The sequence below is a fragment of the Marmota flaviventris genome, chromosome 12, assembly GCF_047511675.1.
Source record: "Marmota flaviventris isolate mMarFla1 chromosome 12, mMarFla1.hap1, whole genome shotgun sequence".
Classification (NCBI taxonomy): Eukaryota; Metazoa; Chordata; class Mammalia; order Rodentia; family Sciuridae; genus Marmota; species Marmota flaviventris.
The window spans coordinates 13,958,732-14,030,820 of record NC_092509.1 but is presented as its reverse complement, the minus strand read 5'-3'; the positions used below and the strand labels follow the sequence as shown (position 1 = coordinate 14,030,820).

At 39.5% G+C, this 72,089-nt stretch overlaps 2 protein-coding genes across 9 annotated transcripts in view; one reads left to right on the top strand and one right to left on the bottom strand.

Annotated features, from left to right (window-relative positions):
- Positions 1-22,070: 22,070 nt before the first annotated feature.
- Heatr1 (HEAT repeat containing 1) lies at positions 22,071-67,117 on the top strand. Its single transcript, XM_027948054.3, has 46 exons — positions 22,071-22,416; positions 22,643-22,823; positions 23,085-23,254; positions 23,792-24,008; positions 25,242-25,383; positions 26,982-27,083; positions 27,495-27,635; positions 28,897-29,108; positions 29,247-29,380; positions 31,587-31,689; positions 32,793-32,903; positions 33,576-33,693; positions 34,633-34,740; positions 35,668-35,763; positions 36,143-36,231; positions 37,105-37,316; positions 37,815-37,936; positions 38,521-38,712; positions 40,375-40,558; positions 40,688-40,824; positions 41,526-41,718; positions 42,559-42,728; positions 43,122-43,280; positions 44,960-45,202; positions 46,457-46,588; positions 48,411-48,514; positions 48,674-48,817; positions 49,546-49,664; positions 49,751-49,872; positions 51,827-51,955; positions 53,395-53,625; positions 54,525-54,651; positions 56,321-56,475; positions 57,533-57,579; positions 58,068-58,191; positions 58,766-58,906; positions 59,362-59,651; positions 60,276-60,426; positions 61,461-61,619; positions 61,746-61,880; positions 62,021-62,125; positions 62,214-62,382; positions 63,008-63,162; positions 63,857-64,015; positions 65,609-65,717; positions 66,821-67,117. The coding sequence occupies exons 3-46, from the start codon at positions 23,113-23,115 to the stop codon at positions 66,907-66,909; spliced, it is 6,423 nt and encodes a 2,140-aa protein (XP_027803855.2). The 5' UTR covers positions 22,071-22,416; positions 22,643-22,823; positions 23,085-23,112; the 3' UTR covers positions 66,910-67,117.
- Positions 67,118-68,621: 1,504 nt separating this feature from the next.
- Lgals8 (galectin 8) overlaps positions 68,622-72,089 on the bottom strand; it is a 16,351-nt gene continuing 12,883 nt past the window's right edge. For all 8 annotated transcript variants that reach the window (XM_071619848.1, XM_071619854.1, XM_027948052.2 and 5 more), the window contains one exon: positions 68,622-69,772. In XM_071619848.1, coding sequence (XP_071475949.1) covers positions 69,623-69,772 — 150 coding nt within the window. In that variant the 3' untranslated portion in view covers positions 68,622-69,622. The remainder of the gene's footprint in view (positions 69,773-72,089) is intronic.

The window sequence follows — 72,089 nt, the reverse complement described above, 5'->3', positions numbered from 1 at the left end:
CCGTCAGGCAGGATTGTCTGCTGCTAACCCCAATCTCCACACTGCTCGAGCTGGCCTCTGTAAGCGTGTTACCACATGGCACAACAGCTGCTTGTGTTCCACCCTCTGCCGTGCAAACATACAAACTCAGGGAGTGGGGAAGGTCAAGGGACATGTCCAATCCACCTTTTTTTTAAAAATTTTATTCGTTTGGTTTTTATGTGGACCACACTCAGGATCTAACCCAGTGCCTCACATGAGCTGGGCAAGCGCTCTGTCACTGAGCCACAACACTAGCCCTGTCGGGTCCATCTTTAATTCCCGATGGCAAGGGGTATGTGTGGTCCATCTTTAACTCCTCATGAACCAGCACGTGGTGAAATAAGCACGTGACAGATGGAGTCAAGTATGTGATTAGTTCTAGATAGATGTATTCTAGATTAAATTTAAAAAATGCACACCTATGGCTTGCTGGAACTGTTCCAGGCCCTGGCGATACCTTCATACCAGTGACAGATAAAGCACCTACAGTCATGGACATTACATAGAGGGAGGCCAGGGAGGAGCAGGCAAATAAATGAGTGCCACCTTAGTCTGAAATCCCGTGAGTGAAGTACTACAGCGGATGGGATAGTGTCTAGGTGGCACATGTCACACTGAGTGGCCTTGGAAGACTGTTCTCAGGAAGCCTGGGTGGTGTTCTCTCTGAAACTGAATGGTGAAAAGGAGACTCTGAAGTTTCAGGAGGCACAGCATTCTAACAGGTGGTAGCAGCTACACAGCCCAAGGTGTGAATGAGATTGTCATGCCTGAGAGACACCAGGGTCAGAGTCGGGAGGACAGTGATTGAGAGAAGTCTTGGACTGAACCACGGCACTCAAATTCATATGTTGAAGGGCTAACTGTTGACGGTATTCACAGAGGGTCTTTGGGGGTTTTTAGGCACAGATGAGGTCAGAGAGGTGGCCTCAGAATGAGATTAGTTTCCTTTTAAGACAAGATATGGGGAGCTCCTGTGGGAAGAGAGCCATCACCAGAAACAAGGTGCTACTGGAAATCTTATCTGATCTTGAGCCTCTGGCCTCCAGTATTGTATTAATTCTGTATTAATTACTGTATTAATCATTACACCTCCTGTAGTATGGAGCTGCAAGGTATCAGGAGGGGGAGAGGAGGGACTCAGGTGAGCTGGACCTGGCAGAGTAGTTTGTGACTGCTGATGATTTCTCCTTCAGAACTTTGAACAGTGCTAGCCCAGGATATGGGAATGCATTTGAGTCCTTCCACCATGTGTCCATCTAGACTTTGTCCCTGGACTGCATCAGTGGGTTTCTACATTGCCCCCGAGACCCAGACTTGACCTCTACTGCAGGTGTGGTAGGCAAGTCTTCTTCCTGCCCCTGCAGAGGCAAAGTGACTATTATTAATAGCTCATGCTCATCGAGCTCATGCACTGAGCTCAGGAACCTTGAAAACCTCTACATCACAACTGAGGAAGCCGAGATGCTGAGAGGCCGGTCAGGTAGCCCAAGGCAGGAAATGGGAGAGCAGGAGCCTGGCTCAGGTGTCTGTGTGACTCCTAGCCTCTCCCCAGGTGTGGTCCCTTTCTCCCTGGGCTGTGGAGGCCTGTCATTCCTGACCTTCTGTCTGGCATTTGGATCCTACCACATACCAAGATGCTGCCTAATGCTGGCCCTGTGCTTTCTTTCTCTTTAACAAAAGTTGTTTAAATGTGTATGCTATTGTGTGTAGACAAGTGTACTTGAGGGATCCTTCACAAAATGAATGCACCTGGATCCTTACCACCCAAATCAAGAAACAGAACATCACTAGGACCCCAGACACCCCCACCCCCTTCTGATATCTGCCTACCCTTGCTGCCCAAATTAGTGCCTTTATTGTAGATTAATTTCAATTGTTTTTGAATGTCATATGGATAGACTCCTGTTGGATGTATGCTTTTGTGTCTGGTACCTGCTGCTTACCATTATGCTTATAAGAGCCAGTCTGGTTACTGTGTGTAGCTATTGTGTTCATTCTCTTTGCTGAGTAGCATTCCACGGCATGACACTTCCCAACAAGTGCATCCATTTTTCTGCTATATGAAATGACAATTTTACATAGTCTTCATACCAATCTGCATTTCTACCAGCAGTAAGGAGTGGCTCCGCATTCTTTCCAGCCTTGGTTTTGCCAGTCTTCTTGGTATCAGCCATTCTGGTTGTGTATAGTGAAATTTCACTGTGGTGTTGGTTTGATGGACTACAAATTATGTAGTCATCTGTTTATTATAAATTTGGATATTGCGTTTTTTAAAGTGACTAAGTTTTTTGCCCATTTTTCTAGTGGGTCGTCATCCTTATTTAAAAACTTGAAGCAGTTCCTTAAATATTCTGGATGCAAGTCACTTATCAAATGTATAAACAGCAAATATCTTTTCTATTCTGTGGCTTACCTTATTCTGTTGTTGTTATTAGCAGAGATTGAACCCAGGGGTGCTTAACCACCAAGCCACATTGCCAGCCCCCCCCCCCTTTTTTTAGAGAGAGAGAGAGAGAAAATGTCACTGAGTTGCTTAGGGCCTTGCTAAGTTGCTGAAGCTGGCTTTGAATTTATGTCTTTTTTATTGGTTCTTTTTAGTTACACATGATAGTAGAATCCATTTATATATAGTTATACAAGCATGGAATATATATTATTCTAAGTAACATCCCATTCTTGGGCCAGGTATGGTGGCAGACGCTTGTAATCCCAGCATCTTGGGAGGCTGAGACAGGAGGATCTCTAGTTCAAAGCCCTATCTCTAATAAAATATTTTTAAAAGGGATGGAGATATGGCTCAGTGGTTAAATACCCCTAGGTTTAATCCCTGGTACAAAAAAAAAGACCCTGTTCTTATGGATGTATACGATGGTGGGATTCACTGTGGTGCACTCATACATGCACATAGGAAAATTATCAGACTCATTCTACCGCCTTTCCTTTTCCTATCCTCCCTCCCTTCCCTTCATTCCCCTTTGTCTAGTCTACTGAATTTCTATTCTTCTCCCTTAATGTCTGTGGGTTATTGTCCACATATCAGTGAAAACATTCAAACCCTTGGCTTTGGGGACTGGCTTACTTCACTTAGCACGATAGTCTACAGATCCATCCATTTACTGGCAAATGACCTCTGTGTATCTTCATGGTGTTTTGGTAAGCTTTTCTCTGAAGTATCACTGCTCTGATTGTCAGTTACTAAACTCACTTCCCAATGGGGGGTCACCTTGCTATCTCTGGGCCTTCTCTAATGCCAATCACTGCTGTACCCTGCCTTCAGGATAATGTCCCCAGCCGATTGCATTGGATGCCCTCAGGGTTCAGTGCACCTGTTCCTGTCCTTCACGGGCCAGCCCTTTCCCAAAGGGCAGATCTGATTCCATGTTCTGGCACCTTTGAGTCTTCAAAGACATCCCGATCATTCACTAACTGTGCCTAATCATGGTCTGAAAATAAGTTCAGGATGTTCAAACAATTAACTTATAAGTGAACTTTTGAAATCCATGACTTTGTGCATTGGGGGGAGTCCTAGACGTTCTATTTCTTTCTATTTTAGTCACCTAGGATCAAATATTTCTAGCCATAGAGAACTGAAACATTCAAACCATGATCGTGAGTCACCTAAACACCTCTGCAATTTAGGGACTGCCTGCCAATCCTTGGGAGAAATTATACAATGGAAAAAACACTTTTTTGCCAAATTGAGAAATTCAAGATGTAGTTATTGAGTGCCTAATATATCATCCACTGTCCAAAATACTGTAGAAGTAATAAAAGAAAAAAACCCAACACCATTCTATGCATATATGGCACTTAACCATTTAGATGGAGAGACAGACTGTAAACAAGATAAATAAATAAGACATTTGGTATGTTAGACAATAAGTGCTAAGGAAGGGAGGTGGGAGTGTCTCTAAGTGGTAGTGACTTGTTAGTTTTAGATGGAATTTTTAGATCGGGGCTCACAATAAATTTCACAATAAAGGTGAAATTTGAGTAAATACCTGGAAAAAGGAGATGGTTATAAAGATAACTGGGGAAGAGTATCTAAGGCTGAGGGAAGAGCAAGTACCAAGGACCTGAGGTAGAAGTGTGTCTCATGTGATAGAAAAGCAGTGAGCAGCCAGATGCAAGTATGGTTAGCGCTGAGGGAGAAACAGGAGAAGAGATCAAAGAGACGTAAGGAGGGCAGGACCTTCTAGGTCACTGACCTACAGTGTGATGTAGGACTATGATAATTAGGGATAGTGATGCTCAAAAGCCAAGTTTGCCTTATGTGTATGTAAGAATGATGGTTGTATGGGCTGGGGTTGTGGCTCAGTGGTAGAGAGCTTGCCTTGCACGTGCAAGGCGCTGGGTTCGATTCTCAGCACCAGATTAAAAATAAAGTATCATGTCCAACTACAACTAAAAAATAAATATTAAAAAAAAGAATGATGGCTGTAACTTGAGGATTGTTAACCACATACTGTAGTATTTAAATATCAAGTTCTATACCATAATGTATATGCAATTTATATATGAATGATATCTTAATAAAGCTGCTTAAAAATAACACTACTACCTCCACTGTTATATATAAAAATAAATAAATAAATAAAAATTTAAAAACCACTGTTATATATATAAATAAAAAATAAATAAATTAATTAATTTAAAAAATAACACTACTAGGGGAGATATTGGGGAATGATATTGGCCAAAATAAATTGTCCTATTGTGTGAATATACGAATATGTAATCAAGAATTCCACCATTAGTACAATTATAATGCACCAATACAAAATAGAAAAAAAATAAAATTACTATAAAAAAAATAGCATGTTTCACCCTGAGAAGAAAGAAAATCAGCCATGGGCAGACAGAGCTGGGGAGGGTGGGGCACATCTTAGGGATGTGGCTGGCGGGCAGGTGCACTGAGATCCTGGGTCCACAGCAAGAACATTCTAAGCAAGGCCAGGACACAGGACAGACTAACAAAGCCCAGCCTTGAGGTTCAGTAGAGCCCAGATGGCTTCCTGTAGAGAACTAGTGGATGAGGAAGGGCTAAGGTCACAGGAAGAGCCTCCTGAGCCACAGCTCATCACCAAGGGTCAGCTTCTTCCCTGTGGCTAACCACTCAGGTCATTCCTTCCACCCTTGCTAGAAATGGGTATTCTTTATTTTATTTTTTTTTAATTTAAGATGTCTGTCTTCTTCAGTAACTTTATCTGCTTGCTGTGACGTATATTGCTCTTTTTGGTTAGGAGTTCTTAAATAAGTATATTTTTCTTTGTTGCCTCCTGGGGCTCTGGCCTGACACCGGATTCTCCAAGTTGGGAACCCCCCATCTCTCTGCTCTTCTGAGCTGGTGATGTGGAAGCAGGAAGGCTCCGAGTCCCCTGGGGATTATGGACAAAGTCTTTCTGTCCCAATCCTTCTTACTTACCTTGTCATAGAATCAGCATAATTTTGAGGCCTTGTTAAGCTTTGTATTCCTTTTTTTTTTTTTTAATCTTTGTTTATTTTTATGTGGTGCTAAGGATCGAATCCAGTGCCTCACACATGCTAGGCAAGTGCTATACCACGGAACTACAACCCCAGCCCCTGTATTATCTATCTTTTGCTGAGCAATAATATCATCACAAACTCAGTGGCTTAAACAATACCTTTTATTAACTCACCGTTCCATGAATCAGGAGTGCAGACACAGGTAGGTTGGGTCCCCTGCTTTAGGATCCCACAAAACTTCAGTGGGGGGCCAGCTAGGCTGCAGGCTCATCAGAGGATCCACAGGGCAGGATCTGCTTCCAAGCTCAGGCACATGATGGCAGAATGCAGTTCTTTGTGGACTGCAGAACCCAGGGTCTCAGTTTCTTGTTGGCCGTTGGCTGGAGACTCTCCTTAGTTCCTCGCCCTCTGAATCTTCCCAGCAAAACACATTTCCTCAATGCCAGCATGTTAGAATCTCCTGGCAAGATCCATGTTCTACCTTACATAATGCAATCACGATCACGTGCTCAGACGTACTCTCTCACTGACTGTGTGCCGTGCACTAGAATCAGGTCACAGGTCCCATCTGCACTTAAATAAGGGGGTTACAGAAAGGTACAAATAGCAGAGGCAAGGATTATGGGTCCATCCTTGGGGTCAGTCAGCCACAATCTGCCCTCCAGCTCCCAGGCAGTTGTGTCTCTCCTTCAGGAAAAGACATTTCACCCCTTCTGAGTTCCCAAGAGTGTCTCATCTCATTACAGACTTTGCTCATCGCAGAATCTCATCATCTACATGATGATGAGACCCGGGTGTAGATGAGGCTCATCAGGTGACATTCCTCTCAATCTTTCAATACATAAAACCAAAGGGGGCCAGGGTGGGATTGAGACCCAAAGGAACCTATTGCTTCATAAACATAGAATTCGCTTGATTTATTATCAAGCAAAGGAAAAAGAAAAGACATCAGGATGTACACACGCAAGTAGCCCACAAGTCGGCTATGAAGCCACAGTGAAGGTTCAGCTCTTACAGAATTAAAGCCACAGTAGGCAGAGCTCACTAGCTTTTGTGAACAGAAATCAGGATAACAGGGTTATCCTGGGTACCGAGTGTACTTGACAGTACAAAGGGTTCACCACATTTTTCAATGTCCCTCAAAAGTTGAAATTAAGCTCAGTTTCCCTCAAGAAGCAACTTCTCTGGTCTCCCCTCCCCCTAGCCAATATAAAATGGTGGCACAGGCATATAACAACAGCTACACACATGCCCATTCAAAAGGGGTGAAAACAAGTTATTAAGAAACCCTTTATCTATAGAAATTCTGAAATCCAGCCAGACAAGCGTTCAGAGTTCCTTGATTAGGTTTCAAGGCCTGAGAGCAGTCTTTGCAGCTTTGGGTGCTGCCTTCAAAGTTGCTCTTTTCTTCTCAAGGGTGATGTGTTTGTACTGAATGGTTCCACTAGTCTGCCTCCTACCAGTCGCATCTGAGGGGCTTGACACTCTTGTTCTGAGCCTTGTTTCTTCTGGTGTGTTTGCTGAAATAACATTCTCAAGCACTTTGTGGGTTTTCCTGTGACACTTTCTGGCTTGAGTTCTATCAAAACCCATAACCACAGAACTAGTTGAGATCTCTACCTTAGGCCTTGCTGAGCTGGCCAAGGGAGACTGTGCTCGAGCCTCCGAGAGGCTGTGTTTTGCTCAGGAGGGCCCACAAGGCACACACACCCACACTCTCTGGAAAGTCTCTTGTGTGACAGAAGCTGCTCTGGCCCTCTGATGTGGCTGAGGTCTTAACAGAAGGTTGTCTGTACCACCCTCAGCTTTTCTTTAGACAGCATATCCCCGAGTGTGATCAGAAGCCATTTCTTCATTTTAACATCTTTGCCATCTGGAGTGGCTGAGGATTTTCAAAATCATAAATTCCTACTTCCATTAGGTTTGATCATTTCTCCTCTTGGTCTGTCTCCTCCTCTCATGTTCTGCTACACACAGTCAGAAGAAGCAGGCGGCACCTTCGACACTTTGCTTGGGACTCTCCTCAGCTAAATAACCAAGTTCACCCCTCCTGTTCTGCTTTCCACAACTACTGGCAACCAATTTTTCCTGATAATATACTCCTCACTTCCTTCTGAGCACGCACAGGTAGAATCCTCCAAGTCCAGATTTCTACTTAGAGTCTGGTCAAGATAATGTAGGCTTTCCTTAGCGTCTGCTTGGGAGGATTACCAGCCTCCACCCACCGCCTGTTACAGAGCCGTGCCCTTCCCATTTTCCGTTATGCCACAGAAGCATCCTATTCTGGTACTGAAATCTCTTCTGGTTATTTCTTTCTGTAGAATAGCCCCATAAAGTTGGTGGTCTAAACAACACACATTTTTGTGGATCAGGAGACTAGGTACAGCTTAGGTGGATCCTTTGCTTCTGGGTCACAGTGTCAGCTAGAGCTGAGGCTCATCTGAAGCTCCACGGGGGCAGGATCTACTTGCCCGCTCATGTGGCTGTTGGCAGCATGCTATTCTTTGTGGGCTCTTGGGATAAGGGTCTCAGTATCTTGCTAACTGGAGGCCAGAAGCTGCTGGAGGCTTCCCTTGGTTCCTTGTCATGGGGATATTGCCAACAGTACCTTGTTTTCTTGATGTACTCAAACCTAGCAAGGTAAAGACACTCCTTTCAAGATGAATATTACACGCTTATTATATCCTTATACAACGAAATCATATACACATACTCCTGCCCCTTTGGCCCCACCCCAACCCCTGCACACATTTGGTACTGGGGATTGAACCCAGGGGTGCTCTACCACTGAGCTACATCCTCAGCTCTTTTAACTTTTTATTTTGCGACAGGGTCTTGCTGGGTTGCTGAGGCTGGCCTTGAACTTACCTTCCCTACCTCAGTCTCCCAAGTTTCTGGGATTACAAGTGTGTGCCACTGTGCCCAGCTCCCCTTTGCCATAGTCTGTTGGTTAGGAGCAAGTGACAGGCCTCACACTCAAGAGGAAAGGATCAGACAAAGGCATAAGAACTAGCTGTGGATGGGGACTATCTTAGAGTCCATCTGTCAAGATTTCTTCTTAGGATCTCAGAACCAGGGAGACTGGGCACACTTGTTCATTCAAGTCAGCTTACCATAAGGAGGTAGATGGATTTCAGCAGCGCATGATCTACCCAGGATCCTTAGCCTGATGGTCCTCAAGCAACAGTTCCCTGATGTCTTGGCCTCATGGTTTCCCTTAGCTGCAGCTCTCTGGCTTTGTGAGATGTAAAAAGTGAAGTTAGAAGTGCGCCTCATCTGGATGCCACATTCCCAGAATCCCTGTATACATACATTTACATACAAACATACATCTGTATGTGTATATGAAATGTTGAACATTTCCCACAGCCTAAACGTTTAGAAGGTATTTAAATAAGTTATGATACTCATAAAATAAAGTATCCTCTAATTATGCAAATATTCAAAGATTTTTAGCATAGAAAAACATTCCTGGAGGGGAGGCAGTTTACAAAACAGGCAATTTCAAATGTGATTCCTCCTAAATATACGCATGGGTATGTGTATAAAAAGGTTAAAAGTGGTTATCTGTAGGTGAGTAGCATGAAGAATGGTTTTAGATGCCTTCCTTTAACCAGTATTATAAAAAATATAATAAAACATATCACTTTTATGTTATAGGGTCGAGATTTAAAATGTTTGGTTATTTTAACTTTAGAATGTGAGCTATTTGTGGTTGGACGTCTGTTGTTTATTTCTGTATTTCTAGCCCCTAGCATAATCCCTTGGGCATATTAAACTCTTAATAAATGTATTGAATAAACACATGAATTTCAGAATGTTTAAAATCTAAAATCAAGATATTCTGTGAATATAAAAATAGTAGTTTGCATGCATTTTTGTAAGTAAAACAAAACAAAATACCTGAAACCTGGATTTTATTTCTTCAAAGAAACTAACTCAAATATTATACCTCCAGGGTCCAGGGGGAAAGGTGGTAGATGGCATGGCTGTTAATGAAGGCTGATTTGAACAAGTGAGCTTTGCAGATAATCTAATGTTTCCTGTTTTAGTCTACAATTTTCAACCGTCTTCCCTAAATGACTTTAAAATTTTTTTTTCTAGTTATACATGGACACAATATTTTATTTTGTTTATTGATTTTTATGTGGTACTGAGGATCAAACCCAGTGCCTCACCTGTATGAGGCAAGCACTCTGTCACTGAGCCACAACCCCAGCCCCCACCATATCACTTTTGAAACAGAGACTAATGAAAACTGATGAAGTTATTGTTAACGATTCCTTTTCTGTTCCACCACTATAGAAACTGGTAATAAACTTTTTTTTTTATTTTTAGCTTTAAAACCGATGAGGAAGAAAAATAAGGGGCCAAATAAGAGGTCCTTATAATACTGGGACTTTAAAGTACTTGGTTTTTTTTTTTTTTTTTTGCTTCACTCAAAATAAACTATTACTCACCAAGATGAGTGGGTAAGAGATCAAGAGATCTTTTCCCCAAGAATACTGAACAGTGAGATGGCATAGTATGTTTATAAGTTATAATTTCATCATTGAGCTCTAATGCTCACATGATTTTTAAAGATAATGGGGCAAGAATACTTTAATCCTCTTTTATACACAGAGAGATCGAAGTGCAGAAAGAGTCTAAGGTAGTGTTACAGGTGATTTGGAAAGTCACCAGCCATCAAATAATAGTGATGTTTCTGGCCAATCTTTCTGTGTAAGTTTAGCTGAGACCCTTTTACCTCCTCCTACTCACTAGGTTCTTGATTCTGAAGAAAATAGAAGAGGAAATCCTTTATAAATTACAGAACCTACTGTGACTCTAATGTTTTGTGATGAGTAGCTCAGAGTCCCCTTTTTAGTCTCCTCTTTGCCCAAAAAATGAGCCCTGTGAGGGCTCTTGACTGCAAACCCTCTGGTGACAGCCAAGTAACCAAGCTGTCCACTGCCATCCCAAGGCCAGCAAGATTTTCCTGGTGTGTTTCAGCTGGTTGGGTTTCCTGGGTGTCTGTGGCTTGGGCCTTGGTCTCTTCCAGGTTCAGTCAGCTGTCAATCATCCTACATTTATCCCCCCCCCCCAAAAAAAATGCAGAGGCTGCTGCAAGATGGAAATGAGCCAAGTTCTGGCTGATGGCTAGGGGCACATAGAGATGGCCAGTGTTGCTGCTGTTCTGCCCCACCTGAAAAAGGCACCCACTTTCCTCCCCCCACCCCCTGGCACACATCCCCTGGCCACCTCCTACCAAGTCTCTGTGTGGAAGTTCCCGGCTGTGCACCTTCTAGGTCTCCAATCTGAGCCCCCAGCTCATCTGTCAGCTCCCCCATCCCCTTCCTCACTTTGCTTCTCTTTGGTCTTCTTTTCTCTCTTTATCCTCAAAGTCAAGCTTTGCTTTCAAATCTTCAGCCCTCTTCTCCACCAGCAAGCCTACACACAACTAATGTGCGGTGGCCCTTCTCCTCCAGGAGTACCTAAAAAAGAACTGTTAGTCCCTAAAGAAAACATTCAGAAAGTATTGTTTTAGATTATATTGGCTTCCAGACCGTATCTTTTTTGTTAAATAACTTTTTCCTTATGTTAAAGTAAACAATCTCCTATGAAAATGAGAAAGTATAGGCAGGTAGAAATAAGAAAACAGAAATCAGAGTCTCACCATCCACAGTTCTTGCTTGCTGAGATTCACAAGCATTTCTTTTGAGACCAAATTCTATTCATACAAGGTACATGTGCTTACCCAGGAGAGCTGAGAGACAATTTGCTATCTCCTTTTATCAAGCATGGTGTTGGGTCATTTCCCAACATAATGAAGTATTCATGTAAATACATTACGCTTTAAAGTCAGCCTGTCTAGACATTTCTCCTTGTATGTTAACATTGGGTGGGGGAAATCATCCCCATCTTTGGGGCCATTCCTAAGTTTGAAGATTCTAACTCTGTACTTGGAATTTTTGGATCATTAAAATTAAACATTAAAAAGATATGGAAAAAGCTACTTATTATAGATCTTATAGTGGACCAAAAATCCCTGTATGTAATTATTTAATTTAATGGAGAACAGTGGTGTTATCCATCAGGAATACCAAAAGGAAGCTAAAAATAGTGATTGTTGAGTAAGACTGCAGGAGATATTCTAAGAACAGATGAGGAAACATGATAGCAAATTCCTCTGTGGTTTGTAAATAGACTTGTGCTCTGTTGGAAGAAGCCGAGTCTTCTGTTCGGCTGGGGAATAGGACCCAAGGTCTAACTTCCGTCCTATATTTATGGCGTAGGGGATAGGGAAGTGGCCATCCTTGACCTTATAAGTCTATTAATTATAAAGGCATATTTTTCTGATGCTTACAATAGTACATAGGAGACAGACTTTTGGATGGATACATTGTTGGTCAGGAGGCTCAGAAATTTATTTGTTTCTATAAAAGCAGTGAATCTTCCATTTTATTTGCTTTATGAAGAAATAGGAACTAGAAATCTGATTAAATTCTCAGGAAGCCAGAGGTTTGGGTAAAGGCCTCTCAAGTCCTTGGTTGGGTGGCAAAGGCATCTGGATGCCATAAACTGCATTCTGATCCTGTCTGTTACTAACCACTTGGGGGATTTGATCAAATTACTTTACTTTTCTGAGGTCCCAATTTTTCTTCTGGGGAAAAAATACGCAAAAGAAAATACACACTCATTATAAAGATGTTAAGCAATATTTCAGTACATAAAATAAAAATGTATTTTACGTCACTCTCTGAGTCTAACCCATGATTGTGACCTTTGTTAAAATTTGATATGCATCACTTCATGTATTTCTCTACAAGTATTTAAATATTTCCTTATAAATTGATCAAACTTTATATATTGTTCTATAATTTGCTTTTTGCACTTAACAGTAAGTATAGGCATTAATTATCTCCTATAGTAGACTTCTATTTCATGACACAGAGATACCTTAATTTATTTAACAATTTTCAGGACTGATGGATGTTTGGATTGACCTTGATCTTTTAGCATGTTCACCAAAAATGTGCCACTTGATATTTTCCCAAAAATGCTCCTCTGGCTGGGCACCTGTAATCCTAACTACTTGGGAGGCCCAGGTAGGATTATCACAAGTTTGAATCCAGCCTAGACAACTTAGTAAGGCTGTCTCGAAATAAAATCAGAAAGGACTGGGGGTGTATCTCAGTGGTAGAGCATTTGCCCAGCATGTGCAAGCCCCTGGTTCAACACCCAGCATTGTAAAAAAAAAAAAAAAAAATTCTAAATGCTCCCCTTCTATATCTTCTTTACCATCGAATATTATAAATAATTTTTTATATTTATGCAATTTAGTCAGTGAAAATGAAATTTTTTTAAAAAAAATTTTTAGTTGTAGATGAACACAATATCTTTATTTATTTATTTATATGTGGTGGTGAGGATCAAACCCAGTGCCTCACACATTTGAGGCAGGTACTCTACCACTGAGTTAGAGCCCCAGCCTGAAAATGGAATTACATTGAACATTTCTTAGTGTATAAAATGAAGAGTTGGATTGCATGATCTCCAGGGACTTTTTGGAATCCCTGGAGATCACTACAACTCTGAGGAACTGTGGAAAACAAATTGCTGTACCTAAAGACAGAAATGACTGGTGCCATAGTAGACCTTTCTGGCCACCCCCTGCCTCATCTGCAAACTACAATTCGAAGGTCTAAGAGTTTCCACGGAAAGTTCCAGAGGAGGCGGGACATCCAAGTAGACAATAACTAGACAATGGGACCTAACAATCTCATCCGAAGGGAAGGAAGACTTTGCTATTTTCAGCAATTTTTTTAATGTTTATTTTTTGGTTGTAACTGGACACAATATCTTTATTTATTTATTTTTATGTGGTGCTGAGGATCCATCCCCTGCTGACCTCCATCCCCTGCTCTAGCTGCTTCCCCAGGGCTTCCCACACGTGTCAGGCGAGCACTCTACCACTGAGCCACAATCCCAGCCCCTATTTTCAGCAATTTTAAAGAAATAAAACTTAAGATACACACAAGAACCAAGAGTAAAAATGATAATAATCAACCTTTCAATACTGCATATCATAAAGGAAAGACAAAAGCTCAAGTGTTTTATCCCCAGAGCTCTGGCTTTGCAAAATTAAGCATCTGGCAGGGACTATCACCAATTATAGTAAATGTCTTGGCGAAGCCATCTCAGTTGACATCTTCTTTCCAGCTAGACTGGAGGGTCTGTGGAGTGGGGGTGGGGGGTGTTGCTGTGTCTGATGGGCCTTTCTGGCTTCTGCACTCGTTTTCTCACACAGATGTCCGGTCTGTGTGGCAGTTTGGAAGCTGCCACACAGCTTCCAACACACAGGCGTTGGTGAGCCTCCTCCGAGTCCCATAGAGGGTAACTTCCTAGTTACCATTAGTTTTCCTTTCACACCTTCTTTTCCAGTAACTCTTTTTAGTTCAAAAAATCCTTGCACAATTTTAAAACCTTTAACTTTCAAAAATCTCACTCAAGGGTACTGTAAGAATGCAAGAAACCAGGTCCACATGGCACCAGTGGGGAAATACTGAAATGTTGTCAAAACACCACACTGAGCGCCTACAGTCACCACCTACTGCTTCTCTACCCATGGCCTTTGCCCTCTGCCCTGACTTCTACTCCTGGGCCAGAAGAAAAGCACCCACAACAAGGAATGTCTTCCATATCTGACCTCCATCCCTGCTCTGGATGCTTCCCCAGTGTTTCCTTGGGGTACACCCGTTGTCCAGACTCCGCAAACACTGCTTCCTGTCTCCATGTCTATCTACCTGCTGACCCAGTGGTGGGCTGAATTGTTGCCCAGAACTTCAGCCTTTTGTTTCTAGTTGATATTTGAAGATGCAGTTCAATGTCACATTCTAGGGGAAGGTGAACTGTCTGGGAAGGTTAACCCCATCACAGCCTCAATCTCTGTCTTGGAGATGGTTGAACAGGTCTGCATGGGTTATTTTACACCACCATTTTCTGCACTAGACTCTGCTAAGGCTGATTTCTAGCTAACCACAGGCCGTATGTGTAGGTCATCTTGCTATCACATATCAAAGTTCCAGGCATTTTGGAGAAGCATAGTTACTGTAAATTGAGTTGACTTGAATTCAATTAGCAAAACACAGTGGTGAAGCTGAAGTACTTAAAGACTGATTTGGTTGGTGATGTTGACATAAGTTCCTACAAAGTATTGTTTTGTCAAATCAGCTACACTTCACAAATTATAAAAACTACTAACACATCATGTATCTGGGAGAATGTCAATTGGCAGAATGATCCCAAACTTCATAGTATAGGAAGAATAAAGTATGAGAAATTCCATTGTTATTTTGATGGTTCTCCTTGATAGGATTTTTGTACAGTAGCTACAGTTCTCCAAGGATTCTGACCCTGTTTGCAACATTTGAAAGCACATTTAATGAAAGTACAAAATTAACAATGTATAAAATATAATAGGACACACTTTGCTTGTGCTAGTTCAATTAATTTCTTAAAGGCATAGTATCATCCTTCCAATCTTCAAAATGCTCAAATGATTTGGACCTGTCCCATTTTGATGTATTAAATGGGATAAACCCCCGTCACCACCACCAGCAGCATTCTGACAGTATAAGACAATAATTGCCTTACATCTGAATAAGTTACCCTTTAATCTAAGTTCTCAGATTCTTTAATGTCTGCAATTATACTTGTAGCTTACACATGCAAAGGTCCTCTGAAATACAAAATGAGACATTTCCCAATGTCCTTATATGTTAAAGGAGGAAGTTCATTCTATTTCTCCTTTGTTATGGAAACCTGACTCCCAGGATTAAGTGTCTTCAGAGGATGCTCTCTGACTGAAGAAATGTCTTGAGGATAGCATAACCCAAAATGGCCATTGCTATTTAAATAATTGTTGGTATATTGTCTTTAGAAGTTATTTATGGGAAAAATGTTAACTATGTTTATTAAGTCTGAGAGGTTGATTTAAGATGAAAAATGACATGATAAAATAATTGTTGTATTTACGAACACTACTTAAGGTAACATTATTTATTCCTGGCAGAGACATATTTTAATTCATATTTTCATGTATTACCAGTGATACTATAAAGTGGAAACATCCTTTCAGAAGCTATTTGGAAATATGCATCAGGAACTCAAAATATGCTCATACCCATTAACTTCCTAATCCTACTTCTGGAAGCCTAACCATCCAGCATTCCACAGCCATGAATGGACCATTATCACTTTATTGTGTGGGATGGTGGACTTAAAAATATATAGTTATATAAAGTATAAATACAGTCAATGTAAGTACACATCTCTAAATATAAACTTAAACTATAATTCGATAATTTTAAACAAAAGTAATCAGAGGTCTTTTTCTAATTTATTTGTACATACCAGCAATTTCATTTCTGGTTGCTCCCGTGGAGAGCACAAATTCAGATGCTGTTACTCCATCCTGTTCAAAACCCTCATTTCCTTGGGTTCTCTAGAATTCACTCTTGTGGATGAACAGAAATGAACATCTATTTTTTAATTTCCTTATTCCACCCAAATTATATAACCCAATATTAACTGGTGGATATTTTCTTCCCTGGTTGCATTTGAAACTTTCCTGGTACACTATTAAATGCTAATCCATATTGGAAACTCTCTCTGGATTAGCTGCTTGGTACTGGGGATCTACTTGTCTGGTTTTAGCCCAGAGCTATAAACCCTCTACTTACAACTGCTTTGTCCTATATTCCTAATACCTAATAACAATCTCCTATCATATCATCTTTTTCCATTAAGTGTTCCTTTGAGAATTTTCTTTTGTATGTTCATTCTAGAATATATACTTTGGAATGATTTGGTCAAATTATGAAAATTATTGCATATTTCTCAAGATTGAATTAAATATGTAAAATAACTTGCAATGGCAAACAGATTTTTTACACATTTGCCAATATATCCAGGAGCATAATTTTGCTCTCTATTCATTCAAATCTTTGTTTTAGGGTTGGGGATATGGCTCAATCGTTAAGTGCCCTGGATTCAATACCTTGTACCAAAAAAAAAAAAAGTACTCAAATATTTGTTTTAGTTTTCCATAAAATTTTACAGTTTTATTCACCACTACCTTATCACTAAACAAATCACTATTTCCCCAGTGGCAAATATTCAAAAGAAACTAGCATAGAATGAGCAAGGGATGAGAAAAGAAAGGGATTCGGGCTACCCACATCTATAATTTAGTGTGTATATTAAGCAGATGACTGTGAATAAAGATTGTTGGTATGCATAGATAAATTAGAATAATTTGATTTTGAGTCCTAAATTGATTACTTTTGTTTAAAACTATCAAACTATAGTTTTTTTTTTTAAAAAAAGTTTATATTCAGGGTATATACTTACATTGACTGTATTCATACTTTATATAAAGATATATTTTTAAAAATTCACCATACCACACAATACATTGATAGTAGTCCATTCATGGCTGTGAAATGTTGAATTGTTAAACTTTCAGAAATAGAATTAGAAAGTTAGTGGGTATGAACATATTTTGAGTTCCTGATGCATATTTCCAAATAGCTTCTGAAAGGATGCTACAACTGTAGTATCAATAGTAACACATGAAAATGTCTTCGCCAGGAATAAATAATATTACCTTAAGTAATATTAGTAAATGTTACACTATCGTTACTAAATAAAAATAAATATTATCTTATAAAACTTGGTTCTCATTGGTTAAGTGTCTAAATATTTTTTAAGTAGCTCTCAGTGATATTTGGAAGGATTGTTTTTGTTGCATTTTACAACACATGGAGGGTTAATGAATCACTTTTTAGATAATTGTACATACTTTTCAAATTTAAAAAATTTGATAATTGCTGCTTCCCACAGGCAGCAGGATACCACTTAACAGTCCTTTGGGTTGGGAGACACTTTGGTGCCACCTGCTGCTTGCTAATGATATGCCGGGCACTTGCTCCAAATCATTTCAATTCCTAGCTCCCTACAAGCATATTAAAAATAATAATAATAATAATAATAAAAAAATAAACACTCAGATTCAAATAACTTTGTTTGGGACACAATATGAACAAACAAAGACTTCTCAATCATTTAACTAATCATATAGTTGTTGACTCTTGACCAAATTACAGATTTCACATATTGAGTTTACTTTATTAATGACATGCATCTTATTTCTTTTCTCTTGAACTGACACAAGTTAAAGTTAATTGCATCCTGACAATTGTGATATGTGATGTAAATAATCCAAGGATAAAATTTCTGAATAAATTATTTTTATTAAAATTAGAATAATTCTAACTATGGAGTTACTACTTTAATAATGTTCCTCTCATTCACTTGCATTTTGACACATTTTTCTTCCTTCCTTCCCCCTCTCTATTTCAGTACTGGTTTTTGAAACCAGAGGTGCTTCACCACTGAGCTACCCCCCAACCCTTTTAGTTTTTATTTTGAGATATGGTGTCACTAAATTGCTGAGGCTGGACTTGAACTTGTTGTCTTCCTGCCTCAGCCTCTTGAGTCACTGGGATCACTGCTGTGCACCCCCTTCCTGGACTCTGACACACATTTCTTGAACAGGAAGGAGACACGGATGCAGCTTAAGACTATTTTCATTCATTCAGTCAGTAAGCTAACATGTTAGCCATGTCCCAGTACTTTATTTGGTAGTAGGGATTCAGTGGTGAACATAAAAATTTTCTTGTCTTCAATCGCATCGCAGACCAGATGAAGACTAGATCTCTGCAGATACACAAAAATATGTTTAAAAATTTGGGAGCCTGTCCCTAACCCTGCCAGCCAGCACTGATGGAGCACAGCCCACAGACCGAGTTCCTGGCCCCTGCCCTATGTACCTGGGCTTCAGGGAAGCAGGTCTTTTTTCCCAGAATGAGACCCTGAGTGCTCTTCGGGAGTGATTGTGCTGTTCCTGGTCACTGCTTCAGAGCCCAGGCAGGGTCTGACTGAAGTGCTGAGGTGAGAGAAGAGGCAAACTGACTTGTTCCTGCTCCTTTCAAACTGCAGTAACATAATAGATTTTGACATATGGAGTATTATTTCTAAGTGGTTCCAAACATGTAATTTCTTATTTCCTTTTGTTTTCTGATTTATGGTTCTGGATGTGCTCAGAAATTTGTGTAGCATCCCCAATGATTAAATACAACAGCTGAGAAATATTTAACAATATCAAGCAATTAGTAGGACTCAAATTTGAAAAGAGGTGACTGACTACAGCTGAACCATGAATGAAAGTGACACCTATTGTTTACAATGGCAACTAGATGGACATTGAATAACCAACTTGTCATTTATTTTTGTGAAAATATCTTATAAGGTAATACTTAAGACACAGGTTCTCAGTAAGTTGCTTAAGGCCTAGCTAAATTGCTGAGGATGGCTTTGAACGGGCCATCCTCCTGTCTCATCCTCCTGTCTCAGCTGGGATTATAGGCGTGTGCCACTGAGCCTGGTTCGGAGTTTAGATTCATTTAAATAATTTCATTTAAATTTTTGTCATTGATTACAAACTATATTTGGCTTGCTAGAATGAAAATAATTCACGAAAAATGCATTAAGTATGTATTGATTTTTATTTAATTTATATTTTTATAAAATCATCTAAATTTTACACACCTTGAATATAATTAAATTTTAAACTCAATCATTGTTGATAGAACATAATTACATTAAGATTTTTCTTCTTCTGGGGGGCTGCTGGGGATCAAACCCAGGGCCTCACATATGAGGGGAATAAGAAGCAGGTAAACAAATCAGATCATTTGAGGTGTGTTAAATGCTGATAACAGGGGTCCCTTTCATGTAAAGGGGGTCCATTTGGTGCTTTAGATATAAACTTTGCTGCTCAACCCTGGGGCTTATTTTAAAACCAAATTATGTTTTTCCTTCCTCTTCTCCCTTTTTCCCCCCCTAACCTCAGGAAAAGCAAAATTAACATTCTTCCTGTCTTAAAGTGAGTCATCTGTACTTCTGCTCACTGCTTACAAGAATAAAGAAACTCTGAGCCAGGTGCAGTGGCGCATGCCTGTAATTCCAGCGGCTCAGGAGGCTGAGACAGGAGGATCGCAAGTTCAAAGCCATTCTGTGCACTAAGCAACTCAGTGAGACCCTGTCTCTAAATAAAATACAAAATAGGGCTGGGGATGTGGCTCAGTCCAAAAAAAAAAGAAACTCTGGACTGAGAAACAGGAACAACAGTTCTTTCAAGGGTATAAGTTGAACATTCATTAGATCTACTGATAATGTTACTTGGAAAACACCCTTCGTATCCCCCTTTTTAAAGCTCTTTGCTCCTCCTGGCCATTAGAATGTCAATCTCTGTGACATGAGTCCACTGCCTTCTCATTTGCTAGTAAATCAATAAAACTTCTTTTTCCTTTTTCTCAAACCCTTGTCCTCATTATTGGATCTTAAAAGACATTTGCAGAGTCCACATGAAATCCAAGGATCACGCCACACACCAGAACGTCACACAAGAGATTTATTGTCAGTAACAGAAGGCATACCAATAAGGCTGTCCCTCTGAGGAGAGTAGCAACCTGTAGGCACTCACAGAGCAGCTTTGTAACCCACAAGAGGAATCTCATAAACTGCTTAGGAGTCTAAGCTGCGGTGGGGTTGATGGTTTTTTAGCAGGCATATGTTCTTATGAGAAGTAAAGCAGAATTGCCTCAAAATCAAAACTTTGGAACCTCTAGATAAAATGGTTCCTAACTAAAATGGAGAATCTGATGCCAATAGGATAAACACTGGAGACAAGGATTGAGCTGTTGTGACATGCTCTGGAGAAAATACTAGCTCAGTATATTTGATGGACAGGAAGGAGCCCTGTTGTGGTTGAAGTAGAGCCAAGGTCAAGATCAATCCTATCTGGGATCATCATTTTCCCAAAACTTCTCATTCTGGTCCCGGCATAAATGTCACCATCCATAGACCCTCTAATAATCCCATCAGGAGATCATCCGGGGGTTTATCACATTACCTGACGGTTTGAGGATTTACCCATTTGTGTTCCTGTCTCTTCCTGCTGGAATGAAACTTCCACAGGAACAAGCGTGTGCCACTTCCTTCACAGGCACAGCCACATCTCCAGCCTGGCATAGGGCACATCTGGGATGAATTAAGGAAGCTATACTCTGGGTTGAACGGAGTGGGATGGGAGGGGGAGAAAAGCCTTAAAACTGCTCTTACAAATTTTCTTTTTTAGAGCAGAGTCCTTTTCATGAACAGTGATTGAAACAAGGAGTAGAGTTCATCCCTCTTCCTCCCCAGACCAGAATGAAAGAATGTATGATTAAAACATTGTCTCTGCACTGGGGATAAATCTCAGTTGGTAGAGTGCTTGCCTCACATGCACAAGACCCTTAGTTCAATCCCCTAGCACCACCAAACCAAACCAACCAAACAAACAAGAAAACACCTCACCAACTCCAAAAACAATGTTTTTCTTTGCATTTAGGAATATTCATTAATTGTAACTGAAACTATGGTCTTAATGAATGTAAAATAGTAAAAAAAATAGTAATAGTCATAAAAAGAATTATTAGGAGACTTAGAGAGCTATGTATGATCTATAACTGGTATTTTAAATTCAAAAACTGAGAAAGTAAGTATGCTCTGATCATCATTGAGTAATCTATGAGATAGGTATATAACCACAAAACCAAAAAGCCTCAAAATCAAAATCAAAAACAATTAGGAACAAATTCAAAGAATTGTTTTAAAATGGAGAAAACACAAATCATGATCACCATGTATTTTCCAAACCAAAGCTTTTTATAAAAAAAATCATATTTATGAACTTTTGATTTATTTCCCTTTTTAATTTCCTAGCCTACTTCCAAAGTAAAATTTAGCATGGCACTCTGTATCATTAGAGCCGACAGAGAAGACTGAACCAAATATCCTTAGTACATTTTTCAATTTCACTTTGATAAAGCCTTTAAAAATGTATAGAGGATTTTTTTTCCAGATAAAAGTAAAGCAAGAAAACAGGCCTGATTTTCATTCTTTACTTACTACTCAAAACTAGTTGCTTTTATAAAGGTAAAATTCCTGAGAAAGAAGAACAAAATTCCTACGAGAGATGTGGGTCAGGATGAAATAGTCTCCTGCACTTTCCTGTCATCTTTGCAAGGCTATCAACACCCGGGAAAAGGTAGATTAATAACTACCTGCAAAAACAACCGAAGACAACCTGTGGCTGTCGTGAGTGCCCTTAAAACAACCCAACAACAAAAGATAAGAAATGGGACAAAATCTGCAGAAAGCACAGGAAAGGGGAGCCCCTGTATTTGTACATGTCTCCGACATTCTCTTGGGGTGCGCAAAGACTGGCGCTCTCCGCGACTGAAATGGATGTTTCCACCGACTGGCAGGCACTTGCGGCACCCAGCGCCCTCATTCCGCGCAGGCTGCGAGAGGCCACCTTGGCTGGCATTACCACGCCGCCCTGGAAGCAAGCTTAGTAGGTCGGGACGTGGGACTTTTCGGCCAGGCCAACGCAGGACGCACGCCCGGGGCCGGGCTGCCGGGGCGCCCTCGCCGGGAAGGAGCGAACCGCGGGCGCTGGACACTGTGTGTGGACTGGAGGGAGAGTTGCTCCTACACGTTCATTTGTTGAAAGTCACCAGGCGTTCAAACGATCGGGTGCGTTCACAATTTGTAAATGACCCCCTCCCCGCGCGCCCTCTGGGAAGGCGCACCAAACAGCCACAGCCGGGGCCCGGGGCTCGGGGCGGCTCGACCCCACTTCACAGAGCACGTAACAACACGACACGCGGCGGTGGAGCAGCACAACCGGAAGGCGCCGCGCTGAGATCTGAACCCGCGACGCGACATTACGCGACACTGCGCACGGCTGCTGGATAGGTGCGTATAGAGTGAATGATGGCGGCTACAGATCCTTAGAGTTTGCAAAAAGCCTCGCCGGAGGTTGACACCCTGACGCTAACCGTTGAGTTCAAGACCGCTGCTCCAGAGCGAGGGAGCGGAAAGCCAAGGCTGGAGGCGGGGTGCGTGGGCGGGGCCTCGCGGCGGTGAGGGGGGGGCTGGCTCCTCTGTGTCTCATAAGATTGTACCTCTTCTCTTGCCTTAGATCCCGGAACCGGAAGCTCCTCTGAAATTTGCTGCAGGTTTCCGGTCGAGGGCTGGGCTCACGGATGCCATGTGGTAGCCTCTGTGAGGTGTTTTTGGCTTCCAAGTCCTGTTGAAATTCAGCGCTTCTGGTGAGGGGCTGCTTGGTGTGGCTGCGGGCCGGGGCGCTCTGCCGCGGGAAGGTAAGGCATCCGTGGGGCCGGGGTGTCCGCGGGGTTCGGGGTCGAGGAAAGCCTTGGCGCGGCCCGGGGACTGGAGCCCGCGGTTGACGCTCTTGTCGGGGTGTTTGCAAGTCGGGGTTCGGCGACTCCGGGTCAACCGATTCGTGCGTGCTGCAGGGCGCTGCGTGCCGGGGAAAGCTGCCTGCACCGGCGGCATTGACAGCTTTCAGAGGAGCCTCCTGTAGTTTCGCACGCACCTCTCCCAGCGATTGTGTTTCTTAGTGTTTTTTAGAAGTCGCGGGCGTGAAAGATGACGTCCTTAGCCCAGCAGCTGCAAAGACTCGCCCTCCCTCAAAGTGATCCCAGTCTCTTGTCTAGAGATGAAGTTGCCTCTTTGTTGTTTGACCCCAAGGAAGCGGCCACCATCGACAGGGACACCGCCTTTGCCATCGGTGAGCCACCCTTAACTTTGGAAAGGGCTTTGAAGCGTTTGTTTTCGGAGCGTTGCTGTATTTTCTTGTTTTCTCTTTTGCCCTGCTTTCTTCCCTAGCATTTGTAACGTGACAACTTAACCTTGTGTTAGGTGCTTGAAACATATTTAGGTAGTGGTATCTGAATCTCAGGAACAAGAAACAAGATTAGGAAGGTAAACTAATACGTAAAAAGAAAGAATAGCTAAAAAAGGACTGGGGTTGTGCTGGGATGGAGAAGTCTTCCAGGAGGAGTGGCCTAGTTTTTGAGAGGATATTTAAACAGGATTTAAGAAAGCAAGAAGAAAAGTTGCTTCTGCCCTTAAGTACTTTTCTTTTCTCCTGCTTAATGACATAAGATTAAGTCTTGTGTGTTGAAAACTAGAAATCTGTTTGGAACTACGTTGTGTGTTACACATGCTAAAAGAATTCATAGACTTTCAGACTAAGTAAAACTGTAAAAGAGGATGGGATGAGTTTACTTGCAGAGACTAGTTAAATAAACCTACCTTTTCCTAGGATGCACTGGCCTGGAAGAGCTGCTTGGAATTGATCCTGCCTTTGAGCAGTTTGAAGCACCGTTGTTCAGCCAGCTAGCAAAGACCTTGGAACGCAGTGTTCAGACCAAAGCCGTGAACAAACAGCTGGATGAAAATATTTCATTATTTCTTATTCATTTGTCCCCATACTTCCTGCTTAAGCCAGCGCATAAGTGTCTGGAGTGGTTGATTCACAGGTAGCTGATGGAATTACAGAAATAACTGTGGGCTGGCCTCTTTTAAAAAATTAAGTAGTTGAAGACCCCTTACTATGTTGAGAGCTTAATATGTCTAGAACTTGAAATAAGCATGTTCTTCTGTTAAAACACTCTACTGGGCTGGGGATGTGGCTTAAGCGGTAATGCGCTCGCCTGGCATGTGCAGGGCGCTGGGTTTGATCCTCAGCACCACATAAAATAAAATAAAGATGTTGTGTTCACCGAAAACTGAAAAATAAATATTAAAAAAACCTCTGTCTCTTCTTTTCTCTCTCTCTCTCTCTTCTTTTCTCTCTCTTAAAAAAAAAAAAAAAAACTCTACTTAAGATCCATTTATTTTAAACTCATTAGTTCTGAGGAGCTTAAGAAAAGAACTAGGGTATACATGAAGTTTGTTTCCAAGGTCTGATCTTTCATCTGCTTTGGAAATTGTTAGTAAGTTTTCTGTTCATTTCCTCATTGATTGGCATCATATTAGAGCTTACATATTTTTGTTTGTTGTTCCCGTATATGTATTTTAGAAGTAGAAAGATGTTCATTTCACTAATGGAGATGAGCAAGTATAGTAGTTTCCTTTTAAAAGAAAACCTACTTTTAACTTGGGTCTTCTGATTACTAGAACATTAGAGGTAAAGGGGAGTTCAGAAGTGCATAAAATTTCCCTTTGTTGTCTAGCACTTAGTTTCTCCCAAATACATCCTTAATATAAGAACTTTTGCGTTTGATTTTTCATTTATTTCTTTGTTAACTAATTTATTCAACAAATACTTTGATACACAGATAAGTAGTTTACTCTTGGGTACTATTTTGAAATAAATGTCTTAGTAAAGATTTATGTAAAATTTGGGGCAGGGGGTAGCTCTGGAGTCATTGAGGAAAGAAAACTTTATGGAAAAATAACATGTTGGCTAATTCTAAAGTATATGTAAAACTAATAAAAGGCAAAGCAGTTTGGTAATGTAAGAAAAAGTACATGTAAAGGCGTAGGACAGTTAGATGTAAGAGGGAACACTTGCCTGGAGACTTAGGAAAAGCACCTTGAGAAAGGAGCAAGGTGTGAGCTAGATTCTGAAGACTGAGAAGAATTTAATGTATCTTCAGAATTTATCTGCTATATTCTAGGTATTTTTAGCTTATTGGTAGTAATTTGGACATGTCGGGAAATATACTTATAAATTTTGTGTCAATTTGAATTGTTTGCTTTTTCCTTAGATTTCACATCCATCTTTATAATCAAGATAGCCTCATTGGTTGTGTTCTGCCATACCATGAGACAAGAATATTTGTGCGGGTTATACAACTTCTAAAAATTCATAATCCAAAGCACAAGTGGTTCTGGTTGTTCCCAGTTAAGGTATGATTATTAAATGATGTATGTCTTTATATAATCATTACAAACCTTGTTAAGGGGTGTAATTTGGAAAAAAAATAAGTTCTTTGTGCTCCTGGGGATAGTTCAGATATTATCTATATTTTATTTTCTGACTTCCAGTTGAAATTAACTAATAACATTTGGCATTTATTTAGGATCTGAACATCAGTCTAGGCATTTTATGTTATATTATCTTAAATTCTTATAGAACTGTTTTTTACTGATGAAGACAGGCTTAGAAAATTAAGTTACTTGCTAGAGTTCATATGACTATAAAGTGCAGAGTTGGAATTTGAATCCCAGTCTGATGTTAACAGCCTGTGTCTTTTTCCACTGCTCCATGATGTTTGGCATTTTAAGTTTTGGAACTGAAGAAGTTGGAGATGATGAAAGACCAAAATTAAAAGGATAAGGATAAGTTGAAAAGCTTCAGGAAATTACAAAAATTATGAATAAGGTGTTAGAAGTTGACTTACAAATGAATAAAGGATAGTTGCCTAGCAGAAAGGGTCTGTGTAAGATCAGAAAACACAGAATTACAGTAAAACCACTGACTTGACATTAGCACTTTGCAACACGTAAGTATATGTTGTTAGCATGTAATTACGTACGCTATATTGAGCCTGGTAATCCAGTTGAGAAGAGGGTACATGAGCATAAAAGTAGCCATGAAACTGCAGAAAATTCGACAGATGATGATGGTGAGGACACCAATCAGAATGAGTTAAAGGAAAGGAATGAGAAATTTTGAATTCAAAGGAGATTTTAAGAATCTGGCTATAAAGCACTTGAACTAAAGTGTCAAAAGGGCCAACTTAGGATGGGGTTGTGGCTCAGTGGTAGAGTACTTGCCTAACATGTGTGAGGCACTGGGTTTGATTCTCAGCACCACATATAATTAAAATAAAGGTCCATCAACAACTAAAAGAATATTTTTTTTAAAAAGGCAACCTGTGATAAAGCTGTCTATTCATCTGCAGTTCCCAACATTCTCTCTGCCCTAAAAGCTTTTCCACTGATCTGCACACACAAACTCTGCTACTCCCTAGAAACTTGTATTTGAGGTATCCAAACCTCATTCTTCCTAAAGGTTACTCCAGATTCTCCTTTCATTGATTTATTCAGTGTTTGAGCACTCCATACAGACTGTGTACAATGCTAGGTGGTATGAGTAATGATGTAAGCGGGGCAGGTTCCTGGTCTATTTTCTTTATTAGCATTTTTTGCAAAGCAGTGGTAAACCCATGTCACATTAACTCAGAAATCAAATACAACCAGTAGAATTACTAAGAAGCTAGAGAATCCAGCTTTATATAAATACATACCAAAATGTGACATATAGTAAGTATTTTCCACTGAGTTCTTTGTCTTCATTGTTGGCCTGCTTTTTTTGATTTCTGGAGTCTGCATAGTTTTATTTATTATTTTATTTATTTATTTCATCAATACAATTAATGGTATGTGATTAAATTTTGTACTCATGAACTTCAGCAGTATAAAGACATAATTAGGGTAGGTACTTGAAAATAATGATCAATTGATGAATATCCTTAATATCTTATTTTTTTTGTCAATTACAGCAATCAGGAGTGCCCTTAGCTAAGGGCACCTTGATTACCCATTGCTACAAAGATCTGGGATTCATGGATTTCATTTGTAGCCTGGTGACCAAGTCTGTGAAGGTGAGTAGTGTATTGCTTCATGCATGTTTGAGTCCATGAAATGGTTGCTTGCTCTGAAAGAAGAAGACATACTAAATAAAGCCTTAACCTAAGAATAATGGAATTTGAAGAAATTCCTTTTGTTAAATGTTATGCTGTGTTGGGGCATGAACATTTTAAGTCTTTTCTCACCAAAGGTGTTTTTCTACAAAGATAAATAAGTCTGTTCCTTGTCATATTCTAGGTAATGGTGATAATTTAAACAAAGAAATGTCTAAAAATATCAGGAAGATTGTTAGGCATTTCATTCTTGTCCTGTTGTGTACTTGTTGTTAGTAAAAATTAAAATGACAGAGTAGGTCAGGAGAGCTATAAATATTTTTGTGTCTTCATCTGCTCCCCTGCATTTTTGGTTTGTGTTCCTTGTTTCAGGTATTTGCTGAGTACCCAGGAAGCTCTGCTCAGTTGCGGGTGCTCTTGGCTTTTTATGCTTCTACCATCGTGTCTGCTTTAGTGGCTGCTGAAGAAATATCAGACAGTGTCGTTGCCAAACTATTTCCATATATCCAAAAGGTTGGTCCTGTCGATATGTCAAGTATTTTGTACTTAATGGAATTTAATGGAATTTTCTTAATTTTGAAAATTTCATTTAAGTAAAAATGTTTTTAAGTGTACATTTTATTTTAGATGATTGATAAGACTTAATCTTTATGTAAAAATATAATTTTTTTCAGACCTTAATTAGGTTTTTAAGAATAACCATTGGGCTGGGCACTTTCCTATAATCCCAGTGACTTAGGAGGCTGAGGTAGGAGGATTGCAAGTTGAAAGCAAACCATAGCAACTTAGCAAGACCCTGTCTCAAAATAAAAATTTTAAAGGGACTGGGTATGTGGCTCAGTGGTAAAGTGCCCCTGGATTTAATCTCTGATACCAAAAAAAAAAAGAGAGAGAGAATAACTGTTGGCTCTATAGCCCAGCTGCTGTCTTCCAGATCTATAACTTTAGCAGTCTCTCTTTTTTTTTTTTTAAGATAGGAGAGAGAGAAATAGAGGGAGATTTTTTTAATATTTATTTTTCAGTTTTCTGTGGACACACATCTTTATTTTATTTTTATGTGGTGCTGAGGATCGAACCCAGCGCCCCACGCATGCCAGGCAAGCGTGTTACCTCTTGAGCCACATCCCCAGCCCAATAGCAGTCTCTTTATTGGAAAGAGAAGAGCAGACAGTCTTCAGGGTGCAGAAGACATGCATCTGTTCTCTTTGCACTGGCTTCGGCTTCTCGGGATTTCTTTCTCTCAAGTGCCTTGCTGCCTGCTGACTTCATAGAATCCTGTGAGGCTCACTTCCCACAATTGTCCCAATGTTCTTTATCAGATTTTTTTTTTTTTCACTTCTGTTAGTGATCTGATTGAAGTCTCCCTTCCACAGATAGGGATTTCCAGATAAAAGCAGAGCATGTTGGTTCCTGTCAGGATGCATAGTGTATGTTTGAGTTAGAAGATTTCAGAGATCTCTTCTCTCATCTAATAGATGCATTTCATCCCTGGATCAACTCAGGAATGGGCTCAATTAGTGGATTTTCTACTTTTGAAGAATGATTGGTTAATTGTCCTTGTGTGTAGGTGTTATTAATATCTACTTTGTTACATTTTTAAAATTTTATTTTTAATGGGCACATTAAACATAAGAATTATATATTTATGGGATATCATGATGTTTTGATACACATATATGTGATGTAATAATTTGTTATGGTAAAAGTAACATTTTAAGTAGAAGAAAATAACCCTTATGCTTGGGCATTTTCCTTATATTTCAAAAATATGTAGGGATTAAAATCATCTTTACCAGATTACAGAGCTGCAACATACATGATAATATGTCAGATCTCTGTAAAAGTGACAATGGAAGATACAGTCGTTAATTCACTGGCATCACAGATCATCAGAACGTTGACTAAAGTACCCTCCTTGGTCAAGGATGGATTAGGTTGCTTGATTGTTCTTCTCCAGAGACAGAAGCCAGAGAGCCTTGGGAAAAAGTAAGTATCATTGAACTGAGAAATGATGCTAGTTGAGTGAACATAGTTATTTGGAAAATTTTTGTGAGATGAGTTATAGACTTTTTATATTGCTGCTTGTCTCACTTGTCAACCTCATATGTACTTGCTTCTTCAAAGGCCTTTTCCTCACTTGTGTAATGTTCCCGATCTTACTGCAATACTTCACGGTATTTCTGAAACACATGATGTCAGTCCTCTTCTGCGTTATATGCTTCCCCATCTGGTGGTCGCCCTCACTCATCACATTGCAGGTACGTAGCTGTATGTCTGTGTTTAGAGCTTACTTTCTAAAGTGTGACTCTTGATAGGAACTACACTCTGGTTAATACCTTCAGACCATTTAAAATTCCCACTATCTAATTGTTTCCATGCAACTTATCTGTTGTTCCTGTGTGAGAAAGATTTGGGATGGGAGAGATCCTGGAATTACTAAGTGATTTATGAGAATTCTATCAAATAGTCTCTACATGAAAAAAGACCATGGGATTATGTTAAAGTATATTACTCAGTAAACTTTTTCTTTCTCCTTTAGGTACTTAATGATCTTTAGTGATTAATTCACACTAAATATCCAGCTGCCAAAAAAATTTTTTTCTTCTGAGAGTCATTAATATGTAAGTCCAGCCAGGCATGGAGGCACATACTTGTTAATCCCAGTGGCTCAGGAGACTGAGGCAGGAGGATTACAAGTTTAAAGCCAGCCTCAGCAATGTAGGGAGCCCCTGAGCAACTTAGTTAGACCCTGACTCTAAATAAAAAATAAAATCAGACTGGGGATGTGGCTTCATGGTTAAGTGCTCCTGGGTTAAATTCTTGGTACCAAAAAAAAAAAAAAAAGTCCAAGAAAATCTCATGCATTAAATATACTAATTATTAAAAAAAAAACTTAAAAGATTAATTAGAAAGTAGTTAAGTAGTTATTTGCATATTTGTTTTTATCCTTTAATAAACACAGAAAGAAGGAGGAAATACTTGGTCCTCTTGCTACTTCGAGAATGCTAAGAAAGACTCCTTTAGAATTATGTCAGTCTGTTGGACAATAAGATCTGCACAACCGAATCTTAGTGTAAATCTTGCATTTCAGAGAAATGGCTAGCATAAATGAAAATGTGTTCTTTGTATCCTAATAATGATGAATAATGTAATCCCAGGCTTTGAAACAGCATCTAATATTAGATCCACGTTTATAGTAAATGTAGACTAGAAAGTGATAACCTTGGCTCAGTAAGGAGCTATCACAGTAGAAGTATAGCCTCAGATACAGTTTATAAGAGCTAGGCTCATGCCCCAGCTTCACCACTAACTTCTAATGTGACCTGGTAGTATTTGTTGTCAACAAGTGTTCTCATAATTATGTTCATAATAAAACAGAAGTGCAAAAATTTTAGTCTTTGTATCCTCCTGCCCCCAATAGAGAGAGTATCAGGTAAAGAGAAAATGGTCTGAGAAATATAAATAGATCATACATCTTTAAAAATGGGTAGAAAGCTAAATGTAAATTTATATATTAAAAATTACTTTTAGAAAAATTTTCTGCTGGGCTGGGGATGTGGCTCAAGTGGTAGCGCGCTCGGCTGGCATGCGTGCGGCCTGGGTTCGATCCTCAGCACCACATACAATCAATGTCTGCCTAATGTTAATCTTCTTCTCATGCTCTTCGACCCTACTCTGTTCTTAGTTACTCTCCTTATATCAAAGAAGACATTTGGCATTTGTTTTTTAGGGATTGGCTAGCTTCACTTAGCATAATCTGCTCTAATGCCATCCATTTCCCTGTAAATTCTATGATTTTGTCATTTTTTAATGCAGAGTAATACTCCATTGTGTATAAATGCCACATTTTTTTAATCCATTCATCCATTGAAGGGCATCTAGGTTGGTTCCACAGTCTAGCTATTAAACAGGGATGAGAGGTGGGAGGGAAAGGGAGAGAGAAGGGAAAATGCATGGAAACGGAAGGAGACCCTCAGAGTTATACAAAAGTACATACAAGAGGAAGTGAGGGGAAGGGGAAAAATAATACAAGGGGGACAAACGAATGTCAGTAGAGGGGGCAGAGAGAGAAGAGGGGAGGGGAGGGGAGGGGAGGGGAGGGGTGATAGTAGAGGATAGGAAAGGCAGCAGAATACAACAGACACTAGTATGGCAATATGTAAATCAATGGATGTGTAACTGATGTGATTCTGCAATCTGTATATGGGGTAAAAATGGGAGCTCATAACCCACTTGAATCAAATTGTGAAATATGATATATCAAGAACTATGTAATGTTTTGAACAGCCAACAATAAAAAATTAAAAAAAAAAAATCAATGTCCGCCGAAAATTAAAAAAAAATATTTAAAAAAATTAAAAATAAATTTAAAAAAAAAGAAAAATTTTCTGCTATAAGTAAATTTTATCATGTGAGCATGCAAAAGAATTTCTCCTGACTCAGTTTAATTTGTTACATATTAAGGAGAAAAAACTGAAGAAGGAGATGGTCAAATCTATAAGACACTCTTGGAATCTATACTTACTAAAATATCACTGAAGAACAATGTAGACCACTTGTTAGCCAGGTAAGCTATTGTTTTTAACATGCTTCTGATTTTCATGCCTGTGGCTCAATCAGTATTTGTTTCAGCATTGGTTAGCAAAAGCAAAAGTAAGTTTTCTGTTTGTCTTTATAGCTTATAGAAGGAAATGGAAGGTAATGGGTAAGCTAAATTGAATGCAGTTTGTTAGTGTTTAAAATTACTACTAAGTTGGGTGTGGTGGCACACTCCTGTAATCCCAGCAGCTTGATCTGAAGTTCAAAGCCAGCCCCAGCAAAAGTGAGACACTAAGCAACTCAGTGAGACCCTGTCCCTAAATAAAATACAAAGTGGGGCTGGGGATGTGGCTCAGTGGCCAAGTACCCTTAAGTTCAATCCAGTTTTCCCCCAAAAAAGTTTCAACACTTTTGGAACTCATTTGGAAACTTAATATTGGGGATAAGCATGCAGTAAAGATTGTTTCTAGCTAGGCATGGTGGTACATAACCTGTAATTCCAGCTGCTTGGGAAGCTGAGTTGGAGGATCACTTGAGTTCATGAATTCAAGGCCAGCCTGGGAAACCCAGTGAAGACCTATCTCAAAAAACACACAAAATTGTATCTTCCTTTTTTTCTTTTCCTAATTAAACTTGGTAACAGTGAATAAAATTGCAGTAGGTTAGAATCCTACTTCCACCCTTCCATTAGAGCAGTAAGTTCTGGAGGTCAGACCCTGGATCTATTTTTGCCATTGTGTGAGGTTGACAGGGATCTGTCTGCTGATGTGCATCATTTGTCCCCTTGCTCAGAGGTTGGGCTGAGAGTTAAATGACAGTGTACATGTGAAGGCTTAGTTTAGGCTTGAGAAAGAGAAGGGGGTTTAAAATTAAATATCCCAATCTTCCTTTTCTGGTACATTAAGGGCTAAGGGTTGTGTTTTTTGCTATTTATTTGGACCTCAGACAAATTGGAAGATGTCTTATGCCTTAGCTTTTTTTTTTTTTTTTTTTTTTAATCAGTAAAAGAGGTTTTATAATTTCTAACTTGGTACAAGTATGACAGAGATAATATTTGTAAATTACCTAGGTCATAGGAAGGACTGAATGAATCGTAATTCTATCTGTTGATATTTCTACTTCCTTTTTCAGCCTTCTTTTTGAAGAGTATATTTCATATTGTTCACAGGAAGAAATTGATCCTAATAAAGTGTCTTTGCTTAATGAACAATTTCTTCCACTCATCAGACTATTGGAAAGCAAGTAAGCTCTATGTGTGTTTGTGCTCTTTGTTCATGTATACTTCCTCTGTTCTGTGAAGATAAAGTTCACAGGTCATATCTTAATATATTGTAATTTGTAAAGAGACTTTGTATTTTTTCCTTTTCATGAAGATACAAGAATAGGAATCAAATATATTTGAAATACAAAAGGAAATAGGGCATGTACAACCAGAAAAATGAGAAGTTATACTTCATTTATGGTATGTTAAAATGCATTCTACTGTCATATATAACTAGTTATAGAAAAAAATGCAAGAAAAAAAAGGAAATAGGTGTTGAATGGGGATTGTGGGGAGTGTAATTTTTTTTTATAGAGACACTATTTCATTCTTGAAGCTATAAGAGTACCAAACTTGATCATTTGATTTTATGTATACCATTTGTTAAATTAATTTTTTAAAAGTTTTTTTTTAGTTGTTGATGGACCTTTATTTTATTTATCTTTTTGTGGTACTGAGGATTGAACTCAGTGGCTCACATGTGCTAGGCAAGCACTCTATCAGTGTGCTACAACCCCAGCCCTCATTTGTTAAATTTAAAGTTTCATTTTCAGTTATTTTTAAAATTTCATTTTATTTCTTTTCTTTATACATGTATGGTGTATGTGGTTAGTAACTTTCTTAAGTGAATGAACTCTTCTATCTCTTCCTAGGTACCCCAGCACATTGGATGTTGTGTTAGAGGATCACCTAAAAGAAATTACAGCTCTTAAAAAACAGGAACTTTTTCACCAATTTATTTCTCTTTCTACAAGTGGAGGAAAGTATCAGGTATGTTGTTCTTCTATAGAGGAATTGTGATTTTTAGTAAATAGACATTATGTGGTTGCTCGAAGAGCTGCATTTGGAAATGTCCTACTCTCCTTCCTTCTGGAAAAAATCAGAAACGAGACTGAATAGTTTGCCTGGTTGTTTGATGTAAGGCTCAGAAGCAAGAGTTACATATTGAAGAAAGTACAGTAATTTTAAATAACTGAACGTGATGCATATTTCAGGAAAACAGTTGTTGGGGAATTTCATATATGGTGTTCATTAACAGTCACCAGAAGGTGGTGCTTCTTGTCTTTCTCTGGGTCTGTGCTTTAACTGTAGTATTCACTGACCCCATGTGGCTGTTTCAGTTATGATTAGGAAAAATGGTGATCATGGTAGGACTTCCAAAATCTGGTGCTTTCACCCTAGGTTTTTATGCTAGAAGTTATACGTGTAAGCAGAAGCTCTTACAATTAGTCTTGAAAATGGGTATTATGAAGGGAATATGATAGGTTTAGTTTTTCTCTTACATAATCAGACTTTTATCTTTAACAGTGTTGCATTTCCAAATGTTGGGTTGAGAGGTAGAGTTCCTCCTTAGTCTGATTACATTTATTAATTAAATTGTCATTAATTTGATTCTCAGGTTTATGTTCCACTAATTTTGAGATTCTTTTTGTTTTGGGGTGCTGTTCACTCTGAAATAGGTATCTGTAAAAAGGGCAGAGTTATTTCATAGAATTTCTTCACTAAATTAAACCTTCTCATACACACAAGTACACACAAAATACAACCCTTAACCATACATATGTTTTCATCTGTTGTGATTCACCATGTTCTGGAGACAATTTTGCTTGGGTGTAATTGAATATGTTGTGCAGTTTGGGGTATTTTTATTACTGTTCGTATGCTGCTCAGATTAGGTGAAATCATTGGATATTTTTGTTGAACCCACAGATTTTAGCAGATTCTGACACTTCCTTGATGCTTAGTCTGAATCATCCACTTGCTCCTGTGCGACTTCTGGCTGTTAATCATCTGAAAAATGTCATGAGAACATCAAAGGTTTGTGTCAGATAATTTTCAGATGTGATTTCTTTGACCTTCTGATGAGCAGAATAATTTTAGAATAAGAAATTGAAGTTATCATTAAGAATTGATATTGTATAATTATAGAAATTAATTTTATAGTTTTTGATATTTACAATGTTGGTTTTAAAAAATGTTTTGTATTTTTGTTTTGTGTCTTGTGTATTTTAAAAAGTTAACTCAATTTTAAAGTTGTTATAAGTAATAATTTAAAGCAACTTTAGGATCTGTGAAAATGTTCTTCAAAGGTAGTTGATTTAATACTGAAGTTCTGAGAAATGCTTTATTTTGATGCATTTTTAAAAAATATTTATTTTTTAGTTGTAGTTGGACACAGTATTTTTATGTATTTATTTATTTATTTTTATGTGGTGCGGAGGATCAAACCCAGGGCCTTGCACGTGCTAGGCAAGCACTCTACTGTTGAGCCACAACCCCAGCCCTAGTGTGTGTTTTTAAGCCTATAACAACGTTTTGAGTTAGATGTTCTTATGAGCAGTCCTATTTCCAAGGCAACAGTGCAGCCCAGAATTAGGGAACTTGCCAAAGGTCTCATACCTACTGGACAGCAGAGTTTGGATTTAAACCTGGACATTCTTGCTCTTTAGTCTGTGTATTTCAATATCTGGGCTCTTGTTTTAATAAGATCAACTCCTTACTTTAAAAATGGATTATAAATATAATCCAGTTCCTTCAGTGGAAACTGGAAGAAGTTTTTACTAAACTACTAATCTTATAAGGCCCATGATAGATTGCTCCGTTCCTGTGTTTGACTCTTTTCCTCTAGTACTTGGGCCTATGATTGAGATTCTGGAGTGCTTTTCATAAAACCACTCTTCCTTTCTGGCTAGTCTTGTGAGGTTTATAGCAGCTGCTGAATTAATTTATTTTTCTCTTGCTCAGGAAGGCATTGATGAGTCTTTCATAAAAGAAGCTATTTTAACCCGATTAGGTGATGATAACATAGATGTTGTTTTGTCGGCTCTGAGTGCTTTTGAGGTGAGTAAATTTGTTTGTGGGCGTTTACATTTTGTGAATATTTTATTGCTCTTCTCACATTATTCTCTGCTGTAGACTAGAGTATATTTGGAAATTATTACTCCATTGGAAATTTGTTCACTTGAGGGCACAGACTTAAGTCTGTTTTAGAGGGAACTCAAAGAAGTAATTAGACTTCACAGTTATCAATAGCAATACCTTGGGACCATAAAAAATTGGGAAATGAGTGCCCCTTTTGAGAAATTTCTCTCATAAACTTTATACTGGGATTGTTAGGAAAAATTCATCATAATTCATTATTTTTTAAAGTTCATTTTTGAAACACCATATATGTTTGAGGCATGTAAATATTTGCTCTTGGGTTTTTTTCCCCCTCTAGATTTTTCAGCAACACTTCAGTGCAGAAGTAACTGTTTCAAATCTTCTGAATCTCTTTCAAAGAGCAGAACTTTCAAAGAATAGGAAGTGGTATGTGTTCATTTCTCTTCTGTTCTCTTCATGCTCTTTTGAATGGAGTTCTTGTACCAAGTACAAATTGATTTTCTTTCTTTCTTTTTTTAAATTTTCAACTAATAATTTAGTTATGTGGCCTTTTGGTTGTGGTAGTAGGAAATCCTAATGTAACGTCCTCTTACATTTTATAACTAATTTGGGTTTATGTGTATTTTTCATAATTTCTATGTATGAAATTTTTAAATAAAATACAAAAGTATGTCATATACTAATAATATATATTAATATGTGGTGTGTTAAGATATAATAAATTTTGTAGGATGAAGAGTTTTCTGATTTTTTTACTGTATACTACTTTTACATAATTATTACTTTGTAATTGAATACAGATATAAATAAGTTCAGAGGCACATGATATCTTCTGGTAGTATTTGATGAGCTCTGGTTATTTCATTTTGGGCACATAAGCATTTTCCAGCTCCTTAGAGCACGAGAGCATGTCATACATGGTTTTGTGTCTGTCGTACAGATATTTCTCACATTAGTATGTGTATATAATGATATAGGATGTGCTTAGTTAATTTTTTGAATGTATGAGTGAATCTCTGGTAAGTAGAGAAGTTGAGATACGCAATTTGATATATGTATTATAGTTGAGGTGTTGATTTTTAATTTTTTTTAATTGACAAGATAACATAAGGTAATTTATAAAAATGTTTACATATATAAAAGGTAACTCCTTTATTAGCATGGATTTTAAGAGATATGTTTCTGAATAATACTTTTTTGGTAAGGAGATTTTGTCAGTTAAACTATAAACAACATAATGATTAATTTTTACTTAAGTCTCGAACATGCATCAACAAAACATGCTCATGTATCTCTTAGGTACAGGGCCCTTGAGATAGCAGCAGATGTATTAATTAGAGAAGAGATACTAAGTGGAAATGATCAGTTGTCAAATCAGGTGGTTGTGCATTTGCTGCCTTTCATGGTTATCACTGATGATGATGTGGGATCTGCTGAAGTGAAAATCGCTTTGTATTTATCAAAATCCGGAATTTGCTCTCTGCATCCTCTGTTAAAAGGCTGGAAAGAAGGTAAGAAATTTAGGTGGGTTTTAGAAAAAGCAAACAGGTAACACTTTAAAGATAAGTAAATTTAAAACTGTCTGTATTCACTATTTGAATAAATTGTGTTTATTTTATCTCAGCACAATTTTTTTAAAAAATTGCCAAGATGAAAAATATACAACAAAAAGGAAATTGGGCTGGGCGCAGTGGTGCACCCCTGTAATTCTAGCAGCTAGGGAAGCTGAGGCAGGAGGATAGTGAGTTCAAAGCCAGCTTCAGCAACTTAGTGAGGCCCTGTCTCTAAATAAAATATAAAAAAGGGCTGGAGATGTGGCTCAATCCTTCATATCACAAAAAAAGAAGAAAAGGAAGTTGACTCAGATATTCAGAACTGGATAAGAAAGAAAAATAAAAAGTAAACCTTTGAAGAGCAATGCTAGAATTTTTACACAAATTCCTTACTTTACACTGTTCTATATGTGAGTGTTGGTGGCATGAGGACACACTATTCATAATTTTTTACAGCTCTTGAAAGTGTGATTAAAAGCACAAAATCAGGAAAACTGAGTGGTGTAGCAAATCAGAAGATGATTCAAGTGTTGGCTGGCAATATAAATTCAGGAGTCCCTTCTTCAATGTTGAAAATGGTAGGTGTCTATTGATGTCCACCCCAGCTTTCCTTCTTATGCTCTTATTGAACTCTCCGCTTCTGTTTTTCTAGATTCTTCTTATTTATTTGCATTCTTGAATATACTGATTATCTTACTTTAAACAAGTAAAATGTTGTTCAGATATTTTGCAGAATGTTTGAGAGCCTTGGTATATCATTCTTTTCACTGTGGTTCTGAATTGGACTAGTGAGAATAATGTGTTCTTTTTCACCTTCATTTTTCCCTCTCGTTCTCATTGAAAACTTAAAAGTCTTTTTTTTTTTTTTATTAAAGTAGCAAAATAGAAAAGTATTTGCCTTAATGAGTAAAGCTTTGTAAAGTTAATAACTGTGTGATTTGAACACATTAACTAGTTTGCAAGTGCGATTATGTTCATCTAGTTTCTGAGAATATTTATTTTTAAGTACTTAGAAATCCGTGCTTATTATATTTTTAAAAGCTTTATATTTGTCCTCTCACTTTGTATGTAAAACACACAATACCTCAATAGGCCTGAGATAGAAAAAGCTGTTTTACAAAAATTAAGAGTTATCAGTAATGGAATGTGTTTGTTTTTCAAGGTTGAAGATTTAATAAACGCTGGTGAAAAGGAGACTTTTAGTCTGAAGCAGAAAGTAACATTTCACGTGATTGTGTCTGTACTTGTCTCCTGCTGTTCATCTTTAAAAGAAACTCGCTTTCCATTTGCAATGAGAGTCTTCAGTTTGTTGCAGAAAAAAATAAAGAAGCTGGAAAGTGTCATTACTGCGATGGTAAGGAGTGCAGTCTGCAGAAAGCTGAATATTGAGTCAGTTGAAAACCTGACCTGTTACAGCAAAACCAAAACTCAGAGGCAGAGATGTGGTGTCTGGTTGCTGGGTGGGAGAAACGTGAAGCACCTTGGATTGCAGTGAGGTCCTGAATTAGGTGCTCCCATGCTTTTGCAGAAAATTTAATTGATTTGTAGAGTTGCAAGGTTGCAAGTTTTTATGTCTTCCCTTTATTATCTTTATTGGGTAGTTTTCCAAGTTATATTTAACTACCTTAACTGATGAACAATTTGCTTAGTGTATTAGTACTTGAACAAAACATTATTTAATTCTATTATTAACTAAAACGAGATCTTGTTTATATTTTTAAAAAATTTTTTTAGATGTTGGTGGACCTTTATCTTATTCATTTATTTATATTCAATGCTGAGAATTGAACCCAGTGCCTCACACATGTTAGGCAAGAATACTACCACTGAGCCACAACTCCAACCCCTGAGATCTTGTATATTTTAAAAATCAAATATTCTATTAGATATGGATCTTTCCAGCCTTCTATTGTCTTTGACAGTATTACAGGGACATGTTTCAACTATTTTATTTCTATCTAGTACTACATCTTGAGGTAATGAGATTATTTTTTTCATATCTGCCCTACATAATTGTATTTTGTTTTTATTTTTCCTCCAAATTTCAAAGGAATACACATTATAGGATTTGCTAAATGAATCACATTTTATTACATTTATTTACACTTCCAGGATTTATGAATTCTGATCATAGCCATTGTTAGCTAAAGTTACATGAACTTTAAGAATGGATCTTCATATTTTTTAAAGTGTTTCATGTGAGCTCTTAATGTCTAGCTTCTTTTTCTTTTGTGAAGTGTGGTAACTGGAATTATACTTCTTAGTGTTAAAAGTGTGTATCAATTTTTTATATAAAAGTAGATCATATTGCTTTATATTTAAATACCCTTTCTGAGCATGTTGCAATTGCAGCAGCACATCGAGCCAATCAGAGCCCTCAAAAAAGACATTGTCTGATAAAATTGAACTTAGATTCTTTTTCTTTGGTGATTTTGTTGTGTACCCTCTTTAGATTAGCAGGAAGCGTGAAATTAGAGAAGTCCCTTTGAAGATCTTTTAGAAATGCAATTCTTGGACTGGGGTTGTGGCTCATTGTTAGAGCTTTTGCCTAGCACATGCACCATATAAAAATAATTCAATAAAAATAAAGGTATCATGTTCATCTACAACTACAAAAACTTTAAAACAATAATAATAATGAATAAATATAGTGTCTATCTGCAACTAAAAAAAATTAAAAAGATACAATTCATTATCTTTCTGTTTGAAAATATACCTATTTATTCCTACCATTTATTTTATAGGATTAATATGAGTAAAATTTGTTTTTAGAGAGTTTCTTAAGGTAAAACAGATAAAATGAAGGCATGTTTAACCTGTACTTTTTCTTGTGAATAGTAATGGCTAGACCTCTCAAAATCTGTGTGAAAGTTATCCATCCTCTCCCCACCATACCATATAGACAAAGCTTTGCCTCCTACCCAAAGAATGTGTACATCTGTTACCGTCCACCCACATAGTCCATGCTCAGAACCTCTTCAAGTGTGTGCTAGCTTTGTTTCCTTTCACATTTCAGGAAATCCCCTCAGAATGGCATCCAGAATTGATGTTACACAGAGATTTACCAGGGGAGCTGTGGGCACATTACATAGAACAGCTCCACAGTGCCCAGAGGGTTGCAGTGGAAGACTCAGTTTTACTTATATTTTCCCTGAAGAATTTTATTTATGCACTGAAGGCTCCAAAGTCTTTTCCTAAAGGTAAGATGCAAATTGTAAATCTTTTAAAACTGTATTCTAGATTCTGTGATTCTCTGTCTTGAATGAAAAATTCCCTGTAGCATGTTCAAATAGGTTATGCATTGCTCCTCTTTTTCCACATTCCTATAGATGATACGTGGTGGAATCCTGAACGCCTGGACGAGGACGGCAGACAATACCTGCACTTGCTCACTGGGCTCTTTGAGGTGGTCCTCTGGGGTGCTGATGCCGTTCATTTCAGGGTTCTGATGAAACTTCTCATGAAGGTACATGGTGCACTGCTTTTCTTCCCTTTAAGATAATATTGTAAGTTGTTTTAGTTATGACAGATTATAACAGAAATGAAAGTTCTCTTCAGCTAGGGAAGCATATGTAATAATAAACATGGGCCTTGTAAAGCATTATAATCCTGACACCAAGCGGTAGGTTGAGCAGAGACTAACATGCTGTACCTCTACTAAGTGCTAAGCTCATAATCATGTTTAAGAATCACAGCAGCCCAGTTGGTTTGATTTTTAAATGCTATTTGCAAATGAGAAAACTGAAGTTGAGAGAGGTTATTCAGCGTCCCCAAAGTCACTCAGGAAATTCATGGTGGGTACCAGTTACCTCCATGTTCCCAGCAAGTGATTCTTGTTCTTCTCCACAGCATTTGATATATTTAACATTTGTAACTTCACCTTTGAAGTCTCTTGATGAAGCTTCCCAGACACTACTCTTACTTGGTTTCTATTTAGTGCTGTCTTTTTTGTTAAGTGTTCAAGTGCAAGGTTAGAATGAGTCTTTTGAGTATCACTCTTTATTGACATCTTTTCTAATTGGTTAAAATGCCAAGAGTAGGATAAGTGATTAGACAAGGCACAACATTAAATTATTTGTGTTTTTACAATTGTATATGAGTGATAACAGGATTTGGAACCAACTTGTTTGAGCAAGAATTAAACTTCACTTTTTTTCTTTAAATTAGGTACATTTAGAAGATGTTTTTCAGTTATTCAAGTTCCTTTCTGTTTTGTGGACTTATGGTTCTAGCCTTTCAAATCCACTTAACTATAGTGTGAAGTCAGTGCTGCAGACTCAGGCTCTTTATGTAGGCTGTGCACTGCTCTCCTCTCAGAAGATCCAGTGTAAACAGCAGCTGGCGTCCATGTCATCCCCAGGTATTAAAAGTAGCGTTGATGTGTTCTGTCATGTCTGACTGTTAATGCTTTCTTTGAATGTGGTTTATGTAGTGTGGAAAATTATAACTTATTAAAAAAATATAACTATATATAATTTTTCTAATTCTAAATATTGCATTTAATGTAAGAATGATGTTTACAGAATCTTAACACAAAAAGTTGAATAATAGAAATGGTGGCAGAAATATACGTGAATTCTTAATATACAACTATTAATTTCTTGAACTGCAGCAGCTGTAGTTACAAACGAAAGCCAGATCATCATGATGCAGTTCAGTAATCAACTGACTGCTTATTCAAAAGTCCTTCCTGGATTTATCTCTTTCCTAGGTGTTAGTCATTTTCAGATTCATTGCTCTCTAATGAAACATCTGAAAATAAAATTTATATGTAATTTTGTGTAAAGTAGAATTGCAAGTCCAGCATGGTGATGTACACCTGTAATCCCAGTAAGGTAGGAGGATTGTAGTTTCAAAGCCAGCCTGCCTGGGCAACTTAATAAGACTGTCTCAAAAAAGTAAAAGAGCTAGGTATAGGCTCAGTAGTCAAGCATCCCTAGGTTCAATCCCCACTACCAAAAAAGAAAAAATAGAGTTGCACATTTAACAAAGGTGGAGAATTTTATGAAGTTGATGAATGTGATACTGAAAAGTAGGTTGACTTAACAGAGCTACTGTCAAATAAGGTATCTGGCAGAATTAAACCATAAAAACATGGTTGAAGATGAACAAAATGATTTGGATAATGGATACGGTTACAAATGTTGTATTATTTCATTTTTAAAAATTGGTATCAACATGATTTCTCTTATGGTTTTAGTGGTGACATCTCTACTCATTAATTTGGGAAGCCCTGTTAAAGAAGTCCGTAGGGCTGCCATTCATTGTCTCCAAACTCTCAGTGGAGTGGCGTCAAAGTTTCATTTGGTGATAGATCGTCTGGTTCCTAAAGCAGAGGAGATCACCTCAGATGCCACCTATGTTATTCAGGTAAACTCTTTGGCAAATGAAGTTGTGTGCATGCCTGTGTGTTTTGCACATGAACAAGTTCTCCAATCTTGACATTTTTCTTGGAAGGATTTTGATGAACTAAGTCATTGAATTTATAAACTTATAGGGCAGTAACTACATATCTTTCCACCATTTCTAAAAGATTGTAATTTTATGTATCAATTTTGCTATTCTTTCCTTTGGCTAAAAGACCAGTGTTTAGCTTTTCATAGTAAACTAGCTTTGGGGTATTGATACTCTTTCCAGTTAGTGCTTTAAAGGGAAAAAAGTATAAGCAGCGTCACACTTGGGAAAGAATTTTCCATATTTAGTATGTTTAACCTTTGTAGTTCCTGAACATTTTTTAATCCAATTTTCCTTCTGTTATACTAGGATTTGGCTACTCTATTTGAGGAACTACAGAGAGAGAAGAAACAAAAATCTTATCAAAAGTTGTCTGAAACTTTGAAAAACTTACTTTATTGTCTATATGATTGCCCATCTTATGTTGCAAAAGATTTGATGAGAGTATTTCAGAAAGTCAACAGTGAGGTATGTATGATACACCTATGATCATGTATGAGGAAGACATTTGCAAGACATATGCACTTTCAGAAATGATAATTTTCTTAATAATTTGGGATGAAGAATTGAGGTAGGTGGAATAAAGGATTCAGGATACAAGAAGCATATTTTGGTGTTTCTTTGTGTTTTAAAATTAGTGCATCATCCTTGTCTAATCATTCCTTTGGTTTTTAAGTAGATTTAAAATGCACATGGGAGTGCACTACTGGAAGAACTTTGGTCTGTGTCTATTTTGCAAGTGAAAATTCTCCACAAGGGGATATGTTTGGACATGAGTCGATGGAAATTCCAAACTTGTTTCCTTATTTATTAAATATTATGTGTTTATACATTTTTTCTGGGGGAGGGGAGTCCATAGCTTTTATTATGTTCTCAAGGAAGCTTGTGATACAAAAGAAAGAGAAACACTTGTTTGTATGGTGGTGTGTGTTACGGTCAGCAGAGGAAAAGACCTTCGTTCTGGTTCCAAAACTACCTGACGGATTGCAGACTTTGAGAATTAAAACGGGTAAAATGGAGTGAAGACCATTTGATTATATTTTCTACATATATCAGCTCTGAGTTATCCCTGGTGTAGCTTAGGAGTGGGCAGATATCTTGGCTAAGGACCAGGTAGCAAATACAGTTGGCTATCTTCATCTGTGGGTTTTGCCAACCTCAAATTAAAAATATTTGGGGGAAAAATTGTGTCTGGGTTGAACATGTACAAACTTTTTTCTTGTTGTTTCCTAACCAGAGTATAATAGCTATTTATGTAGCACTTACGTTGTATTAAATATTATGAGTAACCTAGAGGTGATTTAAAGTAAATAGGAGGCTGTGCATTGGTTATATGGAAACACTAGGCTATTTTATATGAGGGGTATCCTGGGATTTGGTTTCTGGGGAGGGTGTGGAACCCATTCCCCAAGGATACTGAGGAACAACTCTGTTTTGGGCTCCGTAGAATCTCTGGTGCAGCTACTCATTTCTGCCACTGTGTCAGCAAATCAGCTATAGTGGGTATGTAAGTAGGTGAGCATGACTGTCAGTAAAGAAAACTTATAAAGGACATCTGTTGAGATTGCCATTGTTTGCCGACCTAGTTATTAAAGCCTTCACATACATAATTTGAATAAACACTTATACCACATTCAGTGTTTGAGGGAAGTGTACAATGTTTTAGCAAATCATAAAATATTTAGTCAGATTTTAGGAACATACATATTTGTTCTGAGCTCCCCTCTGAAGAATGAAGGGCTTCGAACGTTACAGGTGGACCGCCAGAGAAGACCTGATCTTAATTCAGATTAATAGCCTCCTCTGAGTGTTATGATTGTTTTTTGGGGGGGTGGGTAACCAGGGATTGAACTCGGGCACTCAACCACTGAGCCACATCCCCAGCTCTATTTTGTATTTTATTTAGAGACAGGGTCTCCCTAAATTGCTTAGTACCTCACTGTTTTGCTAAGGCTGTCTTTGAACTCTGTGGTACTCCTGTTTCAGCCTCCTGAGCTGGTATGATTTCAGGCAAGTGCCACTGCGCCTGGATATGATTGGGTTTTTATCCTAAGCTCCCAGCCTTCTTACAGGGTGTCTTTGGACATCTTTGTAGTGTGAGGGAAACATCAGCATCACTGTTTACCAATACGTTTTCCAATCTTTAGATGGTGCTTTCTCAGCTCTTGCCAATGGTGGAACAGCTACTGGAAAAGATTGAGAAGGAACCCACTGCTGTCCTGAAAGATGAGGCTATTGTTTTGCATCTCGCTCTGGGAAAATACAATGAATACTCAGCTTCCCTTTTACATAAAGACCCAAAGAGTCTAGATATGTTTTTAAAGGCTGTGCACACAACAAAGGAACTTGACCCAGGAATGTCAACCATTCAGATCACTGCCCTTGAAAAGGTCAGTGACTTTTTGGAATCTAAAGCTTGTTGTGTAATGTAAGTGAATAATAGACTGGTGCATTTTAAAGGCTCCTGATATATTTTATCTACTCTGCAAAACTGAATGTTGCACATGGGTTCTTAAAAAAGAATTGCATTATACATGAGAAATTAAAATGTGAAACAGTTTTTATTGTGAGAGAATAAAGATGCAGATGCCATCTTTGGAGTTTAAGCTTGTTCACTGAACTCAGTTTTTTTTTTTTTTATTGGTTGTTCAAAACATTACAAAGCTCTTGACATATCATATTTCATACATTAGATTCAAGTGGGTTATGAACTCCCATTTTTACCCCAAATACAGATTGCAGAATCACATCGGTTACACATCCACATTTTTATATAATGCCATATTAGTAACTGTTGTATTCTGCTACCTTTCCTATCCTCTACTATCCCCCCTCCCCTCCCCTCCCATCTTCTCTCTCTACCCCATCTACTGTAATTCATTTCTCTCCTTGGTTTTTTTTTTTTTTCCCATTCCCCTCACAACCTCTTATATGTAATTTTGTATAACAATGAGGGTCTCCTTCCATTTCCATGCAATTTCCCTTTTCTCTCCGTTTCCCTCCCACCTCATGTCTCTGTTTAATGTTAATCTTTTCCTCCTGCTCTTCCTCCCTGCTCTGTTCTTAGTTGCTCTCATTATATCAAAGAAGACATTTGGCATTTGTTTTTTAAGGATTGGCTAGCTTCACTTAGCATAATCTGCTCTAGTGCCATCCATTACCCTGCAAATTCCATGATTTTGTCATTTTTTAGTGCTGTGTAATACTCCATTGTGTATAAATGCCACATTTTTTTTATCCATTCATCTTTTGAAGGGCATCTGGATTGGTTCCACAGTCTAGCTATTGTGAATTGTGCTGCTATGAACATCGATGTAGCAGTATCCCTATAGTACGCTCTTTTAAGGTCTTCAGGGAATAGTCCGAGAAGGGCAATAGCTGGGTCAAATGGTGGTTCCATTCCCAGCTTTCCAAGAAATCTCCATACTGCTTTCCAAATTGGCTGCACCAATTTGCAGTCCCACCAGCAATGTACAAGTGTACCCTTTTCCCCACATCCTCGCCAGCACTTGTTGTTGTTTGACTTCATAATGGCTGCCAATCTTACTGGAGTGAGATGGTATCTTAGGGTGGTTTTGATTTGCATTTCTCTGACTGCTAGAGATGGTGATCAGTTTTTTTTTTTTTTCCCCCATCCCTGCTAGATCACAAAGCCATTTTTTGCAGCCATTTCAGATGAAAAAGTTCAGCAGAAGCTTCTGTGCGTGCTATTTGATCTGTTGGTGAATTGTAAGAACTCACATTGTGCTCAGACTGTTGGCAGTGTTTTTAAAGGGGTAAGTTCCAAACTTTATAACTTGTCTGTTGTTTAGTCTTTTCCACGTGACCTCATATTTAACTGTTGTTGAAATACTTATAGTTTTAACAAGGTAGGATGAGTCCATGTGTTGGTTGGATCTTAGTTGCATTAACAGGTGAATTCTGTTTTATTCAAGAAATGAGAAAGAGTAGCTCCCATGTTGATCTGGGTGATGTTATTCCATTTAAATAGTTTTATGCCATGTATCATGGAATTGAAAATTCACTTATTGGTTTCATATGTATGTGGAATCCTAGCTAATAGCAGAATACTACCTGTTTAATTCTGTGTTTTGAATGCATGGAATTAGATAATTAGTATGTGAAGCCCTAGTATCTAGATTTAGCAGTTCTCAAAATTTTAACGTATTCACTTAATTTTTTCTTTTTCTTTGTTGAAGCATTTCATAGTGGACCTCAGAACAACATTTACTATACATTGTTTTAAAAAATGAACAATTTCTTATGACTGTAATGCCATTGTTACACCTGGAAAAATTAATATTAGTTCCTTAATGTCATCTAAATACTCAGTTTATAATCATATTTTTATGGTAGTAACGAAAATACATTTTGGCATTTATCTTCTTTTTAATCAAGATCCAAACATGATGTCATTTAGATATCACAACAATGTTTTCTAAAGAGAGAGATTTCTGGAACTCTCCCATATCTGCAAAATCTTGGGGTATGACTGAATGTGTGTGTCTTAGTTATTCCTTTCTTGTTAATTAGGATATATCAGGCTTTGTACATGGAAACAGTGGGTATGGATGATTCTCTATCTGGTGGCTAGTTTTTCGTTCTAAGGGATGAATATGGAATTGAGTGACACTGGACTAGAGAAGTGGTACAATGTTATAATCAGGGCAAGTGCAGGGTTATAACTTGAGACCCAGGATAAACCCTGCAGAAGCAAGTGCCCTGTAGCAAGAGAACTCAGGTAAAATGAGCATCGAACTGGAACTCATGTTGGCTAGTGCTGGGTTGGTTGCTTTTGGTTTATACCTGCTCCCTCCTTTGCTTCTAATTTTCCTTGGGGTATACAACACAGGAGCATCAGATGGCAGAAGAGTGGGCAGACACAGATCGAGAAAGTCATCCTTCCTCATCAGTTGATGAACTGTTCTCATGGGAGAATGTCTGATTTTAGTCTTAATGCAAACAAATGTGAAGAGAAATTAGAATCACAAATAACACATGTTCAACAGGCTTTGAATACCCCATAGTGCTAATTAAGGTGCTAATTAATTATAGTGCTGGTTGAATTAAGATTTATTGCACAAAGGAGAATCTTACAACATTTTGAAGGGTTATTGAAAGGAAAATGTTAACCCAAATCCCTCTAGCTTCCATTTCAATAGACCGTGGACTAGAGGGTAGATGAAATATTGGAAACATGCCATGTCAACCAAAAATAAGCATGGCCTGAAGCATAAGACAGCTGTACTTCTCATTATAAACATTATTTTGATTACAAAATACACTAGATGAAACACTTCTTTACATTTTTAACAATAAATATATGCCATATAGTGAAATAAGTATATATTGATGCGAGTAGATTTTTTAAGATACCAGAACAATGTATACCTTTAAACAACTACTGGTATGTGGAAAATTTTCAAAAGAAATTGTTAATGGTGTTTGCCTGTGGGGTTTGAGCTGTGCTGTAGACTGGTATAAAGACATAAAAGTGGACATAAATACTTTGATCATATCTCTTTTAATCATTACTTATTCCTCTGATTTCATCATGGTGAATTAATGTTATCAACCATTCTTCCTTCAATATTTCAGATTTCCATTAATGCTGAACAAGTCAGAATAGAACTGGAACCACCAGATAAAGCTAAATCCTTGGGCACAATTCAGCAAACAAGAAGGCAAAAAATGCAGCAGAAGTAAGAGCTACGAGTGTATTAAGAACATGCTCTTGTTCCCAGGCTCTGCATGTTGACACCATTGTGATACCCATCAGTTTGCCATAACTGGGTACAGTAGTTTTTGTTTAGCAGTGATGGTATTTGCGTTTCCAACTTTTTGTCTTCTTTGTTTCCCAGAAAATCACAAGATACAGAATCCATTCAGGAAGTTGGAGGTTCTTACTGGCAAAGAGTAACCCTCATCCTAGAATTATTGCAGCACAAGAAGAAGCTGAAAAGCCCTCAGATATTGATACCAACTCTTTTTAACTTGCTGTCTAGGTAATGACATTTAACTTTGATCTGTGAGTTCTAATAAGTTGCTCATCCCATTTTGCTTAACATTTCTCTTTTCAACACATTGTTTTCTTTAGATAATCTATCCAGTAAAGTAGGTTCAGATTCATAATTTGGAGGATTGTAGAAATGGTTTAAGTACTCGTTGCCAGCCCCTAAATGGATTTCATCCTGTGTCAAGAAGTAAATGGCCACTCACCTTACTGCTGCTTTTTTCTTAACTTTCAGTACTGTATCCAAGTTATTGTGACTTGTATTTAAAGATACAGTGAGACACTGCTTTATTTTTTAAGTGTAGGTAGGTGTAGAGTATGTCACTGAACTGTGGAATGTACTGTTAGGTGAAGAGTAAAGTAATTGTTGCCTCTAAGATTCCAAATAGGATAATGGGAAGTACAATGGAGGAAAGAGAATTTGACATAAGTACCTGTTTATATAAAAAAAAAATTAGGGGCTGGGGTTGTGGCTCAGCGGTAGGAAACTCGCCTAGCACATGTGAGGCCCTGGGTTTGATCCTCAGCACCACATAAAAATAAATAAATAAAATAAAGGTATTAAATTAAAGTTATAAATTTACATCCTATTTATAAACTTTAATATACTATTTTAGTTATTATTTTCTAAACATGTGTTTCTGGACAGTAGTCATTAGTGTGGCAATGAATTAAGCAACTTCTACATTTCCTGTTATTTTTCTTGTGGGTGTCCTAAAGGTGTTTAGAGGCTTTACCACCAGAGCAGGGGAACATGGAATACACCAAGCAATTAATTCTTAGTTGTCTGCTCAACATCTGCCAGAAACTCTCCCCAGATGGTGGAAGGATACCTAAAGGTATGTGCTGGTTGGGTAGAAAATTGACCTACTTTGAGTGCAGATGTATCTGCCACTTATAATTTTTAAATTTCTCACTGCTATAGATGTTGTAGATGAGGAGAAGTTCAATGTGGAATTGATAGTTCAGTGCATCCGCCTTTCAGAGATGCCTCAAACTCATCACCAGGCCCTTTTACTTTTGGGTACCGTTGCTGGAATATTTCCGGTGAGTGTTGATGACTTCAGACTTTAGCTACTTCACATATTTTTCTCCCATGGGAATGTGTTGGCACTTATTGATTGATTTAAATTCATTGGGCTGAAGCTGTTATAGTTAAAGCTTCGTCCCAGGGTTTCATAAACTGACTTCCAGACCACTCACATATAATAGAATCAAGCCTTTATTGAAGCTCACCGGTGGCAGCTGACCAGAACATAAAGCTGTTCCCCTGATCAGCCCCAAACAATTGCAAGGGCACTCCTTATAAGCCTGAAAACCGAAAAAGGGATGTTCAGGGGGTCTAGCCAATGCAAGCAAGCCAGGTTACAAAAGTGGGACAGTGCAGTCAAGCGGAGGGAAGCCTAACCAATCACAGTTAGCCTAGTCACCCCAGTTACAGAAACAGAGCCCCGTTACCCTAGTTACAGAAACAATACCCCATTAGGTAGTTTTGTGTTCTTAAAGGTTTCTATAGCGAAAGGAAAAGAACATCTTGTTCCAGTCATGACTCTTCTGCTTGGCATGGTTGTTTTACAGGATAAAGTCATAAAACAAAATGGAGTCACATTTGCTTCTACTGCCACAAAGCTGGGGGTATAAATCAGTAGTAGAGTACTTGTTAAGCATGCTTGAGGTCCTGGATTTGATCCCTAGTACTGTAACAAACAAACAAAACCAAAAAATAGCTGGGTGTGGTGGTACTTGCCTATAGTCTCAGGAACTCGGGAGGCTTAGGCAGGAAAAACACAAGTTGGAGGCCAGCCTAGGATCCTGTCTCAAAATAAAAATTTAAAAAAGGGCTGGGGATGTGGCTCCGTGGTAGAGCACTAGTTTAGCATGTGTGAGACCCTGGGTTTAATCCCTAGTACTGCAAAATAAGTAAATAAAGCCATTAGACTTTGGGGTCCTTGAGCACTACTGGGACTCCTACCCTGTCTCTTTAAGGATGGGACACTGTGAACTGATTGATCTTGCTAACTAAGCTTTGGTTCTCTTCTTTGGAAAGTGAAATTGGAATAGTAACCTCCTTCCTAACATTGCTGTGAGGACCCTGGTATGTAACTTGTGGTTAGCCCTCAGCCAGTGCCTGTCACACTGTAAGGTAGTGGTACTAGTGTTGTTTGAAAACTAATAGCCAATTAACCATTAATTTTCTAAGGAGGCTTTACCCAGCAACAATAAAGTTAATTTGATTATAACTTACCTCATTTGAAGAAATCACATCCCTTTATAAAGCAAATCATTTAGAGAATTTGACACTCTTTGCATACAGAGCTTTAATCAGAGGGTCTTAATTGAAGGTTCTCCATGAGCTTTAATCTGTTGAAGTCATGTGAAGATCTGTTATGTGGGACTTTTTATTTCTTTGGACAAAAGTCTGTAGCTCTCAGAGGGGTTGCTATGAATGTTTGTATATAAGGTTTTGTGTGGACATGTTTTCATATCTATTGGACACACACCTAGGAGTAGAATTTTTGGGTCATATGGTAACTTGACTTTTTAAGGAACTACTGGGCTGTTTTCCAAAGTGGCTGCACCATTTTATCCACCAATAGTATATGAGAATTCCAGTTTTTCCACATCCTTGCCAGAATTTGTTATTGTCTTTTTTTATCATAGCCATCCTAATAGGTGAGGAAGCATATCTTGGATTTTGATTTTATAATTACCTAGTGACTAATGATATTGAACATCTTTTCATAAGCAAATATGCTTTGCCAATTTGAATATTTTGAAGAAATGTGTTTCATATCTTTTGCCCATTTATTTACTTATTTATTTTATTTTTGTTGGTGCAAGGAATTAAACCCAGGTCCTAAGTATATTCTCTGAGTTACGGCCCCAACCCCTTGCCCATTTTTAAACCAGATTATTTCTGTTTTTATTGGTTAGTTGTAATGAATTATTGGCCTTTGATATGCTTGAAATATAAAATGTTGATAGTTGTGTTTTCTTTCAGGATAAAGTTCTACACAATATCATGTCTATTTTTACATTTATGGGTGCCAATGTCATGCGCCTAGATGACACATACAGTTTTCAAGTTATTAGCAAGACAGTGAAGATGGTTATTCCAGCACTGATTCAGGTAAACTGTCTGAACACCACCATCATCATTATTGCTTCTAGTTTTTTGAATGTTATGTATGATGGGTATTAAAAACCTTTCTGAAGTGCTCAAGTAATTGTTGCTCGTAAGCTGTAGAATGGCAATGCTCAAAATCAGTCTTGGAAATAATTTCCTTTCCAAGATGTGATCAGACAAGCTGCAGCTGGTGTTGCTGTGCTGCATGAGCATCTTAAGGTTGTACTGGCAGAGTTTGGTTTAGAAGATCATGTCAGTTTAACAACTCTCTAGTGTAGATCAGCAGAGATGCTGTGGGAAAAAAGAAAAGGAGCTGTTAGACCTACGGTGGCGATATGTTAGCATGCAATCCAGCCTTTGCCGGACATATTCTGCGAGGGGGGGGGTGTGAATTGCAAAGTGGCCTCTGAGGTGAGAGGGTGTGGTTTCATGCTGGAATTTTCTGCTTCCCAACTTGTTACTATCTTTTCTCATGCTCTTTTTTTTTTTTTTTTTTTTTTTTTAAGAGAGATAATTTTTTAATATTTATTTTTTAGTTTTCGGTGGATACAACATCTTTATTTTATTTTTATGTGGTGCTGAGGATCGAACCCAGCACCCCATGCATGCCACGCGAGCGCGCTACCGCTTGAGCCACATCCCCAGCCCTCTCATGCTCTTTACCATCTCAGGGATGAACAGTCAAACCATCTCCTTTTAATTTTGGCATTAAATTGGTGTTTTCTATGTCTAATAATTTGGCAAATATAGAACACATGCCTAAAAAGAAATATATGTGCATTAATACATGTGCCAAAGAAGTAAATCATAAAGAGTTCAGAATAGGTGAAAATCCGGTGGCCAGGATGAACAAAGTTCCATAAAACGTGGAATTCATATGGGTAGAAAAGCATAGGATTTGCATAGTAAAATGGCAGAGCCATCGGTAGCAAGGAAGAGGCCTTGTGGACATGTGCACAGGGTGTTTAAAGATTGTGACGTAGATTAATTTGATGGAGAAGGGAATTGAAGACAGAAGTAGATGGTCTTGAGATGTTCATTTCAAGTGTTTCTTTATTCTTCATTCTCTTATTCTGAAAGCAACAGGGGGCTTTGGGCCCTTTCTTCTCAGCACCACATAAGTGCGTTGTGTTTGTGCAGTTTTCACAGGTGACCCACACAGACTGGCTGGCTGTGCCACACATTTGGCACTTGTCATTTGCTTCTTCCTCCTCTCTTTCACATGTGCATTTTGTTTCATACAGATCATACATCTCCCTTGGGGCAGAGGTTACATCCTAAATTCTGTATCCCCTCAGGGCCAAATAGTACCTGAGATATGACTGATACTCCTTGACTATTTATTGATAGATCTTTGATTATTAAAATTCTTTTGATAGCTTTTCCAGGGCACATCCAAAAGTCTGGTCTTCTGTACTGCAAGTTTGCTTTCTGTTTTGCAGTCTGATAGTGGAGATTCCACAGAAGTCACAAGAAACGTAGAAGAAATTGTGGTAAAAATCATCAGTGTGTTTGTGGATGCACTGCCGCATGTTCCAGAGCACAGGCGCCTGCCCATCCTTGTTCAGCTTGTTGATACTCTTGGTGCACAGAAATTCCTCTGGGTTCTCCTCGTCTTGCTCTTTGAACAGTACGTCACTAAAACAGTGCTGGTGGCTGCCTGTGGAGAAAAGGTCAGAATGTCGGTGGGGTGGTAAGAAGGAAAATGGTGATGTTTCATGCAGATTTTGTTTAAACTTGGGGCCGGCAATGCTTAATGTGCATTATTTGACAGTGTTTGCCCAGAATCTTTTCTTCCTTCCTCCCTCCCTCGCTCCCCCAGGGGTAACCTACCACTGAGCTATATCCTCAGCCCTTTTATTCTTTATTTTTGAGTAAGGGTTTTACTAAATTGCTGAGGCTGTGATCTTGCCTCAGCCTCTTCGAGTAGCTTGGATTATAGACATACACCACAATACCCAACACCTTTTTAAAAAATGTTTTTGGTATTCTTTAAAATTGCTCTCAGATCTGTGGGCACTTGTAACGTTTCAGTAGCAGCAAGGTATCTTCTGAGGGCAGTTTCCTTTATCTGACAAACAGGTTTAGTGCCATGCTGGGTGGTTCCATTTTAAGCCCAGCAGAGTGAGGCTGTGGAGTAGTGAGACTCCTTCTCTGGAACGTGGCTTTGAAGGCATTTTATCAGGAAGGGGAAGAGCATCCATAACTAAAGACACAGGCCTGGGTGATGGTTTGGATGAACAGGGTCAGAACTCAAGAGGTCCAGGGCTTTGTAAATGGCATCTCAGACATGGATCTGGGAGTAGAGCTAGACCTTATGGAAGTAATGAGGGAAGTTCCTCTGGAAACTGGAGTGCAGACTATCCTGGGACCTTGCCCTCTTCAGTTCTCATGAATGGCCCTTTTACAGAAGGAGCTCGCCAACTTCACTCATCTGGTGATGACCATCAGGAAAGATAGGATGACTTTGCATGCTAAGGGATGTTTTTTGAGCATGTTCCCTTATTTATAGTTATTCATGCTCCATTTGTTAGGTACGGTTCTGTTACTTTTATCCTTTCTCTCCATACAGGATGCTATTTTAGAGGCAGATACTGAATTTTGGATCTCAGTCTGCTGTGAGTTTAGTGTCCAGCATCAGGTACAAAGCTTGATGAGCATCCTCCAGTACTTGGTGAAGCTGCCAGAGGAAAAGGAGGGTAAGTGCAAGTCCAGTATCGCTGCCATCTCCTGCGTGGGAGTAGCAGAGCACGTCAGCCTCACCACCACAGCCCGTCCTTAGCAGGGTTATGGTTTTTTTTTGATTGATTGATTGATTATCTTTAATTTCAGTATGTAATCATGTACTTTCCTGAATCCTATGTGAAAAGGTTAGCAGTTCTGCTCGCCTCACATGTTTTTGTTCTCTGTGCCTTGCTATGCATGTGTTGCCTATGGAATGTCCCCTGTGTCCAGAATGAATTATGTTCAAATGACAGTAAGTTAGCTGTACCTAACAAGATTCCCATTAAATTTGCAAGAAAATAATAAAAATAGGTAGCACAGCAGTGGTACCTGAAGGTTAAAGTTGTCCATGGAACAGTCTTGAGGAGAGTTGGTCGCAGTACTAGTAGGGCTGGCTGAAGGCAGCACTGATGTGGTGATGTGCTCAGTCCTCTGCCTATGCAGCAGAACAGCAGGGTGGACTAGAAGGCAGGACCAAAGGGCTCCCAGGACTGCTCTCTGTGTGGCCAATGTGGACCTTGTCACCAGGTGAGGTTGACTCAGGTTTGTCAGGAGCAGATCAGGAAACAGCCTGGAGAGCTGCGCTTGGTGGCATGGCTGGGGAGGAGTCTTCACTGTGAACCATTCTCTAGAACAATGGGTGGTTTGGTTTGGTTTGTTTTTTTCAGTGCTGGACATTGAACTCAGAGCCTTGCACATGCCAGGCAAGTGCTTCTTCACTGAATTTTATCCCCTGTGTAGTATTGGACAACCTAAGACAGGCACGGTCCCTAAGCCACATGCTTGTTGTTTAATTAAACAGAAGGGGGGAGATGTTGAGAGCCACAGCGGAGTCAGAATGGCGCCTGGCATTTTACCAGAAGGAGTGGTTGAGAGGTGACGCCAGGGAGCCATTAAGATGATGATAATTAAGTTAAGCTGTGTATAATTGCTGTGACTGGATGATGCTGGATTGAAATAGGCTGTGTATTCAGTTGTATATGGACCCCTGGCTGCCTCCCCCTTGAGTTCCCCTTGAGTTCTCACGGAGCCCGGTTGAGGGCGGAGAGAGTTCCCAGGGAGAGCACCAGGGAGAGTTCAGGCAATAAAGTAGTTCCTGTTTGAACCTACAATTGCCTCGTGGCGGCTCGGTTATTTTGTGCCCATCCAGACTGCAGCACCCCTGACCACTGTACTCTCAGCATATTTATACTAAATACATCTGGGTAAGAAATTTTCCATCTAAAGCTTGAAGTTCTAGAACATACATTTTCAGACTTAAAACTGAGCCTTAAGGTTAGTTCATAGGCTCCTTCAGCCTGTGTGGACTGCCATGAAAGAGCTCCTGAGATTTCAGGAGCTCTGTCCAGAACCAGCATCTGAAGGGTTCCTCTGGAGTGTCTGTGCCTCCTGTTTGATTATCTCAGTTATCCTGTTGTTTTGGTTTTTGCCTTCCATATCTCTTCGTATTAAGAACCTTTGGGGTACTTTCTTGGAAGGCACACTTCCACTTCTCACTGATGGAGAGAAGAAGAGCTATGTGTCGTAACTCTAGTTTTTCCTTTCTGAAATTGCATCCTATTCGCCCTGCTGTACTTGAGTTCAGTATGCCAAGCAGTCAGATTGAAGATAAGTGAGGTCACTAGTTTTGTTGTTGTTTTTCAGAAACCATTCCCAAGGCAGTATCTAACAAGGCCCAAGAAGAAATGCTCCAGATTTTTAACGTCGACACCCACACTAGCAAGCAGTTGCGGCATTTTAAATTTCTGTCAGTGTCCTTCATGGCCCAGCTCCTGGCTTCCAGTAGTTTTCTCAAAAAGGTGATGTGTTTGAATGAGTTTATGATAAAATTCTCCTGCTATTTCTAAGGAAACTGAGTTTTTTAAATTAAAATTTATCTTTTTGGTTGTAGTTGAACACAGTACCTTTATTTATATATTTTTATGTGGTGATGGGGATCGAACCCAGGGGTATGCCTTCAAAGATAATAGAAAAAGTATTACACTTCACCATAAAAAACTGTTATACACTCTACCAAGGGTGAGTGTATAAGCCCTGTGAACATGTGATTTCATTCTCAAGAGCTATATTCCCAGCACAGGGTATAAACATGTGGACCAGCAGCCGTTTCCAAGAATATTTGCAATAGGGCTGGGGCTGGGGCTCAGTGGTGGAGCACTTGCCTAGCATGTATGAGGCACTGGGTTCGATTCTCAGCACCACATATAAATAAATAAAAATAATAAAGGTATATTGACAACTAAAATATTTTTAAAAATAAAGAATGTTTACAGTAGCATTGTTCTCGGCAGCTGAACTGGTAGCAACCTAGGTGTCTGCCTGTGGAGTGGGTAAACGGGTGTGGTCACACGGGAGCATAGATGGACAACATAGCCATCTGGGAATCTGAAGCAGTATGACTAGAAAGAGGACAGGCACAAAAGAATGTGTATCCTGGTTTCATTATATAAAATTATAAACAGACAAAATAAGTTTGTGGTTTTAGAAGATAAGACAGTGGCATCTTGGGGAGGAGGATAGGGGACCACAGCTGTCTATAATGTTTAACTTCTCCACTGATTCTGTATGAATTAGCCAAGTTGGCATTCCATTAAATTAGGTAGTGGACAAGTGAGTATTGCTCATCTACTGTATTTTCCTGATTCTTTTTATCAAATTTTCCAGATATAACAGAATATAAGAAAATCAGAGTTAAACACAGTCTACAGTGAGGGTGCTCTGAACCTGATTAAATTGTAATGTCAGAAAATTTAAGCATGGTGTCTGTGTGTGTACTCCTGAGTTTTATTGAACCTAATTCAAATGACATTATTGTTATCCATGCTGTTTTCTAATGGAGCTTTCTTTAAAATGTAGGTGGTTGAAGGTGGTGGTCCTCAAATTTTTAAAGGACTTGAACAGAGGTATGTTTGTCTTTATTCACTTTTTATATGGAAATAATTTCAAACTGGAAGACTAGAACAGGAACTCATGCACTCTTTATAGCAGGTTGACCATGGACATTTTATGCCACATTTAATTTATCATTCTCTCTGCATACATTTTTGTCTTTGAACTCTTTGAAACTAAGTCATATATATTATGCTTCTTTCCCTTAGTGTGTATTTCCTAAGAATCTGAGATATTGTTATAAAACCCGTGACACAGTTACCAAGGCCCAGAGCCAGAGTTAGGGTGTCCTTCTAGATAGAGACCTCTGTTTATTTCTTAGTGGGATTTCTCTATGACAGTAATCCCTACTTTCTTTTCCTTCCATGTCATTTTTAAAATAATTCAGTACAAAATTTTAAGTATCTTTTTCCATTGAGGCATTCTGCATGGGATAGAGACATGTGAGTTCTGTAAATGCCTTCAGCTGCTGTTTGTTGGTTGTGTCTCCTGTGCCTTATAGGTTGCTAGAAACTATTCTTGGCTATATCAACGCTGTAGCACAGTCCATGGAAAAAAACGCAGACAAACTAACTGTGAAGTTTTGGCGAGCACTCCTTAGCAAAGCTTATGACATGTTAGATAAGGTAGGTTATCATTTTTCCCCGTAAGTATTGAGTTGTGTCACTGGTTTTTAAGTCATTACAAAATTATTTGACTTGAAGTTTTACTTTAAGAATGAATTTAGCAATACCTTTTATTAATATAGTGAATCTCAGATTGTTCCTGAAAAGACTCTTGATGACTAGAAATAAACTCTTCTGGGAAAAAATGCCACCTTACCCAATTATATGAACATGTGCCTCCATAGAATATTTTAAATAGTTGCGTGACAAATAATGTTCCACCTTATTCAGATAGAAAAAAATTAAAATATGTATATTAGGTAAAACATTGGTTTTGAAATTAGGGTCATTGTTCAAATTTAGCTAAATTATTTGGCTACATGGTTTAGAGCAGTTCACTCATTCTTAGCATTAGGATTTTTGTTTTGTTTTAGTTAATTAATTGAGTAATACTAGTCCTAGTAGAACGGTTAGTGCAAAAATTGCACAAGTGTGTGTGAAAATGCCTCATGCCCAGAGATATGCAGTAAATAGAAGTTTCATTTGGTTGATCTTTGTCAGGTTTTTTGATTGTTAAATGTAATCTTCCCTATAGGTTAATGCCTTGCTGTCCACAGAAACCTTCATTACTGTGATTAGGGGGCTGGTGGGCAATCCACTGCCATCTGTTCGCCGCAAGGCATTGGATCTTTTGAACAACAAGCTACAGCAGAATACATCCTGGAAGAGGAAAACGGTGAGTGAAGCCATATTACAGACATGTATAGTTTTCCTTGCTTTATTAAAGAGCGGCATTTAACTCCCTGAAGTTTCCCCAGGGTGCTATTTAACATTGTATTGTATATGTATTTAAAAATGTGATAGTCGAGTAGTGACACAGGTGTGTTGCAGAGCTCTTAGAACAGAATTCAGACTAAGGGAATTATTGCTTGATAGGGACCACACACTGCCTTAGCTTTAGCATAATTTTAATCCTTTCCCCCTGGGGTGCTTTATATGAATCAGGTTGGTGAGAGCACATGTATTTGCTTAGCAGTAAAGAAAGCAGATGGGGAAACCATTGCTTTGAGTATAGTCAAGAGGCGGGGCCCTCAGTCAGATTTTCATTGAGAGTGTCTCAGGCTGTGAAGATGCAAAATGAACTAAAGATTTTAAGCTTTAACTATTTGAGAACTGTGACTTCTTCTTCAGGTTTACCGCTTTCTAAAACTGGTTCCAGTCCTTTTGGCCATTGTGCAGCGTAAGAAAAAGGAAGGGGAAGAACAAGCCATAAACAGACAGACGGCTCTGTACACCCTGAAGCTTTTATGCAAGAATTTTGGTGCAGAAAATCCAGAATATTTTGTGCCAGTGCTGAACACTGCGGTAAAACTGATTGCTCCAGAAAGAAAGGAAGACAAGAATGTCGTGGGAAGTTCCCTTCTGTGCATAGCAGAGGTGGCCTCCACCCTGGAAGCACTGGCCATTCCTCAGCTTCCCAGGTATGCCACTGGAGACTTGGCACAGGAACTAGTACAGTTTTTTTGGCTTGAGTAGAAATTACATAAAGTAGATTTGTTAAAGAGTTGATCTTTTCTTCAAACTGAAAAATACAACATTGCCATTTAGCTTCAGATGCTTTGTGATATTACTTGTCCCCCCCCATTCTTTCTCCCTTTTGAGCAATTGTGGCTAGAAAGCAGGGTGAATCTCACAGAGAAGTGGGTCAGAGCACCCTGCATGGGGTTGGACATGCCTGACTGTCTGTGGCTCTGACTGGAACTGGCTGCTAGAGCTCTGGTATCTGTAAAACAGAGGCATGCCTATCCACCCAATAGGGCCTCCGCAGGACAGGGCTTGCCAGAGTTTTTGTACAGTCCTGACACAGCAGTGCATGTTCAATAATGGAAAGAGAGTGTTGTGTTAACAGTTACTCTTGTACTGTTCACAATAGGAGATTTCTTGTACTTCAGTCACATGAAGTATGTAGTCAGTGTTTTGTGATCTGTGGGATATGTGGTGACATAATGGGCACAGTTTGGGTTTTTCCTTATTGTCCCTTACTTCATCCTCCAGTCTGTGTTTTCTGTTTGGAATTCTCTAAGAAGCTTGCTTTCTCCTTTTAGCCTGATGCCATCGTTGCTGGCAGCAGTGCAGAGTACCAGCGAGCTGGTCTGCAGCGAGGTCTGCCTGCTCAGTGCCCTGGCCGCCCTGCATAAGGTTGTTGAGACTCTGCCACACTTCATTAGCCCCTACCTGAAAGGCATTCTGTCTCAGGTGAGCTGTAGTGACTGAAATGCTCTGTAGTGTGGTGGAGAGCAGAGGATTGCCACTTAAATCATTGTTATTGGTTCCTTTTCAGTGTCACCTCTGTTTCTCTTCCATCGTCCTTTCTGCTTCATCATGAAGCTGACCAGAATCACTATTTATGGGGCTCTTCTCTCTCGCTCTTTTTTTTTTTTTTTAACTGTGCAGGATGTATTTTATTGGTCTTTTTCACTCTGTGAGGCCTTGGGAGTTGGGAGGTAGAGCTGCCTATTATAATTCTTGTGGAAACTGGTGTGTCCTATTTGTTTCTGCTGTGAAACTCTTAATCCTAAGTAATTTTGCATAGTGGAATTCCTATAGCAACCTTACAGGTTGTTAGGTACCTGTGAACACACTGGGCAAATGGCTTTTCTGATCAAAAGTGCCCTAGAATATTGACCTCTTTCTTGTTCCTCTGATTATTGCTGTTCTATCATGTTGGTCATTTGCCATTTATGAGGTTAGGAACCTTAATGACCATGGTGTACATGAGTTAACCAATTCTCATACTGTGCTGTCAGGGCTTGAAAATAGACTTCAGGAGCTGCAGGTGTAGCTCAGTGATAGAGCACTTACGTAGCATGTGTTGAGTCCCTGGGTTCCCTCCAGCACTTCAACAAATGAATAAACAAAAAACATAGCTACTGCACAGAAGGGGCCTAGGTTGTGAGGAGCTATCTTGATTTTTTTAGCAAAAAAGAACCAGGCTTTTCCCCATGTCCCAGATTTCTGTCTAAGAAGATTATCAGTCTGGGTTCTCAGAGTTTTGCATTTGCTGTTTACCTTCATCCCTGGCCCCTGCTAATAACAAGGCATCTGCCCAGTGTTACCTACAGATGCTCAGAGCTGGCACTCAAAGGAATTCTGTGCATGGTTGAAGTAACAACATTTCCCAAACCCTGGCATTTGAATTTACCACATGTCATCACTGAGCCTTCTGTATGAGTGTGGTTGTCAACACAGAGCCATCATGGCCTCAGTTGCTATTTTTTATATTCCCATAGGTGATTCATTTGGAGAAAATCACTAGTGAACTGGGATCTGCCTCACAGGCTAATGTCCGTCTCACATCTCTTAAAAAGACACTGGCCACCAGGCTGTCACCTCGAGTCTTATTGCCCGCCATCAGCAAAACCTACAAGCAGATTGCAAGGAACTGGGAGGTAAGATCATTTGGGTACTGGACTCTGGAGAAGGAAGAGGTGGTACTGAAATGTTTTAAGTTTCCACTTGAGGAATTCCCGAGTTCTAGGAATAAAAGTGATACCTCTCTTTGCTGTTTGTGGTAGAATAACATGGGCCCATTCATGAGCATCTTGCAAGAGCACATTGGGGTGATGAAGAAGGAAGAGCTCACCTCCTATCAGTCTCAGCTGACTGCCTTCTTCCTAGAGGCCCTGGACTTCCGGGCACAACACTCAGAGGTGAGCTGGTCTCTGCTCTCTCACAGTCCTAGGGTTTTCATTTCTCTGTTGCAAGGAAAATCTCACTATGCAAATAGTCATACTTGCCAAATAATTTAAAAGTCAGTACCCTGGCTAATCATCAGCTCTTCCATTTTCAGGATGATCTCGAGGAAATTGGGAAAACAGAAGGTTGCATCATTGACTGTCTGGTGGCCATGATTGTGAAACTCTCTGAGGTTACATTCAGACCCCTATTTTTCAAGGTGAGGCTTCCTTCCTCTTCTTCCCTTTCCTTCTCAGATACACGTGAAGGCATGAGTAGAAGCAGCTAATCTTCTGTTGTGGTTTTAGCTGTTTGATTGGGCCAAAACAGAAGATGCCCCAAAGGACAGGCTGTTGACATTTTACAACCTGGCAGACTGCATTGCTGGGAAGCTGAAGGGGCTTTTTACTCTGTTTGCCGGCCACTTGGTGAAACCTTTTGCTGACACCTTGAACCAGGTGAACATCTCTAAAACAGGTTGGTGGCTCCTTCACTTCGGTCCACATCCTTGTCCTGCATACCATAGTGTAAGACACGGCTTTGAAGGCTCTAGAGTTCTTGGCTAAGGAAGATAAGTTTTTACTTCATTGTTATGAGCCATTGAAGTGATTGTTTTACCATTATGGAATAGTGTTATTTGGCCCAGAAGAAAGAATAAAATAAAGGCATTATTACGAGTCATTGGAAGTAACTGTAAAAATCATTAAAATTGGGGAGAGTTTAGAAGTAGAGCACTTGCCTAGAATGCATCAGGCCCTATGTTAAACCCCCAACAACCCCTTCCAAAAAAGAGGGAGAAAATTAAAATTAAGATTCTTCTATTCTTTGGTGCCAATAAGCAATCGAAGGTGACAGTTGAGGTAACTTGCCAAACTGAGCGTGAGTCAGTCTTTACTCCAAGATGGTTTCTCCACTTCTGAAAAACCATTCATTTGATTCTGATCCACATTCATGCTGATTATGATTCTAGATGGTTTTGTAAATACTCTTCTGATTGTAATTATGTTGATGGTGATTCACATTTAAACCTGGGGGATTAAACTGTGAAATTCTCTTGGTTTTCGTTTAGTCTTTTTCATTTTTACTCTTTCCTTGTCTACAGATGAAGCGTTTTTTGACTCGGAACACGACCCTGAGAAATGCTGCTTGCTGTTGCAGTTTATCCTGAGCTGTCTGTATAAAATCTTCCTTTTCGACACCCAGCATTTCATTAGTAAAGAGAGAGCAGAAGCCCTGATGATGCCTCTGGTGGATCAGGTAACTGCAGAACTGGCCTGTTAGCTGAGGAGGCTGCCACCTGTCAAGTTTCTGCAGGTTTATATTCACCAAATAGAAGCTTGTAGGGCTTTTTTTAAAAGGTTGTTTGTTTTTGTTGTTGTTGTTGTTTTGGTGGGGGAGTCTTTTTTATGACATTTCAAAGTTGATGTTTCGTGGGTCTTCATTGTGCAGTGTTTCTTTTTAATTGTTCAGAAAAAACACCTTCCCATGGTTACTTAACATTAAAAATTGTGTTGACTGACAGGCATGATGGTGTATGCCTGTAATCCCCAGTGACTTGGGAGACTGAGGCAGGAGGATCAAATGTTTGAGGCCAACCTGGGCAACTTACTGAGATCCTGTCTCAAAATAAAGTTCAGAAGGCTATGGGGAATGTAGCTCATTGGTAGAACACCCCTGGGTTCAATCTCCAGTACCAAAAAAAAAATGTGTTAGCCATTTAATGGCTTTTTCAGAGGTGTGAGGGTGTGGCTGCCCTTGCAGGAAAGCTATCCAAGGTTTTCTTCTGGGAGGAGAAAGCTGGTGCTGAGGGTTGTGAGACTGAGTTCCAGAAGATAGGAAACTTGCTGTAGAAAGTTAAGATTATAAGATACCAGATACCATTCTAGAGCAGGCATTTTCCAGTAGAAGGAAAATGAGACTTGATGCTCAGTCCTTGCCCCACTCTTCACAGCTGGAAAACAGGCTTGGAGGAGAGGAGAGGTTCCAGGAGCGGGTGACGAAGCACCTGATTCCCTGCATTGCACAGTTCTCAGTGGCCATGGCAGATGACTCTCTGTGGAAACCCCTGAACTATCAGATTCTGCTGAAGACAAGAGACTCCTCACCCAAGGTTAGGGGCTGTGGGCAACAAGCTCTGCAGCTGCACATTCCCCATGATGCCAGCAGCGCTGATGTAGGGTCATGGGCCTTAGGATCTGGGCCTGGAGCGGGGGACAGTGTAGTTTGTCTTCTGGTACCCAGGGTCTGGTCTGCTGTGCTGGGTGGAAATTGAAGCCTAGAAACTTTACTTTTACTGATAGGCGTCCTCCCCAGGTGTGGTAGGCATGAGCACCAAAATATTTTTTAGGTATTTTAAATTCTTGAACAGCAAGACTTAAATATCTGTGTTTTTAAAATGTCATTGTACTCTTGAGATAAATGCTTTCAGTTTGTCCGTAGAATACTCCTTTGAGTTAAAGCAGTAGATGTATTGTATAGTATCTCTTCTGTGTAGATTAGGCTTACAGTTCTCTTGGGCAAGTGTTGGCAACAGAAACAGGATGACATGGACAGGTGGAGTGGCGTTAAAATGCCCTGTGGAAACTTTCAAACATTTTAGAAATGAATAGCCATTTCTCAAATTGATTACCATACAGACCTTCACTGGATAAATCAGACCGAAGCAGACTTCTATTAATAGGATTTGTTCAGATTTTTAACGTCTGTTAATTAGAAAGTGAACATAAGGAACCTGTTGTGATGGACCCTTAAATCTTAAGTCACAGATTACATACATTGCAGCATCAGATTTACTTTAATTTTGATTGCACAAAACAAAAAATGCTGACTAAATATAGTTAGTTATGAGTTATTTCAAACTGGAATGGTATTATAATAATACCTGGTGACTTCGTCCATTCCTTGTCATAGACAAGGTGTATGAGAAGCACCCAAACTATTTCTTTTTCTTTTTTTAATTTCAGAAGTAGGACATTGTGACCCTGTGTTTTATTAATAGATGAGAGTGTAATCCATGTGGGTGCTCTGGCCCCTCTCACAATGCAGTGGTGATTGCAGCTAGTGATTGTGGGTGAGTTCACTTGCCAGAGAAGGCAAGACTCTTCATTGCCAGGTTGGCATCATCTCAGGCAGCCCAGCAAGCTGGAGAACTCCAAAGCAATTAAATTTGGTGACATGCCGGGTATGGTGGTGAATGTCTATAATCCCAGCAACTTGGGAGGCTGAGGCAGGAGGGCGAATTCAAAGCCGGCCTCAGCAACTGCAAGGCACTAGGCAACTCAGCACACCCTGTCTCTAAATAAAATACAAAATAGGTCTGGGGATGTGGCGCAGTGGTTTAATGCCCGAGTTCAGTCCCCAGTACCCTTCCCCTCCAGATGGTGACACACTTGAGCTTGCAAGTAGCATTTTATTATTTCTTACAGAAAAATATTATAAAAAGACATTTACAATAGTGTTAAAACAGAGTTCTAAAAACTGATTTGTACAATTACCCATATTTAAAACAGACCCCAAGTGTTAAACTGGTAATCTTAAGATGAAAGTTGAATAATATTAATGCATAATAATGAAGTAAAATAAATGCAAAATAAGACTTAGTTTGAAAAGAGTTTGTCTCAAGTCAGAACAGATCTTAATGTAGTAAAATAGTAGTGAACAATAAATAAAACCATTTTTTTGTTCTTTTTTTATTCCTGTCCAGGTCCGGTTTGCTGCCTTGATTACTGTGGTAGCCCTGGCTGAAAAGCTGAAGGAAAATTATATCATTTTACTACCAGAATCCATTCCTTTCTTAGCAGAATTGATGGAAGGTAGGTCCCAAACTGTTACTAAATATTACAGTAAGATTCTGTGGAAACATGCCCAATGCTGATAGAGATTTGGATGTATGGTTAGCAGGGGTCCAGTCCTCCACCTCGCTCCCAGGTGAGAGTATGGGCTAATGGCAGCCACTACCTCTCACTCATGCTATTTCTATTTACAGGACTTCTCACTGTCTTTACCCTTCTTTGTGCTCAGACAGACTACAGTATTGTTTATCATTAATCTCATACATTTATATGGCTGAATATTTGGTCTCGAGTTGTGGAGTTAATGTATCAAAACCTCTAGTGCCGTTAGGGATGTGTTGGAGGGACTGGGGTTGTGGCTCATGGTATAGCACTTGCCTCACACGTGCAAGGCCCTGGGCTCGATCCTCAGCACCACATGTAAATAAACTAATAAAGGTATTGTGTCCACCTACAACTAAAAGAATATTTAAAAAAAAAAAGGATGAATTGGAATGTCCATTTGAGTGGTGACTGGCACTTGGTGCTCAGTATTAAGATGCTCTACACAGATGATCTTCAGTTCTCATGTGGGGTAAAGAATTGTTCCTATTTTACAAAGGAAGAAACTAGAGGCTTGTAAGGACCCTAAGTAGTTTGATGGTGGAAACAAAGCCAGTGTGACAGGTGGAACTGGTTTATGCAGCCAGGTTTGTCCCAGCTGGAGCTCATACCCTTGTGTGTTGTACCCCTCCCTCACAGCCCTTTCTGTTAAGCAGGGATGCTGGGCAAGGGGACCGGTACTTGCACAGTGATTCGCTGCTTCTCATAAGCAGAAGAGCATCTTGCTCTGTGACTTGCCCCTGGAGAGGGGTTGTGTGAGCTTCTAAGAGCAGCATTTCCTTGAGTTTTGGGTCTGGGAGTGCCTGCTCTACTCCCAGGCTCTGTTCTGTTGAGCAGCCAGGCACTCTCTAGGAGGGAGGCAAGGCAGAGGAGAGTGCACCATGTGCCCTGGGTCACCCCTGCGCTTCTTCCACTCTGAGGGAACAACTGCTAGATAACACAGGACGTTGAAAATTAGGCTGATAACTGAGGCGGGATGACAAATGGACCCAGATTTTAATTTTGATATTTCATTTTTTTAGATGAATGTGAGGAAGTAGAACACCAGTGCCAAAAGACCATTCAGCAACTGGAAGTCATGCTGGGGGAGCCGCTCCAGAGCTACTTCTGAAACTTCCCTTGGTTTTTAAAACTGTGTTCAGAGTTCATATTTTTATTTTGGGGTGTTTGGTGCCATGTTACTTTTGGTGCTTTCACACCTACTGGGACTACTTAAAGACCTTACTGACTGCTTTGCCAAGTCCGCGCCTGGCCTATGCTGCCACATGAGCTTCCCCCCCAGCTGTATAGTTGTTAAGAGTAAATGATTTATGATGTAAGCACTTGTAGTCTTTGAATGGAGTTACTCTGACTTGCGTGTTTGACTTCAGCACCCAAAGCTGACAGCTCCCTTAGACCTGGAAGCCCTTACTGTTCAGCATAGCTGTGTCTCCCTGCTAGAGATTCACTCACACAATTCTGTGTTCAACAGGAATATTTGGATGAAAGCCAGTTTGGGCAGACTGACAATGCAGCCTTCATTTCTGTATGTGTCCATGTAGGGAAGCACTTCTAAATGCATTTTACACTCAATGACTATGATTGCCTCCTGAATCCTTTAACCCTTTTGGGGTAGGGGTGGGGAGGCAGCAACACCATGTTTATAAAACACCCCACATCTGGCGGGTCACACAGGAAGGACCCAGACATACTAGATGGCATGAGGGAGGGAGCCCCCTCCACAGTTAAAGCACACCAGCTTTCCTTTGGTGGTTAACTCAGAAAACAGCAGCACATTTTTTCCAGGCTTTGAAGTTTGCTGTCTCTAGTGCTGTGTCATGGTGAAGCTGGAAGGTAAACACTGAGCTAAAATCAAACAAATCTGCCTTCTGTTTATAAAACATCAACGAACTGTTCCATAGAATGTTCACATTGAGCAAAAGTCTTTGATTTAAATTTCTTTTTTTTTTCTTAATTTGGTACCAGGGATTGAACCCAGAGGCACTTAACCACTGGACCACACCCCCAGCCCATTTGTTTTTGTTTTCAATTTTGAGACAATCTTGCAAAGCTCTCTGAACTTGTGATCCTCCTGCCTCAGCCTCTTGAGTGGTGGGTTACAGTGTGTACTACCGTGCCCAGCTCTGTCTAATCAAGAAATTTCAGTGCAGAACTGACAAGCACAAGGCCAACTTTGAGCTCAGTGAGGAGCTTGCTAGAAATGCAGATTCCCCTAAGCAATGTCCTGGTGTCTTGATAAGGTTCATTAGTAAACACCAATGCTTTTTTAAAAAAAAAATCTTACGGTTTTGGATTTCTTTTATCAAAAAAGTCAGTCTTACTAGTTCCATGTAAAATGAAAATGAACTTTTTAAGACTCACTGAGGACAATAGGAGTGGGCTTCTTTTTCCTCCTAAGTGCCTTTCAGTCTAACATCTCTGTCATATACTCTCTGATGTCTTCATGGAAAGAAAGAACCCTATAACCCTGGGGGATTCTAGAGCCTTCTAGCCTACTTTGCAACTTTCCCTGCGCCCCCCCCCCCCCAAGTCTTCTTGAGTTTGGCAAGACTCAGCACTACTTTTCTTAAATAAACAAAAAATTGATATTCTTTTTTAATATGTGGCTATAAATGATATCTAACTGTTATGAAAATATATCTGAACCCTGGCAGAATTCTGCCTAGCAGTTTAACATGATAAAATGATGACTGATTTTAGCTTTTTTCTTCTCTACACACAAAACTTTGAAATCTCCTCTAACAAGATCTGACCTGTAAAGATTCTACATAGAACTTCTGCCAACTCCCTTCAAATGATGGAAAAACTACAGAAAGGCAACAGTTGGACTTGCTGACACAGGTTTGATTTTAATCACTGAAGCAGAACAAGGTTTTGATCTCAGTTGCTAATGATGGACTAATCTTTAGAAGAGCAAAGGTGAGTGCAGGTTTGCACGCCAACACAACATTTTTATGTTCCCTTTACCTAATTCATTGGTCTCTCACAGGTAGATTCTGCCTTCTGGGAATGCCTGTTTTATAAATACCCCGGGTCTCATCTCGACTTCACTGCCTCCCACAGGTATTTTACAGACCTCATGTACCTGACTTGCCACAGGCGCACTCTGGCTCTTGACAAGAGACAGGTGGACTACCTGAAGTCTGGCGTCAAGCTAAAGTCGGCATCATTTGTTTTTTGTTTTGCTTTGACTTTTTTTTGCATTCAGATGTCATAACGATTATTTGGAAAAGCTTTCTTTAGCAAGGACAGCTAGGTGTTCATTAAGCTCAAAATCAATTGCCAGATGAAAGTTAGCATCTGTCCACAATCATGGACTAAGACAGGACTGACTGGAAGCCACTGCTGGGGAGGGGTAGTGGCTTCTGTAAACTAGTGTTTTACAGGAGCATAGCTCTTAGCCCTGAAGGACCTCTGATGGGTGTACATAGTGTCCTCAGAAGACTGCACATGGCTGAAGGCAGGTCCTGCGCCCACCATGCACATGTCCCAGCTCCTAACACACTGATGACAGAAAAGATATGCTCAGTACCTATCAGCAGATGTAGTATAGTAGGCACTTAATAAATACTTGAGTGTGGTTTTAAGAGGAGTCCAGGGGCAGAGAACAGAGCCACCCTACTGTTACAAGTTGCTGTTGCCCCAGTTTCCTCCTCTGGTGCTAGGGAGCCACAAAGCATGGCAAAGACTGAGAACATCCAGGAGGACTTAGTGCTGTGCAAGCTCAACTTAACAACAGAAACTGCAGGGACAGCCGGATGTGTTTGACATGGCCAGAATCACATAAGCCATTTGTATTTTGGGTTTTGTAGCAGTGGCGGCAGCTACCAGCTCCTTACTTCCAGTAAGCGAATATCACCATCAATGGCCAGCGTGTCGATGCGGCCAAGCTCTTTAAATCTGTGCTTGTACTCCAGGCTGTGCACGCCATTTACTGCAACCTTGAATTCTCTAACATCACAATAAATTATCATCTGAAAGGAAAGGAAACACACCATTAGTGGCCTCCCTGAGTTTGTCTGTCGCACACTAATAGAGTCAAAGGAAAACCATCTGGTTTACTTTCTGTCTAGAGTGGTTCTCCCAACCTGCTGCTGCTCACTTCCCTGCTGTCATTTCTAGCACCCAAATCAACCAGGGTATGGGAGTGGCACTTCCCGTCTCATCATACCAGAAAGGAACTTTCATATGCTCAGATTCTCCATGTGGATCCCCAGGGCCTACTGACCTTCCTTTCCTCTGCTCACCCCTCCTAAAGCCCCCATCCTGCCCCTTGCTCCACAAAAACAGAAAGTTGCCCCTCATCTCAGTGTTTAGGAACTGATGAAGGAGGGAAGCTGCTTGTATCTTTACCCTTACTCATTGAGAGGCTTTCCAACTTACAGGCTGGGGACTAAGAGCCTTGAGTTCTTTCCTGCCTCAAACTGTAGGGTCTTGGGCAAGTCAGACATTAATAGGTGATTTCAGAAGCTTGAGGCATTACTAACTCAGGACCTTGGTGGGTGGTCCTGAGGCCATTTCAGCTTTGCACAACTCGGCTTAAGTGTGTCTGAATACCCCGTACCTCTGGAGTAATACCATTCTGGCAGTTTCATCACTAGGAGTAGCACTTTGGAGTGCTTTACCTAAACAATGAGATGCACACCCAAAAGTCTAGTGTCCTTTCACATCACCTGTATGCCTGATGCCAGTGTGGCCACTGATTCTACCCACACTGAAAAGGCTATTTTGGTGGCCTTGCACTGTGCTCCTTGCTATCCTGGAGACTTCAGAAGAAAACAGAGCAGCACAGGCTGGCTGCTAATCCACCCATCCCTGGACGCCAAAGACCTGCAGAGAAGCCAGTTAAGGGTCTTTATTCTTTTTTTGGTACTAGGGATTTAACCCAGGGCTGAGTCATATTCCCAGTCCTTTCTGAGACAGGGTCTCCTGAAGTGCTTAAGGCCTTGCTAAATTGCTGAGGCTGGCCCTGAATTTGCAATCCTGCCTTAGCCTCCCAAGCCACTGGGATTACACACAGGCACTATTGTGTCTGGTTAATGTCTTTCTTTTGACAGTAGTAATGCAAATGGCTGCCAAGAAAATTGGCAAGAAGAAATGCCTGGGTAACAGCTGATCAAAATGAAAGTTCTAGGGCTATACAGAGAACTGAGGAAAATACCTACAATCTGAGAGAGAGGAAGAGATAGCAGGGTGACTACTACTGTAAAACACAAGACACAGGAGGGGCACAGGGCACGGGAGGCCAGCCTGGAAGAAATGAACAACAATCTCCTGCCAGCATCTGTTGTTCAGAACAGCAGTTCAGAACATGAACTTAATAAAAGAGAAGAACACATATTTAAAATAACAATACTGAATAATTTTTTTTTTTTAAATGGAGTGGCTGGGAGTGTAGCTCAGTGGTATAGCACTTTCCCACCATGCATGAGGCCCTGGGTTTCATCCCAGCACTGCAAAACTATAAATAAAAGAATAAGTGAATCTGAGAAAAGCTTGTTTAAAATGAAAGTAAATGACATAGTGGACAAATCTGAGATAATCTCAAAAGCATAATAAAAATCAGACGTTTCAGGCAATCAAAAATTGAGTCACTATGGAAGACTGCCAGCAGTGGTCAAGAGATAATTACCACTCCCACAGCAGAAAACAAACGAGGGTGACTGGCATGATTTGAGGATGGATACAAGACACATCATTAGTCCGACTCCCCTCAGCCAGGCTTTAGTTTTTCATCTTATTATCTTCATTTCTCTTGATAGCATAGAACCAAACTTGGGCCTTGATAGGTCCAGTTATATCACTGGTTTTCTGTCACAAGCTACAGAGACCAACTTCCTTCTAGGATCCTTCATCTCCCTTCTGTGAATTCCAAGTCACCCTCTGTGCCCTGATTCCTGCCAATTCAGCAAACCTGTGCCACCCTTCCCACCTGGAGTGAGTTGTTCAAATCATGCCCTAAATCTGGCCTTCCACATTCTTCCTAGCCTTCTGACTTCAATAACCACAACTTCACAGAACCTTCTGTATGCCCACATCTCTCTCTGATCCACATAAGGGCACTCATCACACTGGAACTAGAGAGTGAGCCTTTTGTGAAACTGTTCTCCTGTTTCCAGCCTTGATGTTCCTGCTTCCAAGAACCAGTTCTGATGAGTCCTTGAAAGCCCAGTGCTTCAGAGCATATGATGGTCTAAAATGTGGAAGTGGGACCCAAATCAATGGCCCTAGGTGTGATAGTGTGTAGCAGTGAGGCCTATTCTAGTGAGCGAGCCCAGGCAGCCACTCAGC

Excerpts from the sequence above, each read along its gene's own strand:
- Heatr1 (XM_027948054.3), top strand. The coding sequence starts at position 23,113 with ATGACGTCCTTAGCCCAGCAGCTGCAAAGACTCGCCCTCCCTCAAAGT. Across the intron at positions 37,317-37,814 it reads GTTAAAAGGCTGGAAAGAAG|CTCTTGAAAGTGTGATTAAA; the intron begins GTAAGAAATTTA and ends AATTTTTTACAG. Across the intron at positions 48,515-48,673 it reads AGGCAAAAAATGCAGCAGAA|AAAATCACAAGATACAGAAT; the intron begins GTAAGAGCTACG and ends TTTGTTTCCCAG.